At 36.4% G+C, this 50,504-nt stretch overlaps 4 protein-coding genes and 1 long non-coding RNA gene across 6 annotated transcripts; 4 read left to right on the forward strand and 1 right to left on the reverse strand.

The window, feature by feature from the left end:
- The first annotated feature begins 8,356 nt into the window (after positions 1 to 8,356).
- Positions 8,357 to 17,508, forward strand: LOC138908793 (uncharacterized). The gene is made up of 2 exons (XR_011415202.1): positions 8,357 to 8,764; positions 16,998 to 17,508. It is a non-coding gene; the product is annotated as an uncharacterized lncRNA (long non-coding RNA).
- Positions 17,509 to 20,918: 3,410 nt separating this feature from the next.
- On the forward strand, positions 20,919 to 24,733 carry LOC104110736 (protein REVEILLE 1-like). Of its 2 annotated transcripts, XM_009620271.4 has the most exons (7): positions 20,925 to 21,171; positions 21,329 to 21,393; positions 22,558 to 22,671; positions 22,779 to 22,890; positions 23,015 to 23,076; positions 23,192 to 23,617; positions 23,708 to 24,733. In XM_009620271.4, the coding sequence occupies exons 3-7, from the start codon at positions 22,594 to 22,596 to the stop codon at positions 24,299 to 24,301; spliced, it is 1,272 nt and encodes a 423-aa protein (XP_009618566.1). In that variant the 5' UTR covers positions 20,925 to 21,171; positions 21,329 to 21,393; positions 22,558 to 22,593; the 3' UTR covers positions 24,302 to 24,733. The 2 variants fall into 2 exon arrangements, with proteins under 2 accessions (XP_009618565.1, XP_009618566.1); XM_009620270.4 differs by lacking the exon at positions 21,329 to 21,393 and having other exon boundaries at positions 20,919 to 21,171.
- A 3,499-nt stretch (positions 24,734 to 28,232) lies between these two features.
- LOC138908262 (uncharacterized) lies at positions 28,233 to 30,607 on the forward strand. Its single transcript, XM_070198917.1, has 5 exons — positions 28,233 to 28,742; positions 28,927 to 29,208; positions 29,290 to 29,509; positions 29,715 to 30,369; positions 30,427 to 30,607. The coding sequence occupies exons 1-5, from the start codon at positions 28,233 to 28,235 to the stop codon at positions 30,605 to 30,607; spliced, it is 1,848 nt and encodes a 615-aa protein (XP_070055018.1).
- A 1,575-nt stretch (positions 30,608 to 32,182) lies between these two features.
- LOC138908263 (uncharacterized mitochondrial protein AtMg00240-like) lies at positions 32,183 to 33,595 on the forward strand. The gene is made up of 2 exons (XM_070198919.1): positions 32,183 to 32,530; positions 33,497 to 33,595. Exons 1-2 carry the CDS (start codon positions 32,183 to 32,185, stop codon positions 33,593 to 33,595), a joined length of 447 nt encoding a protein of 148 aa, XP_070055020.1.
- An 8,116-nt stretch (positions 33,596 to 41,711) lies between these two features.
- LOC104116822 (ornithine decarboxylase-like) lies at positions 41,712 to 43,093 on the reverse strand. The gene has a single exon (XM_070197353.1). The coding sequence runs from the start codon at positions 43,037 to 43,039 to the stop codon at positions 41,843 to 41,845; it is 1,197 nt and encodes a 398-aa protein (XP_070053454.1). The 5' UTR covers positions 43,040 to 43,093; the 3' UTR covers positions 41,712 to 41,842.
- Positions 43,094 to 50,504: the final 7,411 nt, after the last annotated feature.

Genomic DNA, 50,504 nt, shown 5'->3' on the forward strand with positions numbered 1-50,504 from the left:
GCGTATGTTTTCTAGAAAATTCGTGTCCTTTACAATGATAATAGAGCTATATATTTATAGCTGCACCTAGGGATCAAGGTCCTAAGATCAAGCCCTTCTTTAATGTCAACTATGAGGGTCATTGAAGAATGAGTAACGGTGGGCATGAATGCCATATTCTTTGTAACGGGTAGTGTACTTAATGTTATAGAATACTCCTCATTAAATACTACCGGGTGGTAGGTATTTACTTCATCTTTATGAGTATCATTCTCTCCGGTAACAGACGGGATAGTTGCCTCTGATTTTAGCTATCCTCTTTCTTCGTCTCCACGTGTCATTTTCTTATGCGATCATTTAATATAACATATTTTACCCTATACATGTCTGATTACGCTTTCATCTTTAATTAAAGATATTGGGTTCGGCTGTGTATAGTATGTTTTACCCTGCAAAAAAAAAATTGATGTGGATTTTTAATTTAAATTTAGCACTTTAATTTATATACACTTATACAATGTCATGTTGTAATACGACTTTACCTAATATAATATTTTACTGTTACATATTGTACTTTTGTATGTTAGATTTGTCATAAGTTCAAGGACAAGATTATTTTTTAGGTTATAAGTATTTATGCTATTTATAACAAGTGATAAGTAATTGTCGTGAAGGTCAAAGAGTAAACGAATCGAAGAAAATGAGTTTCGTCGAAATTTGACATTTTGGATGAAATACAGTTCAAGCTATAATACCCCGTATTTATGAACTAGCGATATACCACATGACTATGATAGTAAGGTATACGAAGTATATTAGTATTTAAGTAAAATGGGATCTAAAAATTTATTTGTGTGGATAATTGGTTAAATGTTGGAATAAAGTTGGAGAGTACAGAACTAGTTATAGTAATAATTAAGATTAAGTGGATAAGTGTAAGAAATATTTTGTCCTCGTGGGACCATGACAACTAAAGGAAAATGTGACTAATCTATGTATATGATGTAGTGGTGTCACATTTTGGGTTGAGTATACTTGCTAAGCATTGAAATGTATAAGTGGGGTGAACCCCACGGTCCACCAAGAAAAAATATTTAGGATCCTTTATTTAGGTGGCTTTCTACAAAAAAACTAAAAATATATATACAACAACTATAGTAGAGTTATATTTAAGCTCAATGAAGAACAACAACAAAAGTACATGAGCGATCATATATTTCCATCTTTGGAGGAGCTATACCGTGACTTCGATTTACGTAGAAGCAACACAACATCAAATGGATATAACATCAATGTGAATTTAAATTGTAGTAGCAGCAACATGAGTTGGTATTTTATGAAAGAAGAGTGTAATCTTTCTCAAAGATAATATACGAGTTTTGCTTTCTACTTCGATCTTGTCGTTACATGTTTTGTCGCGATTGACGTGTATTGGAAGGATTGCCACGCGAATCGGCTCATGTATGTTAAGGCTGTTCTTTCCTTCTTTTGGCATGAATCCGATTACAACGAAGCGTAAATAAGCATTTTATCAAATGACTTTATTCATAATTAAGTTCGAGATGGCCTTGACTCTTGTTTGTCCCTTATTAGGAGTATATTTTATATTATAAAGATTTATCTTTTACATTTATTATGATCCTTCTTGGGCTGGTAATGTAGTACATGATGATTGATAGTACATAACGATGATCAAAAGTGTAACGACCTTACGTCACTCCTACAAGTTTCAGAGATGTATCCTTATAAACCTCATGCATTAGATATTTATCGATAAGAGATCAAATGGCATTGTGTACATATACATAGTATACCTAAGGACATGGTCATGGTACCCCTATCTTACCACTGGTTGGGCAGTTATGTATCGTTATTTACCACTGATTGGGCAGACACATATTTACCACTGAGCTACGACCGGTCATAAAGTTACTACCGGCTCGGCAGTTATGTATCGTTATTTACCACCGGTTGAGCAGACACGTCTTTACCATCGAGCTATGGCCGATCGGGTAGTTATGATGGTAGGCTAAAAACTCGTGTTTTAGTTGTAATATTGCACTCAAATTGGTAGTGTTTGTGCACTTATTGGATGTTTTATGCCTTATAGGGGTGATTTCGAGTTATGTGGCTATGATGGAGCCAATCCGAGCTATTTGGAGCTTTGAAGTCTGACTAGAAGCCCAAGCAATTAAGCCGAAATCTCGTTCGGGGGTCGAACAACAAGTCCGGATGTCAAAAACTGGAGAAGCAAATTTACTCTAAAACAAATGCACTGCCGCGCCGCAACAGTACAAAATGTGCCTAGAATTTCATTTGCAACATGTTCTGGAAATCATCACAGGTGCGTGGCATGCTGCGGCGCGGTAGCCCAATTTCCTTAGAGTATTTCTCATTGCAGCTAATTAATGGTAGTTTCATCCTGGGGTTATTTTGGACTTCGGTTTTAAAGCACCAAAACACCCATTTTCAGTATCTTTTGACCTAGAGAAGATTGGAGAGCCACCAAGGCAGAAAACTCAAGAATTTATCAAGATTTCAATCTACAATCGATGTAATACGAGAGTTTGTATCAAATCTTTAGAATTGATATTTTTTTTGTTCTTAAACTTATTTGAGATGTCGTGCTCCATTGTTATGGAGTAATTTCCATTTGGGTTTTGATAGATGTGGTGTTTCAATAACTGGACTAGAGATTCGATTCTTGATACTTGCTAGAATTAATTGATGGAGCTTGAATTGTATTGTGGAGTTAGTTAGTATTTTGCTTAATCGAAAGAGAAGTTCAATATTAATTTTCTGCACATCTTATGCTCTAGTTTAAATTCATGATTCAAATAGGTAATCGAAGGAGCCTTTTGAATTATTCATTGAACGAAAAAATAGGGAATATTCGTGAGAAATTACCCTTTAGATCATAAACATCATTTTTATTCTTGCAACTGTTTACCATGCTTCAATTGGGTTAATTACAGAAACTAGTGTTTAATCGAAAGAGGAATATTAGCTTCAAGAGTAATCTGATAATCGGTTGAATTCATAAGAATAAATCGTATTATAGAGTGAATTAACTCAAGAATTGGATCCCAAGTCAGTTATCGTGCACCTATCTAGTCAATTACCCTTATTTTTCTCATAAATATTTCTTCGTGCTCACTTGCTCTTTTTAGTGATCAATTATTATTTGCTTGAACTTCAATAGTTAATCGTAGTAATAAATATCCAACCAAATGTTAATTTTTCTAGATAGTAATCAACTGGAGATTATACAAATACTGTTTAATTCCAATCCTTGTGGAGACGATAATTAATCTATACTATCTTTGACTAGCGAGCACAATTTAAGTGTGAGTTTTACGCTCGTCAAATTTTGGCGCTGTTGCTAGGGATTGGAAATTGATAGTGTTAAAATAATTTGTCGTACTAATTAAGGAACCAATTATTACTTTAGTGTATTCACATTTTTCTCACCTGTGCGCAAGTTCAAATTTTGACTTCTCTAGTGTATGACTCGATCCTCCTCAAGAGAAGTGATATCATATGAACCAGAATTGGAAAAACACTTGCGACATCTGAAAAAAGGAAGAGAATTAACAGAAAAATCATTGGGACAAACCTCAACTCAAGGAACTATGGCAAATGAGGACAATGAAGGAGTAGACTTAGCTGCAAGGGAGGCAGCACAACAAGAAGCCGCATGGAGGATTGTTGATGAAACAGTCAAACTAAATGGGGGTCGAAGGTTCAATCTAAACCGACCTTGGGTCGAAGACCAGTTCGAGAATGCAGTACCCCGACCGGGAAGATCATTCGGTGACTATGCTAGGACTGTATATAATCAAGGAATGTCAAGTGTCAGACCTCCACCTATAGAAGCAAACAATTTCGAATTGAAGCAAGGCTTGCTTCAAACTATCCAAAATAATTGCGCTTTCAGAGGGAAGATGAACGAAGATCCTAATACTCACTGATGGACTTTGACGATATCATGAACACCTTCCAATACAATGGAACATCAAAGGATGCTGTCTACTTAAGGACATTTCCTTTTTCACTGAAGGATGACGCGAAGCAATGGCTACATAGCTTACCCGCAGGTTCTATAAGGACATGGGAAGATATGACCAAGAAGTTTCTTGACAAATACTTTTCGGTTGCAAAAACAGGAAAGTTCAGAAGGGAAAGTCATAATTTCTGTCAGAAGGAGACATAAATGGTTTTTGAAGCCTGGGAACGATTCAAGGAGATAGTCAGAAAGTGTCAGCACCACAGAATTAATTTGTGGATGCAACTCCAAGATTTTTGGGATGGACTAACACCGTCCTGGCGACGAACTCTGAATACTGCATGTGGAGTTCCAATAATAAAGAAAATGTCAGAGGAGATTGTCTTAATCCTTGATGAATTATCTGAGGATGCTAATCAGTGGACGACTGAGAGTAATGATAGAAGAAAATCAGTTGGGATTTACCAGGTGGACTCTAACTCATCTATGCAAGCCTAGCTAGACACCATGGCAAAGGAGATAAGAAAGATGGCATTAGCTAAGGTACAAAGTGATCCGCAAATAGCATGTGACTTCTGTGGATTAGGACACCCTACATATGAATGCCAAGCATCAACTGAGGAAGTCAACGCAGTGGAAAACTTTAATAGAGGAAACTAATAAGGTGGAAACAACTATAATGCTATGGGTCAAAGATATCCAGTTTTTTTGTAGAGTTCATCCAACGGAAGCCTGAACTCATGACAACAAAATAATCCCAAACCCTAGGGTCAAGGACCACCAGGTTTTTAGAACCAGTAGAGGAAGCAATACTAGCCACAACAGTCAAATCAATCTAGTATAGAAGATCTCATGAAGGCATTCATCAATAAATCAGATGAAAAATTTGAGACTGAGGGCACAACCATCCGAGAGCAGGACACAACTATCCAGAATTTAGAAAGATAATTGGGACAAATTGCAAATATGTTATCTGAGAGGACTCCTTGGACTTTACCCTTTGACACTGAAAAGAACCCAAAAGAAACAATCAAAGTTGTATCCCTAAGAAGTGGCAAAACATTGGCCGATCCAGCGATAAAAGCTAGAACCGAGATGGTGAATAAGCAGACAGAGATACCAATAGAAAAAGAAAGGGAAGAGCAGTAGGTCCAGAGTATTGGGTTACAAAAGGAGATTGAACAAAGTAGACATATGCCAACTCTGTTATTTCCCCAAAAGATGAAGCGGGAAAAACTGGACAAATATTTTGACCGATTCTTGGAAATGCTCAAACAACTCAATGTGAACATTCCTTTCACGGAGGTACTCACTTAGATGCCTGCTTATGCGAAGTTCTTGAAGGAAATTTTATCTAGCAAGAGAAAACTGGAAGAGACAATCGTGGTCAACTTAAATGCCCACTGCAGTGCCATATTACAAAATAGAATTCTCCAAAAGTGTAGGGACCCAGGAAACTTTACCATACCATACTCATTGGGGAGTGAAAAATTTGATAAGGCCCTCTGCGATTCCGGTGCGTCAATAAATCTAATGCCTTTGTATGTATTCAAAAAACTAGAAGGTGAGCTTGGAGTGATCAAATCAATACCAGTATCTCTTACACTGGCTGACCAGACCACCATTTTACTTGAGGGAATCATCAAGGATATTATAGTACGGGTGGATAAATTTGTTTTCCCCGTAGACTTTATTATGGTGGATATGGAGGTGAATAAAAAAGTGCCTTTAATTCTATGGAGGCCATTCTTATGTATCAGCAGAGCTATCCTGGATATCTATAAAAGTCAACTCATGCTTAGAGTGGGTAACAAAAAAGTAGTGTTCCAGATGAAGAGGATGATGAAGTACCCCAGTGATGAGGCGTCCGCCTACTCATGTTTCGAAATGGATATGGTTGAAGAATTGGCTGAAAATTACAAGTTTGATAAGCTTGTGTAGGATAATCTCGAGAGGTGTATTACTCAGTCTGGCACAGTGGAGGATGAAGATCCTACAATAAAGAAAGAGGTTGAAGCACTTGAAACTGAGGATCAAGAGGTCGATGAGGAGAAATTAAAAGAGGAGGCTTCTAGACCTAATGTGGAACAGAAAGTCCTCCCACTCACTTAAAATATGCTTTTCTTGAAACTCATAATTTTTCTGTAATTATTTCTGCTAATTTGACAGGAACACATGAGCGAAAGTTGGTGAAACTACTGAAGAAGCACAAGAAGGCCATTGGCTGGAGTATAGCTGATATCCAAGGAATCAGTCCAGTAAATAAGGAATCGAAGGAGCCTCTTGAATAGTTGATTGAACAAGAAAATAGGGAATATTCGTGAGAAATTACCCTTTAAATCATAAACATCATTTTTATTCTTGCAACTGTTTATCATGCTTCAATTGAGTTAATTACTGAAACTAGTGTTTAATCGAAAGAGGAATATTAGCTTCAAGAGTAATCTGATAAACGATTGAATTCGTAAGTATCGATCGTATTATAGAGTGCATTAACTCAAGAATTGGATCCCGAGTCAGTTATCGTGCACCTATCTAGTCAATTACCCTGATTTTCCTCATAAATATTTCTTCGTGCTTACTTGCTCTTTTTAGTGATCAATTGTTATTTGCTTGAACTTCAATAGTTAATCATAGTAATAGATATCCAACCAAGTATTAATTTTTCTGGATAGTAATCAACTAGAGATTATTCAAACACTATTTAATTCCAATCTCTGTGGAGACGATAATTAATATATACTATCTTTGACTAGCGAGCATAATTTAAGTGTGAGTTTTGCGCTCGTCAAGTTATCACTGATTAGTTGGGCAGTTAACGTCACGATAATTATGTAGTCTGAACTATGGTATTATAGCTATATATATGTACATACAGGGTCGAATTTAGTATACATGTTATGGCCCCTAGAGGCAAGTCTGAGGTTACAAGTTGACGACTATTATCCCTCTCAATGATAGTATCTTATTGTTATATTTCATTTCTTCCTTACATACTAGGTATATTCTTCGTACTGATATCCCTTTAGAATGAGGGCGTTGTGTTTCATGTCACGTAGGTGTAGATAGACGAGACGAGAATCCTCCACTGTATACTGCATCCTGATATCAGCTTTTGGTTAGTGAGCTCCACTTCTTCTTGGAGTATGGCCGAGTCAAGGTTTTGTATATGTTATTTTATTTTATGGGAGTGTCGGGGGCCATGTCCCGACATACATACTATAAACATGTTTCCATAGAGACTTTGTAGACAGTATCACGTGTATAGTTTTAGTTAGAAACAAAAACTAATGATGTGCAACTAAGTAGTAAATTTTTAGATAAGTTGGGTTGAGATTCCTTTGTTTTGGGGTGAGCTTCATGGGTTGTATTTGGGCTACTTATTGGATCAAAATGAGCTATAAAAATAATAGGTTAACTTGGGCTCAGCCCAAATAGACCCATGAGCTAAAATGTTGTAGCCCAACCCATTAATCTCTGGGCGAATTGGATGGGTTTGGGCTCAAATTGCCACCCCTACTCATAGCCTAGAAAATATTTTAAAATGATTGCTAGTGGTGCAAGATTAGTTGTTGATTATTCTAATTCAAATCGATATGAGTTGGTAACTATTAAAAAACTGGATGAAAATTGTGAGCACCTAATTTTTGGTCATATTTAAATTTTTGTTACCTTCAACTATGTAAATATTTTTAAGGGTTTAATCTACACTTTTTAGCTTTGTTACACATTTTTCTTATATGGGATAAAAATTAAAAATAATTTAAAAGGTCAATTATTACTATTAATATTATTTTTTATTTTTATCTTTATTTAAAATAAAAAATAAAACATTATTTTTTAAATTTCGGTTTGAATATAAAAAAAAGAAAAAGGGGAAGTAGGGAATTAAAAAAATGAAAAGTAAAGGATGGTGGGAAATTAGAAAAATAAATAAAAGAAAGTGGTAAATTAAAAAAAAGTAAAGGAATGTGAGAAATAAAAAAATAAAAAGTAAAACAAAGGAGAAAATAAAAAAATAAAAGTAATGGTAGGAGGAATTTAAAATAAATAAATAAAAAAAAGTAGAATTTTTTTAAAAAAAAGTAAAAGAAAGTAGAATTCTTTTTTAAAAAAAGTAGAAGAAAGTGGAAATAAAAAAAAAGTAAAAGAAAGTGAAAATTTTAAAAAAGAAAAGTAAAGAAAGTGAGAAATAAAAAAATAAAAGTAAAAAAAGGTGGTGAATATTTTTTTTTTTAAAGAGTGAAAATGGAAAGTGGAGTTCTTTTATTAAAAAAAATAATAAAAAAATTCGAGAGAATTTCTACTTGTGTTATTCTTTCGATAAATCTAGCAATTCACCCCAAATACCCCATATTTCACTTACAAATTACCCGAAATCCAGCCCCTGAAACACTAGCGCAACAGCTCCAAAGTAGCTGAAAGCAGTCCCAAAATACCTCACAAAAACACTTGAAAAATCACTCGAAATAGCCCCCGAACAGCCTCCTAAAACAGTAGCAAACATCAGCTGCAAACATCCCCGAAATTCAGCTCTAATACTACCCAAAACCAAGCCAAAGCAGCTAAAACAGTCCCTAAAAACACAATTGCGTCGCACCTCGAAACAGTCCAAATTTTCAGCTGAAAACGCAGCAGCATAGCCATAGTAAAACACCCACAAAAAGCTTCGTCTTTAGTCATTGCTAACTTTCTCTTGGATCGAGGTTCGGCGAGTATCGTTAGAGGTTGCCGTCATCGGTTGCGGTCCCTGTCCGTTTTTCAAACAACATTGTTGCTGTAAGTTTATTCAAAGTGTTTGTTTAATCAAATTTGGAGAAACAACAGCAAATTATGGTCCATCCCTTCTTGAAGTTACTGTTTCTTTAATATTGTGCCAGTGATTGTTTGCTCTAGTTTGTCTTTTCTATGCTCAATTTTTTTTCATTTGAATTGATATCTTATATTTAAACGATGAGATTTCATTATTAGATGATAATTAGCTTATTGGACTAGTGTTTAATTGAAATTAAAAGAATAAGGGCCTGGGGTTTACTCAGTTAAAATTGAGAAGAATTGGGTTAACTGGCCTTTGGGAAATAGTTGAAAATGTGTTCTATCACGTGTTGGATCGTAGGGTGATATCAAAAGAATTAGATCTAGGCCAAATGAATGTTGTTGGCCTAGTGTTGACGGTCTGAAGCACATAAGCTAGTCTACCTTTTCTATAATTAATTTGCTTCATTTCCTCCACAATAATATTCATACCTTATGACTTTATAACAATCTCAAATTAATTTAGAAAGAATGATTCGAACATCGTAGCTTGCTTTAGGCGTGATTAATAATAAATTATCGTGATTATGGATACGGTTCCCGTGGCATAGTCATGATACGTAATCCCCAATTCGATCGCAAGTTTCACGCGACTCGACCACAACTTCAAATAATAATAATAAACATGTTGTAAATCGCGGTCAAGTGACGCGGTTTGCAATATGTACAAAAATAACGAGTGCGTGACATCACGACTTGTTCAAATAAATTACATAAATACTAAAAGCAGTTAAATAAATAATTAAAAACAGGTAGAAGGTAAAAGTGCACATAAGTCTTAAAATATGTAATAAATAAGATAATTAGACCAAATATTAATTGTTAAGCGACCGTGCTAAAAATCACGGAACTCGGGAATGTCTCACACCTTCTCCCGTGCTAACAGAATTACTTACCCGATCTTTTGTGTTCGCGAACCATAAATAGAGTAAATTTTTTAAATTTGGAATTTTAAAATAAAGCGGTGACTTGAGATACCATAATAATTATTCCAAGTGACGACTCTAATTAAATAAATAATCTCATTTCGAATAATGCCACTTTAATTGGAAAAACTCCCCTAACCCTAAAAAAAAAAAAAAGGAGGTGCGACAAAGATGACAATAAAAATTTCATATATATTCATAAGAAGAACCTGGAGTGCGGCATGAATTCCAATTTAGACTGAAGTTGTACGATGTTCCTTTGTCGGCAAATCTGTTTACGTGCAAGAGTGCTTACATTGGCTCGAGATGACGGTTGTATTGTCACTTTTGATACAAAAGGAGGACAAGCTAGAGTTATTAATCATCAGAGGTAATCAAACTTTATGCTAAGGATCCCAAGTTCGACAAAATTTCTTTTCGATTTGGTGCATGTTTGCGTTTGGCGCAAGGTGTACTTACCCCCTTGTTTGTGCCTTCAGAAAGTTCATAGTAATTTTTGCTTATGATTATGCAAAACAACCATTGGACAGCTTCACACGCTTTGTCCAACTTCAGCCCGGATCTGGATTCCTTAATCATGATTTTCTAATATGGTTTGATGGCAAAAAGTTACTTTTCCTGGTAAGTGATTCGCCTGCACATCCTCGATGTTTATACGAGTATGACTCCGAGATCGAGACGTATAGAAAATTTGCAGATTTTGATAAAGCTGATTCTATCATGTGCCTATTTTCCTTCGAACCAATATTAGCCAATGTCCCTAAAACACTACCATACACAGTCCACTCTAAACATCTCCCAAAGATTACTGTGTACGGTCAAAATCGATTGACTCAGTCGTATGGACTGGTCGAGACGATGATGTTTCGATCAAAGGGTATCTGTATGACAAGTTCGGTCGAGGTCCGAAGTAAGGGCGTCGAGCTTCGAGCTATAAGACCGATCAATGACAAGCTCTGTATCATTATCGAGCTCATATCCAAATCGAACTACGAGGTAAGGCAGAGATTATCAAAGATGCCTAGACCGACCAACACTCACCCCGAATATCTAGACCCCAAGTCAGAATCGAGCTCGAACCAAGACTAAAGGCTCGATCCAATACCGAGCTCGAGCCAGTATCGAGCTCGCAGACAAGAGCCGTTGCAACCACACTATGGGAGAGAATCTTGACAGAAATCTACAATACACACCAGCTCACAACTTCAAATCAGCAATGGCTTTACCTATCGACCACGAAGCCGGCCTTCAAGATGAAACCAACAACTTGGCACCCGGGGCCGAAAGGCCACTCGATGATGGCACTGAGGCTCGAATCGCAGCACACGAAATTCGAGTTGAAGTACTGTTGGATGTCAATTTACAAATAGCTCTAGAGGCGCATCAGCGTTCCGAACTGGAAAGAAGCATTCAGGGCGGCACTCGATCTGTAGCTCGAGACACCCATAACGTGGAGGAGATCGGAATCAGCTTACGGATGATCTTCGAGATGTTACAAGTCCAACAAGTAGCGATAGCTCAGTTACAGAGTCAAACTCAGGCACAAAGCAGACCGGAGCCCAATCCGCTTCGAGAAATTACCCACAGAACGGAACCAGCCATAGTGAAGTCAAATGAGCAAGAATCGGGGACTACTCCCGAAATCACTAAAATGCTCTAGGAACTCACAAAACGAGTCGAAGCCAATGATAAAAAAGTTGAAACATATAATTCCAGGGTCGATCAAATCCCGGGAGCTCCACCAATGATAAAAGGGCTAGATTCGAAAAAATTCATTCAAAAGCCTTTTCCCTCGAGTGCAGCCCCAAAACCAATCCCCAAAAAATTCCGTATGCCCGAAATACCCAAATATAACGGAACGACCGACCCCAACGAGCACATCACTTCTTACACGTGTGCCATCAAGGGCAATGATTTGGAAGATGATGAGATCGAATCTGTATTACTGAAAAAATTCGGTGAAACCCTGTCAAAGGGGGCAATAGTATGGTATCATAATTTACCATCTAACTCTATTGATTCTTTTGCTATGCTTACAGATTGCTTCGTAAAAGCACATGCCGGAGCCATTAAGGTCGAAACCAGAAAGTCGGACTTGTTCAAGGTAATACAAAAAGATAACGAGATGCTGAGGGAGTTCATATCTCGTTTTCAAATGGAACGAATGGATCTGCCACCAGTCACTTGGACTGTTCAAGCTTTCACTCAAGGTCTAAACAAGCGGAGCTCGATGGCTTCACAGCGGCTGAAGCAAAATCTGACTGAATACCCAGCTATTACTTGGACCGATGTGCACAATCGATATCAATCCAAAATAAGAGTCGAAGATGACCAGTTGATTTCTAGGTCCGTTACGAAAAGAACTACCAAGCAAAAATCGACCAGAGATCGATACCAGCCATATAGCAGAAACGATACCACTGATAAGTATCCGAGGCCTCTTTAAAATCAACCTCGTATACTGGAGGGCTTTATCATTGAACGCATCTGTGATGATTATCAAGTTCGGTGCAAAGGAAGTTACTTCATTATTTCATGACAAACAATGTCTCAACATGAAACGTTGTAAGAGCCAAATGATCAAAACGAACCATGCTTATATAGTTGGCCCGAGCCCTGGCGCAAAACAGGAACACATGTATAATGACTTGCAAAGACAATCTTTTTACCGATATTCTATGTTCAAGATTTATTATGCAAACAGGATCGAGTTCGAGCAAGCACTCACTCGACTGCTAAGCCTACGGGCTACTTTTATTTTGAGTTCGAGCAAGCACTCACTCGACCATTAAGCTTACGGGCTACTTTGACTATTACCCCTACGGGCTACATTGGATCGAGTTCGAATCATTCACTCGACTGCTAAGCCTACGAGCTACTTTTACATCGAGTTCGAATCATTCACTCGACTACTAAGCCCACTGGCTATTTTTATTTCGAGTTCGAGCGAGCACTCACTCGACCATTACGCCTACGGGCGACATTGCATCGAGTTCAAATCATTCACTCGACTGCTAAGCCTACGGGCTACTTTTATTTCGAGTTTGAGCAAGCACTCACTCGACCATTAAGCCTACGGGCTACTTTGACCATTACACCTACGGGCTACATTGCATCGAGTTCAAATCATTCACTCGACTGCTAAGCCTACGAGCTACTTTTATTTCGAGTTCGAGCAAGCACTCACTCGACCATTAAGCCTACGGGCTACTTTGACTATTACGCCTACGGGCTATATTGCATTGAGTTCGAATCATTCACTCGACTGCTAAGCCTATGGTCTACATTGCATCGAGTTCGAATCATTCACTCGACTGCTAAGCCTACGGGCTACTTTTATTTCGAGTTCGAGCAAGCACTCACTCGACCATTAAGCCTACGGGTGACATTGCATCGAGTTCGAATCATTCACTCGACTGCTAAGCCTACGGGCTACTTTTATTTCGAGTTTGAACAAGCACTCACTCGACCATTAAGCCTATGGGCTACTTTGACCATTACGCCTACGAGCTATATTGCATCGAGTTTGAATTATTCACTCGACTGCTAAGCCTACGGGCTACTTTTATTTCGAGTTCGAGCAAGCACTCACTCGACCATTAAGCCTACGGGTGACATTGCATCGAGTTCAAATCATTCACTCGACTGCTAAGCCTACATGCTACTTTTATTTCGAGTTCGAGCAAGCACTCACTCGACCATTAAGCCTTAGGGCTACTTTGACCATTACGCCTACGGGCTACATTGCATCGAGTTCAAATCATTCATTCGACTGCTAAGCCTACGGGCTACTTTTATTTCGAGTTCGAGCAAGCACTCACTCGACCATTAAGCCTACGGGCTACTTTGACTATTACGCCTACGGGCTATATTGCATCGAGTTCGAATCATTCAATCGACTGCTAAGCCTACGGGCTACTTTTACATCGAGTTCGAATCATTCACTTGACTACTAAGCCCACGGGCTATTTTTATTTTGAGTTCGAGCAAGCACTCACTCGACCATTACGCCGGGCTACTTTACTTCGAGTAAAATTACTAATTTCTTTGGATTCAAATGAACACTTGACTATTTAAGGCTGAAGGATGTTCGAGCCCGATAAAGCAAAGGGGACTACCCACAAGGCCCGAAGGCAACATAGATTAAAATTCAAACTATCTATTTAGCTTGAAAGGCCATTTTGCTTCAAAAGGAAGAAAGATTTACATTTACAAATTTTTTGTATAGAGGCGGCTACTCTGCCAAAAGGAAGTTCTTTATAAAAAAAACAAAAGCGGTATCCAAAGAACGCAGCAAACGACCTAAGGCCCTAAATGACTCAATCTTCATCGGAGGCCGTATTCTCGGCATCGTCCTTATCTTCAGACTCCCCCGAGTCATCAGAATCCTCCTCAGGAAAGGCCGACCTTCGAGCTTTGTTCTCCTCTGCCCTGGTAACTTCAATCTCAATCCTAATATCGAAGCCCTGAGCTCTGACCTCCTCGAGAGCTTCTCTCCGAGCTTGCCATTTTGCATGTTCGACCATGCTCTCAGCTTTGGCTTGGTTAACCTCGACATCGATCCTGAACCGAGCTACTTTGGCATCAGCTCTTTTATTGGCTTCGATCACCTCAGATCTAGCCACTTCAAGTTCTTTAGCCAAATCTGCTTTATCTGAAGTGGCCAAATCCATCCGATGCTCAAGCTCTTTCATCTTCTCGATCTGCCCCGAAGCATTTTCTTTCGCAGATCAAAGCTGGGCATCAGACATCTCCAACTGAGCTTGAATGGCTTCCTTTTTCGAGGCAAGGATATCCATACACTTTTTAAATTCTTCTGCCTCGGCCATTAGCGCATCTACCTGTGAGTTAAGCCGTCCAATCTGCTCGATCCTATGCCGAACCTGCAGAATCGGATCGTTAATGGTTATCACTTTTTCATCTCCACTATCATGGAACATTCAGAATACCTGATCAGCCATCTCCTCATGCTCTTCCCGAGCCGCTGTCAAATCTGCTTGAAGTTTTTCACTAAGGAGCTTGTACGAGTCGCTCTTCTCAGTGAGGCTCCGAACCTCGGCATCATGCTCCTCCCGGATTCGAAGAAAAGCCTCGTGATGCAACACCCAAGCCTACAAACAAAAGGAGGAACATTAGAATTACCTACAACTCTATGTGTAAAAGAAGCGGTCTCTTTTTGCAGAACAGTTTTAGACGTTTTTTCCATTTAAAATTCCGTGAACAAAGAACGGGAGTATTTGATGTTTTAAGAAAGAAATTGTAGTAAAACTCACAGATTTGCAGGTAGAAAACTCAGAAAAGACGAAAAGGAACTTAGAAAATTTGGAGGATTGAAGACGTAAAAGTGATTAATGGCGGAAGGAAAGGCTATTGGTCGACCACCATCTGACACACATTAAATGCCTCGGTAAAACCGAGCCGATGGGATAGCTATCACATACGTCATGGTCGGGATCGATATAAACGTCAGCATATATCTGATCGAGTTGTTGCGAAATCATATCGTTTCTCGCCACATACCTTTCCGAGAAACGAGGGGACTATATGTGTACGGTCAAAACCGATTGACTCAGTCGTACGGACTGGTCGAGACGATGATGTTTCGATCAAAGGGTATCTGTATGACAAGCTCGGTCGAGGTCCGAAGTAAGGGCGTCGAGCTTCGAGCTATAAGACCGATCAATGACAAGCTCGGTATCATTATCGAGCTCATATCCAAATCGAACTACGAGGCAATGCGGAGATTATCAAAGATGCCTAGACCGACCAACACTCACCCCGAATATCGAGACCCCAAGTCAGAATCGAGCTCGAACCAAGACCAAGGGCTCGATCCAATACCGAGCTCGAGCCAGTATCGAGCTCACAGACAATAGCCGTTGCAACCACACTATGGGAGAGAATCTTGGCAGAAATCAAGGAAAAGACAATTCATCGTGGGATCTCCACTACATATTTTTATTATTATAGAAAAAGTAGGATCACTCTAATATAAAAGGAGGGATGTTAACACATTTACGGGGCACGTTGCCTGATTCATGAACATTTCCTTTTCTCTGTTTCATATTTCATTCCATTTTGCCAAGAGAAGAGATTTTTACATTTTCGCTCTACAATTTGTATCAAGTTATATCATGTGTCCTTAGAACCATACACAAATTCAATTCTATCCGATTTTCGGGTAAACAATTACTACAACCTTAGATGAGCTCATATGTCTTATTGCTAATAAATCTATAGTTGAGTGTATCCCAAAATGGGCAGTATACAGATTTCCTTACATAAATCGAAGCAAAACTTTCAGCTACAGATGGTTGAGTGTCTCAACCTTTTCGGTTTTTCTAATTTTGGCAAGCTATACGACTCGATTTTGGCCAATATCATGAGTCAGTTGGGCACTTAGGTCAACTTTGGCACAACCCAAATAGACATAGAGAATGTATAGAGTAATTTTTTCCCAATCCGGCTAAACTTCTTACGAATTTTGACAGCTCTAACTTTATCTTTTGGCAAGGATAAGCTTTTGTATTTGCCTTGTGTTTATTGTCATGTTCATAAGCTTATTACCTTTGCAGCTCTGGCTATTTCATTCGAGATACCTTGTGTTTATTGTCATGTTTGAGTTACTTTGTATGAGATACAAATCCACCTTTTCAAATACTACCCACGAGCAGTGACAGAGATACTCTCAACTTAGGAGTGTGTCATCTGATACAACCAGCAAAAAATTCTTACAATGGTATATCAATAATATTTTTCAAAAATACTCTAATCATCTCAATTTATGTTGCGATATTCGATTTTCAAGAGTTAAATGAGTTTTTCTTTGATAGCAATTTTTTTATGCTTCTAAATATTTTAAATTATTAATTATTGTGATTATAGTACATTTTATGTATTTTTCAAATATGTAAATTTTATTTACAAAAATTTAAAAATTCTATGCTCTAATTCATGATCAAAATTAAAAAGTTTGACTCTTGAATCTGAACTATATAGCATAAATTGGGATTGAAAAAGTAATATTTATGTATATAATAGTGTCACAGTAAGTAAGATTTTAGACCAAATCCTCTTGCAAAATGAATTGTGATAATAGACCGACCTTGTTTAAAAGTTTAGTTAGGTCATTGACTCGTTGTCCATGAGGCTGATGTTAGGCTAAAAATCCATATTTTTGTATGTAATTTGCCTTGCATTATACCGCGATCTTGTTAATTTTGGTGTGATTATTTATGACTCGAGCTTAATAATGGTGTTTATATGTGTAGGAGTCAATTGGAAGTGATTTGGCAAACTTGCATGTAAATTGAAGTAAAAATGGAAGAATTTGGAGGGAGTATGACTTTGGTGTCCAGGTTCGCGCCAGGCACCAACCAAAACGCCAAGGGCAGCAGAGCACAAAAGTGAAAAAAGTTCGGTGTCCAGGTTGGCGCCATGCACCAAGCGAGACGCCCAAGGACGGATTTCGTCCTAGTTCATCTAGGACTTGGTAGTTTCAACCCTACACACCCTCAACGTGTATAAAAGAGGTTCTAAACCTATTTCTTATATTATTGGAGAAGCAAAAGGCTACGAGAACACTTGAAAGCAACGAATCACAAGAGTTTTCTCTTCCGTTCTCCCTTAATCTGTACTTTTATGCTTTCAATTATTATCATGATTCTTAGCATGACTATGAATAGCTAATTTGTTAACTAAGGTTTTGATGGAACCTTTTGTAGGATAAATTCTTGTTATGTTTTTTTATAATTGAGTTGTTAGATTTCTCTACTTGTTCAACTACGTGTTTGTTGTTGTTGATTAAATGACCATCAATTGACTGTGCCTATTTAGTGTGTATTGCTTGAGAGAGGGTACGCATTTAGGTAGTTGTTGAACAACATCACTCATAACGTATGTGAGAGATCAATACGGAGGGTTTAAAGGCGGGATTAGAGAAAACGAAACCTTGGTGCGATCGTAGTGAGCGGTGAAAAAGTACGAGCTATCATAATTCGAGAGAATATGACTAGTACATTATTGTAGTTACTCGAGAGAGAATTACGATAAGTCGAGTGCTCATGATCAGTAGAGTAAACTTAGGCGAAATTGTAGGAGACGTAGCGGGAAGGATTCCGACAATTGAGAAAATCATAACTCTAGGCTTTTCTAATCTTGTCTCCAACACTTAGTATCCCTAATTTTTAATTTACTACTTTAATTTGTTAGTTAATTAGTTATACATAAGAATCTTAATATTTATAATTTAGGAATTGTTCGAGCTTGTCTTCTTAGTAATTTTGAACATTTATAATGAACCCTTAGTTTTCTGTGAGATTCGACTCCGAAGTTGTAAATCGGATTATATTTACATCGACCGCTAGACTTCTTAGGAGGCATAGTTGGGCATGATCAGAGTCCAAACCGAGCTGGCAACTGAATGTCACACAAGATTCATTAGCATTCAATATTAATCATGCAAAAAGTTTCGAAGCAATGTTGCACTCAAAGCTTTTTAATAGCCAACCTCTATACCAGTCGAAGTGAGGAGTCGATATATCACACATATTAGGGGGCAACACCTATAAATATTCGTTGGAGTGCAATACAGAGCAATTCAAAATGTTAATAGCATAACATCGTGCAAACACATTATTTTCTAAACACTTAAGAGCTAAACCCAATCAAATCAAAGCTAAACCCAATTCTATCAAAAAACCTAAACGATATTTCTATATCCAAGCGCCAGTTAAAATTGAAAGCTATTAGCTACTCCCTTTATTCCATTTGGTGTGAAATATTTTTTTTTATTAATCTGTTGAATAAAGAATGATGCATTTTTATAACAGAAACTAATTTAACTTTAAACATTATATTTTACTCTTGATGAGAAGGTTTTATAATCACATAAATATTATTTCATATTTAAAATCACAATTTCAAGAAGCCATAATTTCTTCCTTTAAACTTTATGTCTAATAGGGCATCTCCAACCTTAAGCACTATTTTTTACACCAAAATAGTGTAAACACCAGAATATTGAAAATTAACTCCAACCCATTACACTATTTTTTATACCAAAAAAAATATCCCTTTTATATTCTTCTCTCTCTTCAATAGTATATTATTTTTATTTAAGTTTTATTTTTTTATTTCGTAAAACAAATCTTTTTTACATATTCATCACATATAATTCATATTCTTATATAACCATTTAATATAAAATTATTTTATACCATAAATTTTTAAATAATATAAATTGTAAGCAAATATTATACATTATACATATAATATTTTTTTTATACAATTACAACTTATAATAAAATTAACTTATACGAAAGTTAATTTATAAAAATTATACACCAAAATTAAGATGTAAAATTAATATTATAAAGATATTACATAAAAATAATTAGGTATATTAGGGACCTAAATGAAAAGGTAAAATTTATAATATGTTAAATTAAAAGTGTTATATAATAAAAAATAATAATAAATTATTAATGAAGAGTAATTGTGTTGATGAATAGTGTTTTGACTAAATTTAGTGTAACATTACTCACACACCAAAATGATGTAAGAAATGATGTTGAGTTGGAGCACAAAAATACCAAATATTATACTAATATAAGATTTGGTGTAATATTTAGTGTAAAGTTGAAGAAGGTCTAATGTCTGATCAAATTATGCCTCAAGAATTAAAACAAATGAGTTAATATGTATTTTGTGTATTTTGTCAGATACACACTCATAATTTTCAGAAATGTCATGGACTCATAGTATCCAATGATAGCTTACCCACGTGGTAAGAGTTTGGAATCTTCACGCAAATAGCCGATCAAATTTATTATTTATTTTTCTATTCAGTATACATATATAATATACTAACTATATATAATATATATATATATATATTATACATACATTACACGAATATTATATATTTGTCAATTATTTTTAGTTTACGAAATTAGGTGGACGAATATTTAATTTCTAGTAAGAGGAGTTTCTCAGGGGCGAAGTGCACCAGTAACCACTTTTAAGTTTGCTATTTAAAATATATCCATAATTTATAATGCATTTAAAGATGAGTCAATTCCCCCAAACTCCAGGACTAAGTATCCTGAATTTTTGAGCTGCTAATTTGAACTTCATGACTTAGTGTCCTAAATTATTAAGCTGCTAATTTGAAATTCAGGACTAAGTGTCCTAAATTTCTGAACAATTAATTTAAAATTTTGGACTAAGTGTTCTGAATCTCAGAACATTTAATTTAAAATTCATGACATAAGATTCGAATTTCTGGACACTATATTCGCGCTTTAGGACATGATATCCTAAAGTTTGAACCTTGAGGTTTAAACTTCAGAACGTTGTGTCATGAAGTTTGAGCGAATTGACTAATCCTTAAATACATTATAAATTATGAATATATCTTAAACATCATGTTCAAGTTACCTGGTGTTATAGATCCACCACATCCCGAAATTAAAGAATCAAGCAATTGTTATACAAATAATCGGTCAGATTTGATGTTTATTTTTTCTAGTCGGTATGTATAAATTATATACAGTTATATATATATATATATATATATATATATATATATATTATAAATTAATTATGTATATATTATATATTCGTCCACTATTTTTATTTTAAAAGATTAGGTGGATAGATATTTAAGTTAATTCTCCCGTAATCAAAAACAGAAACAGCCAGCCAAAAAGGAAAAGGAATCAGAACCACAAAAGTCAGTCAGTGCAAATCAATGAAAGAACGTTTACCCAAAAAATAAAAGTGATGGATAAGATAATATTTTTAGATATTATTAAAATAATAATAATGTATGCTCTTTCCCTCTTGCAGTAGGTGTATGATTGGTTAGTTTAATATCTTCCACATATAGCAATCAAATCACAATTTGGACTTTGTTGGGTGTCATTGCTCATGAGAGAGATAGAGATATGGTTGGTCTCATAAATGGGCCCAGTCCAATAAGCAGTAGCCTGACATCGACACGTGTCATGTCTTAAGCTTCCATTCTCAGCCACAAGATCCATCCTTCCAACTCTACAACCTTCTCGAGTTTTCTATTCCACCTATTTTTATTTATTACGTAAAAAATATAAAATCCTATCCGACATGGCATACCCCCTCCCCACCCCCACCACCCTACAGTTTTCTGCCCTTTCATTCTCTGTTCTTCTCTTCTTATATTTTCCCTTCATTCAGTTCATTTTTTTCCTCCCTATTTACACTACTGTGTATATTTCACCATTTTTTCTATTCTGAGATCTCCTTCTCTGTATATTTCTTTTGGCTTTTTTCACTTCTCAAAGTTATTTATTTTTTTGGTAACAAGAGAAGTGAAGCTAAAATACCCACCTTTTTTTCTTCTTTTTTTGACCAATCTAACTTTGATTTTTTGAGATTCTTGCAGCTATGGTTGCTGAGGCACTGGTATGTATTAATTGTTTTTCTTTATTCTCAGTATTCATTTTTGGAATATGGGTATTTCTTAATTTGACGTTCTCTTACTATATCTGAGAAGTGGGCTTTGTTTGTTGTATATATGAAGCAAATGAAGTTTTAATAATTTCCTTTTTTTATCTGTTAGATTTAAGTGTGCATCTGATACGGTCCATCTGTATGTGAAGCTACACTTGTTAGTTGCTATTATGAGTAAGTGATGTTTTTTACTGTTAAGTGGGTGCTTATTTTGGTTGAGTTTGATGTTGCTTTAAGTGGCGCTTATTGTGTTTCTTGAACTGTAAGCTTAAGTTAGATGACAATGGAAAGTTGTTTATTATAGTATGATCCCATTAGCATGCCAAAAAGTCACTTCCCTAGCCAGGGGAAGTTGTAGATTGGACAATTATCCTAGAAAACTGCTTAATTTATAGGGAGGCTAGGCAATCTAAATGTTGCACTATGAATTAAACTTTCTTTAGTCAGAAAGAGGGGGCAACACTTTTTTTTTGAGCTGAAGAGGGGGCAATACTTTCACCAATCACATATTTAATGTAACTTATCGACGTCAATCCCCTTCCTACTCCAGCTAATGGAAAAATGCCTTTGAATGGTCGTAGTCGTCGACAACCCAACCGACGTCCACCATAGGCTTGGGTTTTGATCTGCGCTGTAAATGACTCTACATTGACGTTGGACATGTAATTGAGTTAACGTTGATAAAGGCTATATTAAGTTGTTTGATGATGGGTTGTAAATTGCTGCCAATATGCGTTCTTATATCTTTGGGTGCCAGTGGATAACCATGACAAGATTCTACATATGATGCTTTATAACCTAGCTAGTTTGGGATTGAGGCATGGTAGTAGTAGTTAATCTTTCATCTCTTTGGCTGGTGTTAAAAGAATATTAATTATATGTAGGAAAATAAGTTAGATCCATAGTTGTGCAAATCCGTATGGCTGATAGAAATGGGGGTGAAAATGTAGATTGTTAGCACCATAGCCAGAGGTGGATCTCTGTCGGTTCAACCTTTAAGGTTCTTAGCATTGAACTCGTTGTATCTGTCAACTTATGGATTCATAAAATTTTGTGGACTTTTATGCATAAATTTAAGCTTCACGACGACTGTACCGGGTTCAGATGAACCCGGCTCTGCTACTCTACATCCATCCCTGACTATAGCACAGTGGATGCTAGTTGGAATCATATTCTATGAGAGCAACTTGATCTAGAAGTCTGTCTGCTGCAAAAAGGGGTGGAGCGCAGGTTGGGTGGGTGTGGAAGGGTTTCCTTTGTGGCGTTTTATTTCTTTTTAATTGAAATTACTTGGAAGATTCAATTCTTATGAAGTATGCTTTCTTTGAAATGCCATAGAATCAAGATGAGGGGGCTCGGCGTGGTGGCTCATCTATGATTAGCTCAAAGTTGGAAACTGTGGCGACTCAGGGAAAGGCCCTAACATGTCTTGCCAATGAAATTACACTAAAGGTCATTATCTCTCCTATGAATGTATTCCAAGTGTTTTTCCTCTTCATTTCATTTGACATAGGCTTGATCTGGGCTTAATTTGATTCTTATTTTCCTATATGCAACAGGTTAGGAAGCCTTATACCATTACCAAACAGAGAGAGAAATGGACAGAGGAAGAACACCAGAGATTTGTTGAAGCCTTAAAGCTGTATGGCCGTGCTTGGCGCCAAATAGAAGGTGAGTGGTATAAGGTTATGCATTGCTGGTAAAAGGTCTATTCTTCTTCCGAGTCTTCTCTTTTTTCCCGTTTATGTGGTTCAATCTGGATATTAATTTCTAACATCTCTCTTTAATCTTGCAGAGCATGTTGGCACCAAGACTGCAATTCAGATTCGTAGTCATGCACAGAAATTTTTTGCCAAGGTTGGTGCCCCTAGATTTCGATGAATTATTACGAAGTTTGCTCATTGATTCACGACGCTGTCTCTGCACGGGTTATCAACAGCTACAGTCATTGAAGTTTTAATCTCCATTTTAGGTTGCTCGGGATTCAGGTACTGACGGTGATGAATCCCTAAATGCAATTGATATACCTCCTCCTCGGCCAAAGAAGAAACCTCTCCATCCATACCCTCGTAAGATGGACGATTCCCCAATAACTAACAAGTCAGTTTCAGGTCAGCCTGAAAGGTCTTCTTCTCCAAATGCATCGGGAAGAGATAGTTGTTCTCCAGATTCAGTATTGTCAGAAATTGGTTCAGATGCTTCTGAATATCCAGTCGCTGAGCAGCAAAGCTCTCGCTTTTCACCACGCTCTTGTACTACGGATGCACACACTGCAAATATAATTTCTGGAGAGAATGATGATGAAAGTATGACTTCAAAGTCCAACATAGTAAAGGAAATTCCTGTTGCATCAAAACCAGTGGCTGCTAGTTCCAGCCCAATTTTCAATTCTGGCATGGTATAATTCCTCTTAACGTTTGTTGATAAATCTGTCTTGCAATGATATTTTGGATGTACACTTACCCGTTGTGTATATGTGCCTTTGCAGGAATGTGATTTAGTTCCTAGGGAAACTTCATGTCCTGGTGAAAAGCTAGCTGTTGAAGCACCTTTGGCAAGCATCAAGCTGTTTGGGCAGACGGTTCTTGTACCAGATGCCACCAAACTTGCTTTGCAATCTCCAGGTAGCTGCAACTCATTTCCATTTAAAACCACAGAAAGCGAAATCGTGACAAACAATGGCGATGTGATTCATGGATTCCAAGCAAATTCACAGTTTATTCTTCCCGTGGTCCCTGGCAATATGATTCCACCAGCTTGTTGGTTATTGCAAGATATGCTTGAAAACAATCCCGAGGGTGTTGCTGCCTTCCCTACTACACTTCCTTGGTGGTCTTGGTACCAAGATCTTGTATATCGGTATATCTCTTCGTGCAGCCAAACAACTGCAGAGACTGCTCCTCCTTGTCAGCGACCGAAAGATGAAGAAGCTCATAGAGAGGGATCATCAACCGGTTCGAGCACTGGCTCAGCTAGTGAAGTTAACGATGGAAACAGGAGTTCTGAGACTGTTGAGTCAAAATATACAACCAAGAGCGACAAATGGAACAGCAGAGAGGGATGGCATGTCATCAGGGGTTGAATTAGAAGAGAGAGAATCGCAAAGGGTCCGAGTGTTCATAGCATTCGGTACAGTTTCCTCTGTTAACAAATCCTCCTGACTAGCCAGAAGTTCTGTTGTTCTGCACAGTATTTTCTGTTTTATTAACTAATGCCTGTTAAGGAGTCTTAGGTCTGCAGATTCAGGAGGTCTAAGTTTTTACATCCAACACTGTCAAATACTTTTAACATTTTCAACAGTCTTTTGGCTTCCTAGTTCCTACCATAATTTTTCAGTTGGACACGAAACTGTGAACAACTGAGTCCGTAACCAAAAGATGTGCAGCTGAGATCTTTTTTCTTTCAACTCGTGTAGCAGTTGTTCTGTATTATACTCGTAACTCTTCACAGTGTTTTAACTCTCTAATTAAGCCACTTTTATATTATCTAAATGCAGCCAGCTTCGTTTTGTTTTTCCTGTGCACCAGGCTTTTCGTTTTTGACGGTGGTATTGTTCTTCTCTATACAGTTGAAAATGTTTCATAGACAGCTGAGTGATCAGCCTAGAAGTTACACTTATTCCAGTATGGGAAAACTTTCATGTACTCTTATCAACCAAATGTACATGTAATTTTCTGGACATGTCAAAGGTATTTTCTATTTCAATCAAACGGCCAAACGTAAATTTATGAACGCATTCCTAATTATGTTTAGTGAGCTTGAGTTATCCAAGTCATTAACAGCTTGTTTGGATGGTTGTTACCTATTGTATCGTATCGTATTGTTACTTTGATTATTACTTAAATTTTATTGTATCGTATCGTTAAATCCATTGTTACGTAACGACGAAAAGTGTCACTTTATGGAACGACAAATTTGGTGTGGTGACGTCGTTTTCTTGTTTTTTCTCTCATCTTGCCCTTCCTTATTATTAAATAATTATATTTTATCATTTATCATACTTTTTTTATATAATATTTCTATTATGTATCCTATTTTTTCTTAGTAATATTGCGAGTTTATTCTTCGTATTGTTTGTGCGTGACATCATGAAACGACAACACACGACAACAAACGATATAATATATCCAAATATTATATTTATCAAATAATACAATACAATACATTATGAAACGACATGTAACAACGATTCAAACAAGCCGGAAGCTTTAAAGTATTGTTATATTCTCCTCTTGGGACGAGGCCCGTATTCTGCTCTCCTGCATTCTTTGAGTGATCAAGTACTATATAAGGATTAGGGAATAAATTGGAAAAGCCGAAGTGTAAGGAGACTAGTATTTTACCTAACTCAAAAGCAAAGTTGGACTTCATCAAGAATAATGACTACTTTTTTACCTCGTGGAGTAAGTAATTTAGAGCCCGTTTGACCAAGCTGCCAAAAATTACTTATTTTGAAAAGTACTTTTGTTAAGAAGTGCTTTTTGAAATTATGTTTGGCCGTCAACTAAATATAAAACATAATGTAACAATATAAATTTAAAATTTTAATTAATATTAACTAGTTATTGCAAAGCAATAATATTGGGTACCTGGTATTACTTATTTATTTGCATGATGATTTAAATAAATCAAAATACATCATTCAATATAAATTAAAAATCTACTCTTCTAAATCACTATATAAAAGAAGAGATCTATTTATAATAGAGAAAATATTCCAAAGAGGAATAGGAAAAAATGATGAAAATAAAAAAGAGAAGAAAGGTATGGTCGGAAAAAAAATATTTAAATTAATAAGAGACAAATTAAAAAATATAAATTTATTGCAAGAATATTTTTGTCTTGAACAAATTAATTTTCTGCTTCCCCTGCTACTGAAAAACACTTTTTTATTTTGGCCAAGCATCTCGAATTTTTCAAGAAGTACTTTTTTGAGCAGAAAAGTACTTTTAACCTCCAAGAAATTTGGCCAAGCAGGCTGTTAATAAGAAAATCAAAGCTTGTAGATTGTATCTGGAGAAAGAAATAACAATGAAATTAGCTAGGCTTCACGCAGTTGGGAGGCTAGCGGAAATGAGAAGTCATTGACAAAAATGTAGTACGTTCACTGTTCATTTCTTTTCTTAAAAAAAGATTGTTAAATAATTTGAACAAATAGATTGACTGATTTAATCATCGAATTAACTTCTGTTAACTCATGAGACACATAAAGTAAATGACTGTTCAATTTGAACAATTGTCATTATTCAGTTATCATTCTTGTAGTTCTTATAGTTGTTGGTAAAGTAAACACCAGTTTATTTAATAGCGAAAGGAAATGAAATAGTATATATTTAAGCAATTTTTAATATTAACAGTTGAAAAATTAGTTACCTAGAAGGATACGTCAATTCTTCAAATTTCAAGGGAATTTAACATTTGAGTTAACATGATTGATAGGCTATATGTATATCCCTATTATATTTTGATGATCTAACAAACTTACTGTCAAGAACTAGATAAGGAACCTGTTACACATTCTCAAGACCTTAAGATCAAAAGGTTCCAGCTTGGGATATGGCTCAACTCTTCAGAGTCAAAAGAACAACAGAGGGAACATATAGCTACCGTTTCCCGAGGAAACTGCACAAGTCAACTGCCCCAGTTATAAAGCTGCTGCCTGCACACGCTACAGTACAAAAACAGTGCAGCAGTCAACTTTATGGGGATTGTCTTTTACCTACTTTGCTCACATCATCCTAGTGATGTCACAAATGAATTATAAACATCAAGGAAGGTAAAACAAATGACTTGAACACTCAAAGAATTTACCAAGCACTCTAATAGTGATTGATCTTCCGGTTAACGATTCTCAAGTGCATCAAGAACAAAGAACAACACTGCTACGGACAAGTTTCTCATATCAAGTGATTGTATATCCTTAGTTGAGTTGTAACTTTGTTAATGTTCTTACTTGTAATTCCTACTTAGCTTACTTTGTGTAGGAAACTCTTGTAAATCATAAATCCTCGTGTTTGTGTCTTGGCTAGAGTTAGTCAAGTTGTAAAGTCTTTGTAATAGAGGTATTACAAAGTGCTTGTAATAGGTGTGTTACAAGTTAGTGAGGGATTAAGGAGTTAATTCCTAGGTTACAATAGGTTGTAATCTAAACGCTTTGCTCAGTAGTGAAGTTGAAATCCTATAAGGGTAGGTCGTGATTTTTGATCCCGTTGAGCTGAGAATTTTCCACGTAAAAACTCTCCATGTTATTTACTTTTTGCTGTGTTTGCGATAGAAAGCATGGTTCTCTATAGTGTTTGGTGGACCCTAGAATTCTATCAATTGGTATTATAGCAGGTTCTTTCTATCAGGCTAACACCTAGAAATGATCCTCATGGCTGCTCCACCAAACTTTGAAGAAGGTCAGTCTACCTACAGGCCACCAAGGTTCAATGGCCAGTACTATGGATGGTGGAAGACTAGGATGCACGACTTCATCATGGTTGAAGATTCAGAGCTATGGAATGTTATCTGTGATGGACCCTTTGTTCCCACCAAGAATCTTGGCGACCCAATTGTAGCCATTCCCAAGACGAGGAAGGAATTCAATGATGTTGATCGAAAGGCCATAGAAAAGAACTTTCGTGCAAAGAAAATTCTTGTTGTGGCATTGGTCCTGATGAATATAACAGGATATCGGTATGCCAATCAGCAAAAGAAATCCGGGAGGCTCTCCAGACAGCTCACGAAGGAACAACAGAGGTTAAGCAATCCAAGATCGACATACTCACAACTGAATACGAGCTCTTCAGGATGAAAGATGATGAATCCATCCAAGATATGCATACTCGCTTCACCTCCATCATTAATGAACTTCACTTTCTTGGTGAAACTATTCCAAAAAATAAGCTTGTCAGAAAAATCCTTAGTGTACTGCCCAGTTTTTGAGAAAGCAAAGTGAATGCCATTACAGAGGCGAAGGACTTGCAGACACTGACCATAGATGAACTTGTTGGCAATCTAAAAAATATGAAATGAAGAAGAAGAAGGACAATAAAAGAGTAGAACCCAAAAGGAAAAAGAACCTGGTCCTCAAGACAAACAACAATGATTCAAGTGGCGAGGATGGTGATATGGCTTACTTGAAAAGAAGATTCCAGAAGATGGTTCACAGGAATGGAGGCATTCCAAAAAAGGGAAGTTCTAGCAAGCCAAAACATTCTGACCTCTGTCATAAATCTGGCAAGAAAGGATACTTCATCAAGGAGTGCCCTCTCCTAAATCAAGATCAATACAAAAACAACTTTGACAAAGCAGCCAAGAGGAACCCGGTTCCTGATAAACGCTTCAAGAGAAAGAATGTCGCTGACAATGTTATAAAGCAAGCTCTTGTTACATGGGGAGACTCCTCCAGCGAATATGAAAAAGAAAATGATCATGGTGATAGTTCAACGATGGCAGTGGAAAGTGAAGCAACTAAGTATAACTCAATCTTTGCCTTGATGGCTCAGTCTGATAATGATGAAGATGACGACGATAATGTGGTAAATTTTTTGGATGTTCAGAGAAATCTGAAATCTTATTCTCCTAAAAAAATTCATGTCTTTAGCAAATGTGTTAATTGATGCTTATCACAGTCTTATAAATGATAAATATGCTTTAACTGTGGAGTTAGGAGAAGCAGAATAAACCAGAGATGACTTAGTAATCGTTGTTGTTGATTTAAAGAAAACAATTGAGAACCTGAAGAAAGAGAATGATGCCTTAGATGAAAAAATTGCACATATAGAACATGAAAGAGATGATCTAATGGTCGATGTGGTAGACCTAAAAGAGACCTTTGAGTGTGTAATAAAGGAAAAAGAAGTCTTAGCTAAGAGAGTTGCTAACATTGAGCATGAGAGAGATGACCTATTAGTGGTGGTAGTGGACATGAAGGAAATAGTTGGGGAACCTAAAATGGAGAGTAGGCCTGAAAATTCTCAAAAGGGAAAGAAAGTTGCAAGTGAGGCACACATTAAGCTTGATAGTAAGTTAAATTCAGTGAAGTCTAGTATGTGTGCTGAGCTTGAGAAAAACAAATAATTTCAGGAAGAACTAGGTAGAGTGAAGAGTGATATTGAAAAATCACTCAAGTGGACCTGGTCCTCTGATGCTATCACTGCCATGTACACCAATAATGGGGGAAACACGCAGGGGATTGGGTTCCAAAGGGAAAAAAATCCATACAACCCTCATAGCAAGTATGTTATTGTACCTGACAATTGGCTTTGCACTCACTGTGGTAACACTGGGCACTTTAAAGAAAACTGTATGGCCAGATTTTAGTCACAGCAGAAAAATAAAAATTTTGCTGAAAAAGTAACTACTGGTAGAGAACCTGGTCCCTCATATAAAAAATGCATAATGTTTGCTTGGACTAGAAGATCCCCCATTCACCCATTTCCTTATTATAAGGGACCCAAACTCGTTTGGGTTCCTAAGTCTAACTCCTGATTTTCTCGTGCATGGAACAGTGAAAGGAAGCAGCCTACAATGGTACATGGATAGTGGCTGCTCAAAGCATATGACTGAAAGTACAAATGACTTCCTTTCACTTAAGGCCCTGCAAGGAGGGAGTGTATCCTTTGGAAATGGCAAGAAAGGATACATTCTGGGAGTTGGAAGGATTGGAAAGTCTATCTCACACTTAATAAAAAATGTGTACTACGTGAACGGGTTGAAGTATAGCTTGCTAAGTGTTTCCCAGATCAGTGACAAGAGAAACAAGGTGGAATTTATGTTAAAAATATGTACAGTCACAAACCTAGTGACTGGTGAGGTGGTGCTGATGGCAAGAAGATACAAAAATATCTATGTTGCTAATTTTGAGTCTCTGCAGAATGGTGATCTCAGTTGTCTAAGTGTTGTTGATGATGATGCTGAATTATGGCATAGGAGGTTGGGTCATGCAAGCTTCACGTTGCTGAACAAATTGGTCAGGAAGGACCTGGTTCGTGGTCTTCCCAAGTCAAGCTTCAAGGATCACAAAGTGTGTGATGCATGTGTAAAAGGCAAGCAAGTTAGATCCTCATTCAATCCCAAAAAGAAAGTCAGTACCTCAAGGCCACTTGATCTTCTTCACATGGATCTATGTGGACCTATGTGGGTGCCAAGCAGAGGAGGAAGGAAGTACATCTTTGTGATAGTTGATGACTACTACAGATTCACCTAGACCTTGTTTCTTAGAACCAAGGATGAAACTTTTGAAGTGTTCGTTGCTTTTGTCAAAAAGATCCAAGTGAAGATGGGTAATAAGGTAGCATGCATCAGGTCTGATCATGGAACAGAGTTTGACAATGCCAAATTTGATGAGTTCAGTACTGAAAATGATATCACTCACAATTTCTCAGCTCCAAGAATACCTTAACAAAATAGTGTTATGGAAAGGAAGAATAGAACTCTTGAAGACATGGCAAGGACAATGTTGATTGACAGTGGGATTGCAAAGAATTTCTGGGCAGAAACTGTCAACACTGCTTGCTACTTGGTGAACAGGTGCATGATCAGGTCCCTTCTGAACAAGACTCCATATGAACTACTGAATGGAAGGAAGCCCAAGCTGACACATCTAAGAACTTTTGGGTGTAAATGTTTTGTTCTCAACAATGGAAAGGAAGCCCTTGGAAAATTTGATGCCAGAAGTGATGAAGGAATCTTTCTGGGATACTCATCTCAAAGCAAAGCTTACAAAGTATATAACAAAAGGATTCAATGTGTTGAGGAAAGTATACATATGATCTTTGATGAATCCCACCTCTCCTGTGAGAAAGACAGACATGCTAATCAAGATAGAGAACCTTTATCTGTTCCAGGAGAAGTTATTGACATGGCAAATGGAAAAGCAAACATGATGAGTCATGTAAAGGAATCCAATGAAGATGATGCGACTACACCTCCATCTATTAGAGAGGAACCTGGTCTCTTGATCACACCAACTGAAGCTGAAAATAGAGTTGTTGATGCAGTCCAAGGTACTCCACTTTCTCAAGTAAGAAGCGCCCAAGAACCTTAGTCGGACATACCTGGGTCCTCTGCCAATGAGATTCAGGCACCAAATTGGAAGCACAAAAGCTCACATCCTCTTGACAACATAATCACCCCTCTTGACTCAGGAATTCAAACCAGATCAAAAGCAAGAAACTCACTTGCCTTTTTAGCCTTTGTTTCCCAAATAAAGCCCAAAAATATCAAAGAAGCGTTGAAATATGCAAACTGGATCACAGCCATGCAAGAGGAACTGCATCAATTTGAAAGAAACAAGGTATGGCACCTGGTTCCTCAACTTGCAGATCGAACTATCATAGGGACCAGGTCGGTATTCAGGAACAAACTTGATGAGTTTGGAAATACAACAAGAAACAAGGCAAGACTTGTAGTTCAAGGCTACAAATAGGAAGAAGGGATTGATTATGATAAAACATTTGCTCCAATTGCTCGAATGGAAGCTATTAGAATTATTATTGCCTTTGCATCTCATATGGAGTTCACATTGTTCTAAATGGATGTCAAAAGTGCATTTCTAAATGGCTACCTGAGAGAAGAAGTTTATGTCAAGCAGCATCCTAGATTTGAGTGTCACGAGCATATATTCAAGCTGGACAAGGCATTGTATGGGCTAAAGCAGGCTCCCCGAGCTTGGTATGAAAGGTTATCAAAGTTTCTTCTAGAATATGGCTTTACAAGAGGGAGAATTGACAACACTCTTTTTATGAAGAAACGAGGGAGGAACCTGCTCATTGTTCATGTATATGTTGATGATATCATTTTTGGAGCCACAACTGACTCTCTTTGTGAAGAGTTTGCAAAACTCATGAGGAGTGAGTTTGAGATGAGTATGATGGGAGAATTAAATTTCTTCCTGGGACTTCAAGTGAAGCAATCTCAAAAGGGAATAATGATAAGTTAGCAGAAGTACATCAAGGAGCTGCTAAAAAAGTTTGACATGGAAACATCAAAAGTTATTGACACTCCTATTACCACAGCTACTCATTTAGACATGGATGAACCTGGTTCTCCTGTAAATCAGACCAAGTGTAAGGGGATCATAGGGTCACTCTTGTATCTCACTGCAAGCAGACCAGACATTATGTTCAGCATGGGCCTTTGTGCAAGGTTTCAATCCAATCCAAAGAAATCTCATCTGAAGGCTGCCAAGAGAATATTGAGATATCTCAAAGGAATGCATGACTTGGTTCTCTACTATTCCTCAGGTGACAGCTTTGATCTTAATGGGTATGATGACGCTGATTATGCAGGATATTTGGTGGATAGGAAAAGCACGTCTGGAATGGCACATTTCCTGGGTTCTTGCCTAATCTCGTGGGGTACAAGGTGTCGCGCCCCTTTTTCTCGCGGAATCGGGTTTCGACATATGACAACTATTTTAAGGAGGTATTAAAAGAGGAGAGTCACCACCTAATGATTTTTAAGGTGCGTTAGGGAACCTATTTGTAAATGACTCCGGTTTAACTGGTCAACGCCACCAAAGATCGGGTAAGGGCTCAAGTTACCTCAAAGAGAAGGTGTTAGGTACTCCTCGAGGTCCACAACTGTGGATCCCGGCCGAACTTAAATTATATGGATTAGTCTATGTGATCAAGTAAGTAAAGAGAGTACAAAATCTAAGAATTTTATCACAAAGAGATCTTGAATAGGGAGGTACAACTATTTTTCATTCTAATATAAAAGAAAAGAAAAGAAAAAGGGGGGATCCTAAGTTTTTTAGCCTAAAAGATCACCCTATGCAACATAAATAATATTGTATAACTTAATTGAGATAGGGTGTTACTCATATTATCCAGCGGGCACAGACTATCATCTCCTGCTACCCAATTACTATGTTAAAGTTATTTACCTAAGAGCGCTCTAATTCAATTCTAAGTCGTGCCCTACGCGTGCACTACTCGTCCCATACCTATGGTCCAGGAGGTTTTGGACCTCTATTTGGATGGTTCTAGACCTTATCTAGGCTGCTCAAAAATGCAAAACTAGGCGACAAACAAAACATATAAAGACTTCACATAAAAGCAATTGAGGGCTCACATTGACCTCCACACTTAAGCAGCGAATGCACGCAAACACAAATGTCAATTAGGAAGCTGCAGAATCCAGAATCTTAAACCTATAGACATGCTTTCTAGATGATTTTTTGAGTCAAAGTATCCGGGGAATTTCAGATGCAGGATAGAATTATTCAGGTATTACAAGCTGATTATTGAAGGTTTTAAGTTACCAATCCTATATGTGTTATGCCTAGGTGATCTACACAGTTGAGTATAACAAAATCTGCTCGGAAAAGTTCCAGAATTATCCAGGTTTTCCTAACAACGATGCTCAGGAAGCAGTGTTTGAGTAGTCTAGTATTAACCAATTAACGAGCAATTATTTTCTATAGGCAAGATCTCTAACGCGCAGTACTTTAAAGCTTATTTTATCGTCATATCTTAATCCTATAGGCATAATTTCTAGGTGAGCAGCGCCAAGTAGAATAATTGCAATCCTATAGGCATGATTTTTAGTAGGTGATAAGGATTGACAGAAACATCAATGAGAAACTAATTCATGTAGGCAGGTTCTCTAATAACACATAACAATAAATATAATTGAAGCATTTGGGATTTGCGAGCAGACAATGTGTGTGTGTGCGTACTTCTTCTAATGTTATGATTTTTACAGTGTACATGTAATCGGACAACACATATAGCAAATAAATTACCAAGTCCTATAGGCATGTTATCTACCCATTTTGCATGTAAATATTAAATTCTACCCATTTTCCCTTTTTACTAACACCCAAATTGTTTATACAAAATTATTATAGACCAGATGAGAAATATAAGTACAAATATTACATAAGAAATTATAGTAGGCCTACAGCAGGCCCAAAGGAGATACCCAGTATTGCCTGGGCCTTCAACAAATCCCTTCTTCGCAAATAGCATGCCCAGATCCAAACAGGGGACTATGCCCATCAGCACAACCTAAAAATCATAGAGGAACTCAAGCCAAACCAAACAGTAACAAATTTCCCATATGAACCAAATATTGAATTACATATAAATCACTTACACAACCCAGTTTGCAGATTATACCAATAATGTGAGGAAGAAAAGCTAAATGCCAGAGACAGCTCAAGTTCCACCGGCAAAGAGATTGATCAAAGAACCCCAAATCCTAGTGTGTCAGAGTTCACAAGGGTCTCAAATGGACCCCGATCAGTGCTCACACTAGGGAGGTCAATAGGAGAATAAAATTGTGAAAGCTAAGGAACTTATCAATTATCACTTGACAAATAGACAAACAAGAAAGAACAAACTCCACACTACTCTGAACGTCAGCAAAGAGCAAAATAGAACCCAGAATCTTAGTGCGTCAGAGTTTCCAAAGGCTTCAAACAAACCCCGGGCAGTACTCGCACCAAGAAAAGTTGAAAAATCGAATTTCGGTGGCCTTGGCTTTCAGCCGTCCAAGAGACAAAGTATAGAACAAGAGAATAAGAGAATAATAGAGTGACAGACTTTAGTTTTTTAGTGAATCTCGTGAAAAAAAAAAGTTTGTTTCAAAGGGGAATGGGGAGGGGTTTATATAGTAGTAGAAATCAAGCAAACAAATAAGGAAAACAGTCAATCAAACATAAATAAGGAAGGAAAGATATCTCATGCAATCAATAATAGAACCGGTAAAGGAGAAATCAAAATTTCAAAACCTAATTGAGTCCAATGGTCATGAATCTTGCCGGAAATGTAAGAATAGTTCATTGTACAGTATATATAAATGAAACATCGACCAGATCCTCAAAATATTAGAGCCAAATCAGGCTTGTCTTGAAAGGTAGAATTTACCAAAATTAGGTAAATATCAAGTAACACCATGAACACTTGAGTAGTAGAAGAACCCCCAAATTCAGAGGGGATTCGAGGGTATTACGGCTAGGGTTTCTCAGAGAGGAGAGAGTGTGAGGGAAAGGGGGCGGGGGTCTTTAGGAAATGGGGATTAGGTAAGGGTGATGGGATATAAGGAAGGTGGGGAAATTATTTTGGGTCATTGATCATTTGAGATCAACGGCCACGATTGAAGTGGGTGTGGGTCGGGTTCAAAAATGGGTCGCGATCGAATTTTTAAAAGGGTTGTTTGGTTTGGGCTGTTGAATGGTGTAATGGAGAGGGGCCAACTGCTTTGGGCCTGGTTTTGGTCCGAAATTAGCCTAAAATTGGGCTATAAAATAAATATGCGAAATTAATTTAAAAATAATTCATAAAAGAGATTAATAAATAATAAAACAATTCATACAGTAAAATAATTTAGAATACTAGCTTGACATTATAAAAAATATAAAAAATACTTTTTAGCACAAAATAATACAATAAAATATAATTATGCATAGAATATAGGCTATTCTTTGCAAAATTATGTAAATAGCCTAAAAATATGAAATATAATTATATAAAATAAAGTAAAATATTATGAAGCATATATATAGATGTAGAATAATAAACTGGATGATTGAGTCATTATAAAAATAATTTAAAGGATAATTTACAAATATTGAATGATTTAAATGTAAGAATAATTGATTTTGAAGACTTAAAATTATGAAATATTATGGGAAAATATTTGCATAAATCTTTTAAATTAAATAATAATGCAAAGTGATATTTTGAAAGTATATATATTATTTGAATAATATATGAGGGCAAAATTGGGTATCAACACGAGGAAGCAAAACTCAATGGCACTCTCAACTGCAGAAGCAGAATATGTAGCAGTTGCTTCTTGCTGTGCTCAATCGTTGTGGATTAAGCAGCAGCTGGAAGAATTTGGAGTGTTCTCAGATTGTGTGCCTCTCCTATGCGACAATACAAGTGCACTCAATATGGCCAAAAATCCAGTCTAACATAAGAGAACCAAGCGCATTGATGTGCGTCACCACTTCCTCAGAGACAATGTTAAAAATGGGCTCATTTGCATGAAATTCTGCAACACAGAAGATTAGATTGCAGACATATTTACCAAGGCCTTGAGTAGAGAACATTTTGAAAGAAATCGTCTGGCACTAGGGTTGATAAAGCCCAACTGAGATTCTAGTCCCTCGATGATTGGCTATGAAAGAAATGTTCAGGTAAAATTAGCTAAAAAGTATTTTCTGGCAAAGTCTAACTCATCTCTATACCGTTACAGGTAGAAACACATGATTATTACAGAGCAAATAGGCGATTGATGCAGTACGCGCTGGTAAAAAGGGCAAAGCTTACAGATGCAGGATTAGTCAGGGAACCTGATTCTCCTGACACAGGTTAGTAGTTTCTCTATTCTCTCATGCACAATTTTGAACGGTTAAAACAAGTGCCACATCATCAGTGTGTTAGTTTCTTTTCTTTGCATCTTGTGAACCCAAACGTCTCACCCGTTAGAAATCGACCCGACTCCCAAAATTGTCGCCTTTTCTTAACTGGTCCCTCATCAATCTTAAATACATCCATCACTGTCACAACTCCTCACATCAAACGTTAAAATTTTCCTTCCTCTTTCTCTCTTTCAAACTACCCATCTCTTCTCCTCAACTCATCACTTCTCTCCATGACTGAAAATCACGAAACCTCAAGTGTTCCAAGTGACACCCCCATTGAGTCCTCAGCCATTCAACCACCGATTTTAGACTTCTCCCTCAACACCACCACTAGCCAAAAACCTAGGGCAGAGTCACCCCCACATTCTGTCTCCTCTCCCACCCAATCGAGTTTTGTTTCTCATAGAAATCGCAAAATCACAACTCCTAAAAGATTTGTGGTTACGAGCTCTCCTTCTGCCTCACCGGAAAAACTGGGTGAAAAGGGTCCTGTTGATGAAAAAGAGAATCAGGAAATCTCTAGTATTCCTTTGGATGAAGGCTCAAATGTAGATCCAACTGCTGGTTCTGAGAATGCTTCAGTTCCCAATCTTGAGCCTACAGGTACAACTTCTTCTTCTTTTGCGATTTCAATGGAGTTACAAGAGAAAAAAAGCAATAGAGAACATGCTATCTATAGCTAATGAAGGGGTTGTTATAGAAGGAAGTGCGGATGGGTCTGAGGCTCAGGGGGAAGAGTCTAAGACTGTTGTAGAGGGTAGAGAGCTTGTGCATGTTGAACAGTCATCACAGGACAATACTACTGGGGTCCCAAATGAGGGACCTGATCCCTCCTCAGAGGATCCAAGGAGTCCTCTCAAGATCCCTAGGTCAGTATTGATCCTTCTCCCTCTCCTCATTTCGATGCTGAGCATTTGTCTGTGGTTGTGCCTGAGATGAGATCTAATTCTGAAGAAGTAGTTGGGGAAAATGAAGAGGATTCTGATGATATGCCCATTCTTGACTAGGCGTAGACCAATGGTTGCTCAAGAGTCTACTCCTAAGCGACCTACTACAAGGTTGCAAAGGAAGGAGGCTCTTGAGTCTGCGCTTAATAACAGCCAAGCTAAGTGAAGGAAAAGAAAATTAGTGAAAGATGGGAAAGTTGTGAGCGAGAAGACAGTGCTAGTTATGAATGTGGATGATGAAGTAGAAGAGGAACCTGGTTCCTTGACTAGAAAGCACTCACAGAAGCATGGTCTCCCCAAGCCTAAAAAGGGATCTTATGTGTCTGCTGAAAGTCTGAACAAGTTTGATGATGTTGTTGCTAGTGAAAATGTGGTGAAAAGTTGTTAGAAGAGTCTGCTGCTAGGGTGATGGAAGTATTGGGTGAAAGGTTTGTGAAGTCTGATGAAAAATGAAAGAATGTTTGCAAGTCTGCTAAGAGAAAATTTGATGCTGATAAGGAACTTGGTTCCTCAAAGAAGGCCAAAGTTGGTGATCCAGAGAGTGCTGGAAAAAAGAAGTTGAGGAATCAAAAGATGTTATGGGGGCGCACATTTGCCCCTGACATTTTGGAGAAGGCTGGTACGAGAAATCTAGTTGAAATTTGTGAGTTTCAATAGTGTACACATTTGTTCACAAGTGATGTTCCAAAGGTGTATGAGGAGGAAGTTCAAAGTTTCTATGCCGACCTCTTCAAAGTTGAGGATGATCACATCTGCGTGTTGGTGAATGGAGTTAATATGGTAATGGACTCTGCTTTATTGGGATCTATTCTGGGTTTGCCTGCTGAAGGGTTGTCTAGTGTTCAGGGATCTTGTTCTCAAAATTTCAGAAACGCCATCCTGAAGGACAGAGCAGTTTAGCAAGGGGAACGGGTACAGAAGAAGGCCCTCCTTCTAGTGTACCAACTGCTATTGGAGATGGTGAACAAGGTCTTGCTCCCTCGTGCTGAGAGAAGATCTATCACTTCTCGTGCAAATGTTTTCCTCATGGAAGCGCTGGATAACTTCACTACCATCAACCTGCCTGGGATCATGATACAACACATGCAGAAAGTAGCAGATTTTAAAGATGGTAATTATGGGCTGTCTTATGGGTTCCTTCTCATCAAGTTCTTTGAATACTTCAAGGTTCCTCTAGGACAAGCTAAAGTGGGCACTAAGAAGAAAACTTTCTCCAAGTCCACTCTAGAAGAATGTGAGTGCATTGATAAGGCTGGAGGAGTTGGAAGCACTTCTACCATTTCTCAGTTGATCAACGCTCAGAACAGTGCTACTGCTGAGATAAGGCAGTTGAAAGCAAGGAATGCTATTCTTGAGAGTCAGTTGAGTCAGCTTCAGGAGGCACCTGGTTCCAATATCTCTCAAAGTGAAGAGGTCGCCCGTTTGACCAAGGAGAATGCTGAGCTCAAGAAACAAGTAGAGGACCTGAAAGAGAAACTGCTCAATGAGCAAATGTCAGCAAATGCTCGAATGGATCTCATCCTCCAAACCCTTGCCTCTGCCTTTAAGCCCTCTCTTTACAGTGCTTTTTAAACAGTGTCCCCTCAGTGTCAAGTCTTATGTATTGGTTTCCTATGATTAGTTTTTTTTTATGTTTGTGGTATTTATTTTTGTTGTTCTGAATTATGGATGGTTGTCAGTAACATTGACTCTACTCCCTATTTTCAAATCCAAATTGTTAATGGAAGCTTTTTCCTTTTTGTTGTATATGCCTTGTCTTTATGCTCTGTTTTTAATCATGTTATGTGCACACAAGTAGCATAAGTTAACTCAAGCTAGACTTCTTTCTGCTATAAGTATGTTACTGACTGTTTATGATGCCAAAAGGGGGGGAAATAATTTAGGGGGAACATCAATGGGAAACAGATTCAGGGGGAATTCAGGAAATGATGGTTCTTAGGGGGAATTTGAAATATAAGTTTGTCATCATCTAAAATGGAAAAATTGATAGCCTATATGTATATCCCTGTTATATTAGGATGATCTAATAAACTTACTGTCAAGAACCAGATAAGGAACCTGTTACACATTCTCAAGACTTTAAGATCAAAAGGTTCCAGCTTGGGATATGGCTCAACTCTTCAGAGTCAAAAGGAACAACAGAGGGAACAGATAGCTACCGTTTCCTGAGGAAACTACATAAGTCAACTGCCCCAGCTGTAAAGTTGTTGCCTGCATACGCTACAGTATAAAAATAGTGCAGCAGTCAACTTTATGGGGAGTGTCTTTTACCTACCTTGCTCACATCATCCTAGTGATGTCACAAATGCATTATAAACATCAAGGAAGGTAAAACAAATGACCTGAACACTCAGAGAATTTACTCAAGCACTCTAATAGTGATTGATCTTCCAGTTAACGATTCTCAAGTGCATCAAGAACAAAGAACAACACTGCTACGGACCAATTCCCCATATCAAGTGATTGTATGTCCTTAGTTGAGTTGTAACTTTGTTAATGTTCTTACTTGTAATTCCTCCTTAGCTTACTTAGAACCATTATGCAGGAAACTCTTATAAATCATAAACCCACGTGTTTATGTCTTGGTTAGAATTAGTCAAGTTGTAAAGTCTTTGTAATAGAGGTATTATAAAGTGGCTTGTAATAGGTGTGTTACAAGTTAGTGAGGGATTAAGGAGTTAATTCCTAGGTTACAATAGGTTGTAATCTAAATGCTTTGCTCAGTATTGAAGTTGAAATCCTATAAGGGTAAGTCGTGGTTTTTGATCCCGTTGAATTGGAAATTTTTCACGTAAAAACTCTCCGTGTTATTTACTTTTTGCTGTGTTTGCATAATCTATGGAAACCGATAGAGAACCTGGTTCTCTATAGTGTTTGGTGGACCCTAGAATTCAATCAATGATCTTCATCTTTCTACAATATAACTGTCAAATTTGAATTGCACTAACAGGAAAGCACATTAAATGTGTCTACTGCGATCTAGTTTGTTGAAATATTTGGATATATAACACATCAAATGTTTCTACTACGGTCTAGCTTATTGAATTATTTGGATATATATATATAGACACATTTGATGTGCTATATATATATATATATATATATATATATATATATATATATATATATATATATATGCACATCAAATGTGTCTACTACGGCCTAGCTTGTGGAAATATTTGGATAGCATAAGATGAACCAATTAGTTATTAGTGTTCCATATATACTAGATGAAGGCTCTGAGCTCAGTTAATCAGGATTCGATTTCTTTAATTTTCGCAAGAAAATTAATTAGGTGGTCTATTGCTTTTAAAAAACAAATTTGCTCACAGTACCACAAAATTAAACTAGTTTGCCTTCTAGTGGTCTCCTATTTGCTAGAAACTACGGCTGTTTTTATATATCTAAGTATGTTTCCAAATAAACGACGTGTCTAATATAATAAAAACTCAATCTTGTACTCCTTTCAAAATTAAATAAAAACTTAGATCATCTTATCTTACCTGTGCTCATTTCCGTTTTGAAAGTTTCATATGTTGGGTTTCCAATTAGATAAAAAGGTATATTTGGTTAAAGGATCGATGGTTTTTAATCCAAATCCGGCTAAAAACAAAAAGAAGAGATTAAGGAGATAAAAATAGACAAGCACTTGCGCGATTGACATGTCTCTTTTTAAAAAAAAAAAATTAAACAGCCTTATTGTGGCGGTTTGTAAGACAATGACCCTTACATTGTATATTAAAGACTAAAAAAAAGAATACATAAAGGAGGATAACGTAAAACCGAACATCCTCAATATAATTTGGATACACCGGCGGATCCAGCCTATTACACATGTGTTCTCGGGAACCCAGTAGCTTTTGTATATACTATGTATATATATTATAAAATTTATTAAATATCTATAAATATTTAATTGTGAATTCATTTACTTATTGTATATTTATTTAAGGTCGCTATAGGAACCCATAAACTTTAAATTCTGGATCCGCCTCTGTTTGGATACAATTTAAAATATCCAAAGACTAAAAAAGGAAAAATAGGAAAGCTTGTATAAATAGATCTGTCCTTGTCTCACAAAAATATGTCATTCAAATGTACTAAAAGATCTCACTAACATAAATAGCAGCATAATGTAGCAAATACAAACACTTAAATGTGAATAAATGCTTTATTCAATCATGCTCACGTAGGGAAGAAAATAACAATGAGTGTTCCTATTCATTATGAGTGTTCCTATTCATTATTTTGTTTTATTCCAGAACCTCGCGTATAACGGGAGCTTATCGAATTGCCCTTTTAACGTATTTTAACTTGAATTTGAATTAACAAGATAGATAGGGGTAGATAACATATCAAATCCATTGAACTTAGTTCCTCCACATATTGAATATGCGCCCATGTTATAAAACACTATCAGATCATCCAAATGAAGCTCGGGCAATTTTATGTCAATAGCCACTGCATCAAGTGAGTCACAACTTGGTCCATAAATAGTTGACTCACATATTTGACAAGATTTTTCTTCAACCTGACGTAACAATGGCTTAATACCCACAAAACAACTATTGTAAAGCGTTGGCCTAAATGATCCATAAATCCCTTCATCAATCCAATACTCTATTTTCTCACCTCTAACTCTTTTACCAATCACATGAGTGACTAAAGTAAAGGCCGTTTCTGCAAAAAACCGCCCTGGCTCTGCAAATAATGTTAAGTTGGGCAAGGGTAAATAATCTTGGACTGCTTTTTTTACTACACTAGCTATTTCCTCGAACAATGGTGTCGATCTAAATCCTCCACCAATGTCTAAAATTTGCATTGTAGGCATTCGAAGATGATCAGCAACATCAAACACGGTCCTAGCAGCTGCAATCGCCTCGCGATAAATGCTGGGATCTTGTGCTATAGATCCAACGTGAAATGAAACGCCTACAACTTTTAGCCCGACCATATTACAAGCGTAATGCAGTAGTGGCTCAACTTCTTCTGGTAACGCGCCGAATTTTTTTCCCAGGGGACGTAACGAGCCACTATCACTAGGGGCTTTAATTCGAAGCAATAAATGACATTGTGGGTGCCATTTCTTGATCTTGTCAATTTCAAGTTTTGAATCAAAAGTTGTGAGATTGACCCCAACATTGGCTGCGTATTTAATGTGGGAAATAGCTTTGCATGGGTTAGCAAATATGATTTGGTTGGGGCTAATTCCGAGATTTAAGACGGTCTCGATCTCTAGTTGGCTAGCACAATCAAAATTTGCACCCAATTTGGCTAGTTTAGTAAGAAGTGCAGGTTCACTGTTGCATTTCACAGCATAGAAAGGTTTTATATTTGGAAAAGAATGGTTCCATTTGTCCATAACCCTTTCAATTATAGCCAAATCAAGTAGATAAAATGGCTGGCCAGCTTCATGGTTCTCTGCAATTGAACGGATTAAATCTGGCATCCCATCTTTTGGTATTTTGTGAACATGACTCTTACCAAAAGCTGTAGACAATAACATGATCAAGAAATATATTAAGAAGGAGGGGAAATATTTTATTAGCTGAAAATATGAAGTAAAAGTATAAGAGCACTGGAAGTTAGCGTCTCCTCTCTCCTTTATATAGAAAGCCAATGCCTAAAATATCTCATATTGTATTAACGTTCCAAGATCATCACTTAATTGAAAATTTAACAAATTGCATACATCCACTAGCATCTCGTGGTGAATGACGTAATCGCACCTAAGTGAAATAATATCGTCTTTATTTTTTTGGTAACGTTAGGTGATCAGATAGAGTTTTTGGCTTATTTTATTGAAAACCAAATAACTGAAATTTTTTAGAATGTCTTTGAACCTTTCTTTCTAAATTTCCAGTTCTAGATTAATTGAGTGTTTAATTTTTTAAAACAATGTTAATCTCAATGTTATAGGGCTTACATCAAGGGCCGTAGAGCTAGAGTTGAGGGTATGGGTTAATTAAGGGCATAAGGCAGATTCAATAATTTTGATTCAAATTATGTTTTAGTCTTAAAAATTTACTTATTAAACGGGTAAAAATTATTAATTTAGAATCTATATATTATTAAAAGGAGAGGAAAAAACCCTCTCCTTAAGCCAAGTGCCAGCCTAGAAAAAGGTCACAGGGTATAAGTAGTTAATAATTAGTTATTGGTTATTATTTTTGAATTTAAAATATTTATAAAATAATAAAATAAAATATTTTATAAACAAACAAAAATTAAAAAAAAATGTCTATTCAAATTGGAGAGTAGTTTCAAGTTGGAGTTTTTAAAGTATTTTAAAATAAAAAACTACCAATTCAAAATTTCTTTGTTTTTCTAATAACTGTTGTTTTTCTTTTTAAAAATAAAAGTTTATTTATTCAAAAACTATTATTGAGAATAATAGAATAAATATAAAAAAAATATCTTCTGTTATATTATAAAAATAAAGTAGCATACAAAAATTTAAGTAAAGTAATATGCTAATAAAAGTTTCTATTAACAATGCAATAATACTAAATATTAGATAATATAATTACGAAAAATACAGAACAAAAAAGTTATTTAGTGCCTATATAAGTCTCTTTAATTTAATAGAGATTTTATTCGTTAAAATTTAGACAATATTATTGAGAAAATTAGAATAAAATTTAAAATAAGAAAATATTTCAAGAGTAATAAAATATATATCTTCTATTATACTACAAAAAAAAAGTAGTAGACAATATTATTAAACAAATTAATATGCTAACACAAATTTTTATTAACAATGTAAGAATACTAAATATTGGATAGTATAATAAAGAAAAATATAGATAAAAAAAGTAATTCAATGATTATACAAGTCTCTTTAATTTAATATAGATTTTATTCGTTAAAATTCATACAATATTATTAACAATATTAGAATAAAATTTAAAATAGAAAAATATTTCAAGAGTAATAAAATATATATCTTCTATTATATTACAAAAACAAAGCGAGCAAATAAAAATATTAAATACAGTAAAATGCTAATAAAATTTTTTATTAACAATTTAAAAATACTAAACATTAGATAATAGAATAAAGAAAAATATATAAAAAAAAGTTATTCAATAACTATATAAGTTCCTTTAATATAATAGAGATTTTATTATTTGGTATATCATATTGGCAAATAAGACGACAATTGAAATTTATTAAAGCAAAAAGATCTATTTGGTGTAGAGACTCAAGGAAATCAACCAAGATCGAAGTGCATAAAGAGAAACAATCAAAGCTAAAGGAAGAAATCAATCAAAGAATGATTGAAGCATTCAAAAGGAAAAGAAGCACTGAGAACCCGACGAGATAATCAATCCGAGATTGATTGAAGAGTTAAAAAGGAAAAGAAACATTGAAGATCCGACAAGATAATCAATCAGTAGCTATTATTGAAAGGACCCGGAATTAAGGAGCAAATCTGGCGCTATCAAGACTTAAAAATGGAAAGCTATCAAAGTTTTAACCTTATTCTTGGAAAGAACCAATTTCTTTCCAAGGATCAAATCTCTTGGGTTGGCAAATCTCTTTAGTAACGGTCTCCTATAAAGTATTTATACGCAACCTTAAGTCTTAGAGATACATACTTTGATCAAACCAATTACCCTCTCTTTGTTCTATTTCAAACAAACATTGTAGCTCTACTAGATCTGTTGTGTAACAAGTTAGAGAAGAAAAAGAGAAAAATATTGGTGAGGCATTGTATTAAGAAAAGACGAGTGACATAGAAACTGAGTTGTTGGTGTAAACTATACCATTCACTTTGTACTCAAGAAACTCAATCACTGAAAGAGAACTCCCTTGCAACCCAAGAGGACTGGACTAGGATTCATATTGAATCTGAACCAGTATAAAACTTCTGGTGTCTTTAATTCCTGCACTTTACTTCTGCATTTTAATTCTACACTTCTTATTATCTCTCTATTATATTTAGTCGACTAATTAGAAAACCAGTCAACTTATAATAATTAATTTTAAAATAAGCAATCCCCCCGCACCCTCTTGTACCTTCAATTGGTATCAGAACTTGGCTCACATTTTTCTTTTGCTTAACAGCTTGTGAGAAAAAATCATGGCTAATCAAATTATTGTTGGAGGACTCTTCCAAGAAGGAACATAGCAAGTAAGGCCACCATATTTCAATGGATAATATTTCTCTTACTGAAAAGTGTGTATGAAAATATACGCAAAATCTTATTATGTGAAGGTCTAGCGAGTTATCAAAAGGGGAAACTATCTTCTGCCGGCTGCTGCTCAACCACCTGTTGATCCTGAAGATATAGATGAATATACTGATGAACAAATGGCAGTTGTGCTAGTTAATACTAAAGCAAGGAATCTGCTTTATAATGCTATAAGTGATGAGGAATATGAGAAAATCTCCAATTGCGATACAGCCAAAGAGATGTGGGATAAACTTGAAGTTACTTACGAAGGAACCAGTAAAGTGAAAGAAACCCATATCAACATGTTGGTTCATGACTACGAACTCTTCCAGATGAAAAAAGGAGAATCCATTGAAGAGATGTTTGTCAGATTTAGCAAAATTATTAGCAATCTAAAAGCTTTTGGCAAACCATACTCAAGTGGTGATCAAGTTAGAAAAATTTTGAGAAGTCTACCTACTACTTGGCGACAAAAATGGTTACACTTGAATCACAGGATTTGAACAAATTATCATAGATGAACTTCGAGGAGAACTTATAGCCTTCGAGAAAGCTCATCTCAAGAAAACAAACCAAAAAGAAAATAGTTGCTTTCAAGGCTACAACTGAAAGAGCAGACAATGATATTGATGACGACCCTGAAGATCTTCAAGAAAAAATTGCCATGGTATCAAGGAACATGGATGGTTTAATGAGGAGATACAGGAATACAAGAAGAGGCACGATACCACCCAGGCGAACTAGGCAATATAACGAACAGGACAAAAATAATGGTAAATGCTATGAGTGTGGAAGATTTGGGCATGTTCAAGCTGAGTGTCCTGATCTTAAAAGAAAGGTTTCCGGAGGTTTTAACAAGAACAAATCATTTGGAAGTTGGAGTGATGAAGACAGTTCAGAACACGAAGAGATAGCAAATCTATGTTTCATGACAATTCTGGAAAACGACATGAACAAACTCTGAGGGTGCTGGACAGATGAGGATACTTCAGATGACGAATGCAAAGATGACAATGAGAATTATTTCATGGCGCGAGGTAAGATCTTATAACTATGAAAAATGTAATGAATTGCAGGATATTCTTCACCTTACTTTGAAAGAGTCTCAAAAAATGATGAATGAACTAAAGAGACTCAACAAAGAAGTAAAAGACTGGAAACTAAAGCTTGAAGTATGCAAAATTGAAAAAGAAGTACTTCAAGATGAGTTTCAGAAATTGCAAATGCAACTCAATGGCATGCGCAAATCTACCAGTCATAGTTCTGTCAAGTCGAACCAGGCAACTTACAAGTCAACTGGAGAAGGACCAGCCAGAACAGAGTCCACTAGTACTAACACAAATAAAAGATCCAAAAATGGATCAGGACTTACGTGTCACTACTGTAACAAAAGTGGACGTAAATATTCTTTATGTCGATTTCGTAAATTAAATGTCTCATGATGGATTTAGAAACCTAAAAACAATCCTAAGTCCAGTAATACTAACCAACAAGGACCCAAGCAAGCTTGGGTACCTAAAAGGAAGTGATAATTATGTTTTTTAGGAACTCCACAGAAGGAGTCGCAAAGGAAAATGGTACTTAGATAGTGCGTGTTCCAGTCACATGACATGTGACAAAAACCTGTTTAAAGAAGTTACAAAAATAGACGGAGGAAGTGTCAAATTTGGTGATGACTCAAAAGAAAATATAGTCGGTACCGGAACAGTTCCTTTCAATAATAACTATGATATCATTGAGTTTTATCTTGTTGACGAACTTAAATACAATCTTCTGAGTATAAGTCAGCTATGCGACTCAGGGTATGAAGTAAAGTTCAAGAAAACAGATTGTGCTATTGAAGATAAGACAGGTAAAATAATTCTCCCATGTAAAAGGTATGGAAATGTCTATATTCTTGATGGTTTTGAAAATATAGATGGTCATATTTGCTTAACATCCATATCTGATGATCCATGGTTATGGCATAAGAAACTTGGTCATGCAAGCATGCATATGATAGAGAAACTTTCCAAGCATGATTTAGTTATTGGTTTACCTAAACTCAATTTCTCTAGAAATCATGTATGTGATGCATGTCATATTGGTAAACAAACTAGAAACTCTTTCAAAAATAAAGATATTGTATCTACTTCAAAGCCATTGCAATTGCTTCATATGGACTTATTTGGACCCACTAAAACTGCTAGCATAGGAGGAAAATGATATGCCTTTGTTATTATTGATGATTACTCATACTTTACTTGGGTGATTTTTCTATCTCACAAAGATGAAGCTCTAAACAATTTTAAGATCTTTTGTAAAAAGGTTGAAAGAGAAAAGGGGTATCTTATTACAACAATTCAAAGTGATCATGGAGGAGAATTTGAAAGTAGAGCATTTGAAGATTTATGCAATGATCAAGGATACACCCACAATTTCTCTGCTCCAAGGTCACCCCAACAGAATGGAGTTGTTGAGCAAAAAAATAGGACTTTACAATATATGGCAAGAACTATGATACTAGAATATTCGTTGCTAAATCACTTCTGGGCAGAAGGAGTAAGTACAGCATGTCACATTATCAATCGATGCCTCATAAGACCCATCCTGAAGAAGACTCCTTATGAATTGTGGAAAGGTAAACCACCCAATATAAGTTACTTTCATCCGTTTGGAAGCAAGTGCTTCATTCACAATAATGGTAAGGACAATCTTGGAAACTTTAATCCAAGAAGTGACGAAAGTATTTTTCTGGGTTATTCATTAAATAGTATATCCTTTAGAGTCTATAATAAATGCACATTGTGTTTAGAAGAATCAGTACATGTTATCTTTGATGAAAATAACACTTTGGCCGAGAAAGGAATTATTGCAGGTGATGAAGATCAAATTCAAAAAATTCAGGAGACAAGCAAATCTCAAGAGTCGACTAATAAACCTGATGGTGTAATGGAGTCAACTAATGAGATTAGCAACAGTCAATCAGAATCTCCGAAGGAGTCAACTACTCATACAAGTACAATTCGTCCAAATGAATGGAGAGGTGAACCAGAATATCCTCAAAAGTTTATCATAGGAGACCCAAGCGAAGGAATGAAAACCAGGGGAGCTCTCAAGAAGAAAGCAAACATAGCACTGATTTCCCAGATTGAACCAAAGAAAATAGAGGAAGCTCTGAAAGACTCAAGCTGGTTACAAGCAATGCAGGAAGAGCTAGATAAATTTGACAAAAATCAAGTCTGGAAACTGCTGCCTAAGCCTGAAAACACTCTTGCAATTGGAACAAAATGGGTTTTCAGAAATAAGCTAAATGAGGATGGAAAGGTTGTGAGAAACAAAACCAGATTAGTAGCTCAAGGATACTCACAATAGGAAGGAGTCGACTACGACAAAACCTTTGCTATGGTAGCTCGATTGGAATCAATACGAATTCTTCTTGCATACGCATCCTTTAAAAGATTTAGGCTCTCCCAGATGGATGTCAAAAGTGCCTTTTGAGGAGGAGGTATATGTAAAACAACCCCCTAGATTTGAAGATTCAAAGTTTCCTTACCATGTGTACAAATTAACCAAACCATTGTATGAACTTAAACAAGCTCCACGAGCATGGTATGAAAGACTCTGCTCATTTCTTATTGATCACGGATTTACAAGAGGTAAAGTAGACACTACCCTTTTTATTAAAAGATCAACGGAAGGTAATCTCATTATTCAAGTTTACGTTGATGATATTATTTTTGGTAGTGCTAATCCTCTTATGTGCAAGGAATTTTCAAATCTTATGCAAAGTGAGTTTGAAATGAGTATGATGGGAGAGCTAACGTTCTTTCTTGGACTTCAAATTCAACAATCTGAAGAAGGAACGTTTATATGTCAGACAAAATACACAAAGGAGTTGATTCAGAAGTTCGGTATGAGTAATGCTAAAGCTATTGGCACACCAATAAGTCCTTCAACAAGTCTTGACAAAGATGAATAGGGAAATACTGTTGATGAAACTAAATATCGTGGAATGATTGGCTCCCTTCTTTATCTAACTGTTAGTCGACCAGATATTATGTTTCGTGTTTGTAAATATGCCAGGTTTCAGTCAGCTACTAAAGAATCACATATGACTGCAGTAAAGAGAATTATTCGATATCTCATTGGAACTATTTCTCACGGATTATGGTATCCACGCTCTAACAATTTTAAACTAGAATGTTTTTCAGATGTTGATCTTGCAGGTGATAAGGAAGACAGAAAAAGCACCAGCGGAACATATCAATTACTTGAAAAGGCACTGATATCTTGGAATAGTAAAAGGCAAGGATTAGTTGCACTATCCACAACTGAGGCTGAGTATATCGCCATTGGACAATGTTGTGCACAATTACTATGGATGTCTCATCAATTGGGTGACTATGAACTATTCTTTAAACCCATTCCAATTTTCTGTGATAACTCTAGCGCTATATGTCTCTCAAAAAATCTTGTGCATCACTCTAGGGCAAAGCATATAGACATCAAGCATCATTTCATTAGAGATCATGTTCTTAAGGGAAATATAGAATTATCTTTTGTTGGAACTACTGATCAATTAGCAGATATTTTTACTAAACCTTTACTTGAAGACATATTTTGCTTTTTAAGAGAATTACTTAGTATTATTTCCATTGATCATTAATATTAGGACCTATGTGATAGTTTTATGTTTTGTATGCCTAATGTTTAAACTTTGTCTTTTCATAGCCATTAATAGCGCCTCCGAATTCCCTCTCTTTTCCTCTTTTTTCATATCAGTTACAGCGTTCAAGAAAGGAAAATCAA

Source organism: Nicotiana tomentosiformis, chromosome 3, assembly GCF_000390325.3.
Source record: "Nicotiana tomentosiformis chromosome 3, ASM39032v3, whole genome shotgun sequence".
Taxonomy (NCBI): domain Eukaryota; kingdom Viridiplantae; phylum Streptophyta; class Magnoliopsida; order Solanales; family Solanaceae; genus Nicotiana; species Nicotiana tomentosiformis.

Excerpts from the sequence above, each read along its gene's own strand:
- LOC104110736 (XM_009620270.4), top strand. Across the intron at positions 23,077-23,191 it reads CACAGAAATTTTTTGCCAAG|GTTGCTCGGGATTCAGGTAC; the intron begins GTTGGTGCCCCT and ends TCTCCATTTTAG. Across the intron at positions 23,618-23,707 it reads CAATTTTCAATTCTGGCATG|GAATGTGATTTAGTTCCTAG; the intron begins GTATAATTCCTC and ends GTGCCTTTGCAG.
- LOC138908263 (XM_070198919.1), top strand. The coding sequence starts at position 32,183 with ATGGAAACATCAAAAGTTATTGACACTCCTATTACCACAGCTACTCAT. Across the intron at positions 32,531-33,496 it reads GGAAAAGCACGTCTGGAATG|GTGATCTACACAGTTGAGTA; the intron begins GCACATTTCCTG and ends TGTTATGCCTAG.
- LOC104116822 (XM_070197353.1), bottom strand. The coding sequence starts at position 43,039 with ATGTTATTGTCTACAGCTTTTGGTAAGAGTCATGTTCACAAAATACCA.
- LOC138908262 (XM_070198917.1), top strand. The coding sequence starts at position 28,233 with ATGAAGAAGAAGAAGGACAATAAAAGAGTAGAACCCAAAAGGAAAAAG. Across the intron at positions 28,743-28,926 it reads AAGATGACGACGATAATGTG|AAAACAATTGAGAACCTGAA; the intron begins GTAAATTTTTTG and ends GTTGATTTAAAG. Across the intron at positions 30,370-30,426 it reads CCAAGCAGAGGAGGAAGGAA|AACCAAGGATGAAACTTTTG; the intron begins GTACATCTTTGT and ends CTTGTTTCTTAG.